General features: G+C 48.3%; 3 protein-coding genes across 8 annotated transcripts in view; all 3 read right to left on the minus strand.

Annotated features, from left to right (window-relative positions):
* Nucleotides 1-20,015: 20,015 nt before the first annotated feature.
* APOL2 (apolipoprotein L2) lies at nucleotides 20,016-33,415 on the minus strand. 5 transcript variants are annotated; one of them, XM_077762054.1, is made up of 5 exons: nucleotides 33,326-33,415; nucleotides 31,969-32,113; nucleotides 26,573-26,666; nucleotides 25,518-25,644; nucleotides 20,016-21,000 (listed from the first exon to the last, which is right to left on the minus strand). In XM_077762054.1, the coding sequence occupies exons 3-5, from the start codon at nucleotides 26,589-26,591 to the stop codon at nucleotides 20,133-20,135; spliced, it is 1,014 nt and encodes a 337-aa protein (XP_077618180.1). In that variant the 5' UTR covers nucleotides 26,592-26,666; nucleotides 31,969-32,113; nucleotides 33,326-33,415; the 3' UTR covers nucleotides 20,016-20,132. The 5 variants fall into 5 exon arrangements, with proteins under 5 accessions (XP_077618180.1, XP_077618179.1, XP_077618181.1 ...); XM_077762053.1 differs by lacking the exon at nucleotides 31,969-32,113 and adding an exon at nucleotides 26,791-26,892 and having other exon boundaries at nucleotides 33,326-33,407; XM_077762055.1 differs by lacking the exons at nucleotides 31,969-32,113; nucleotides 33,326-33,415 and adding exons at nucleotides 26,791-26,892; nucleotides 27,087-27,713.
* A 4,016-nt stretch (nucleotides 33,416-37,431) lies between these two features.
* On the minus strand, nucleotides 37,432-42,725 carry LOC144229884 (apolipoprotein L2-like). The gene is made up of 3 exons (XM_077761968.1): nucleotides 42,704-42,725; nucleotides 42,142-42,268; nucleotides 37,432-38,284 (listed from the first exon to the last, which is right to left on the minus strand). The coding sequence occupies exons 1-3, from the start codon at nucleotides 42,723-42,725 to the stop codon at nucleotides 37,432-37,434; spliced, it is 1,002 nt and encodes a 333-aa protein (XP_077618094.1).
* Nucleotides 42,726-63,794: 21,069 nt separating this feature from the next.
* LOC144229862 (apolipoprotein L2-like) overlaps nucleotides 63,795-70,180 on the minus strand; it is a 9,969-nt gene continuing 3,583 nt past the window's right edge. The window contains exons 2-5 of one of the 2 annotated variants that reach the window (XM_077761946.1): nucleotides 69,163-69,243; nucleotides 68,946-69,038; nucleotides 67,917-68,043; nucleotides 63,795-64,779 (exon numbers count right to left, since the gene is read on the minus strand). In XM_077761946.1, the coding sequence (XP_077618072.1) occupies nucleotides 63,912-64,779; nucleotides 67,917-68,043; nucleotides 68,946-68,964 (1,014 nt within the window). In that variant the 5' untranslated portion in view covers nucleotides 68,965-69,038; nucleotides 69,163-69,243 and the 3' untranslated portion in view covers nucleotides 63,795-63,911. The remainder of the gene's footprint in view (nucleotides 64,780-67,916; nucleotides 68,044-68,945; nucleotides 69,039-69,162; nucleotides 69,244-70,180) is intronic. The other variant, XM_077761947.1, reaches the window with a different exon arrangement.

The raw sequence follows: 70,180 nt of genomic DNA on the forward strand, positions 1-70,180 counted from the left end.
GGGCTGAGCTCATTCTAGGCTGCAGTGCAGCTGTGAGCGAGAAGTGTCTCATGAGAAGAGGAGGTCACAGACCCACCAGTGGGAGGGGCCTCATTGCTTCCTACAGAAGGACGCCCAGACGTCCCACTGCATGTGGCTGGAGAGCATGGGCTCTGGACCACACTGCCCAGGTTAGCATTAGCGCTGCCCTACTAGTGAGCGGTATGACCTGGGGGAACCAGCATCCCCCTTGGGATACACTGCAAAGGGGATTCTAATGGTGATCTACCCAAGCAGGTTATCGTGAGGCCTGGGGATAATGAAGCAAACAGCTGGCACTCAATGCACAAATGAAAGTTATTTGCATGGAGCTGCAGAGCTGATAACCAAGCCCATGTCAATTTTCCCACAACCTGTTTTTGTGGACTTATTTCACATGACTCCATCCATTTCTGCTAGACCGAGTCATTCCTGTGTGTTGTGACCATGTCTCTTGGCGTTGGGTTAAATACATCATGGCCCATCCATAAGATGGAACACCATTAAAAGGAAGGGGATACATCTGAACCGACTGATTAAAAAACAGTGTCCAGATATGCTCCTAATTGGATAAGCCAAGATCAGAATATGCATAAAAGTAGGATGCTTTAAGGCCGTATTTGAAAACATATTGCTCAAGAGGGGGCGCCTGGGGAGCTCAGTTGTTTAAATGTCCAACTTCAGCTCAGGTCGTGCATGATCTCACGGTTCGTGGGTTCGAGCCCTGCATTGGGGTCTGAGCTGATGGCTCAAAGCCTGGAGCCCGCTTCAGATTCTGTGTCTCCCTTCTCTGTGCCCCTCCCCCCTTCACACTCTGTCTTTCTCTCTCTCAAAAATAAATAAACGTTAAAAATATTTTTTTAAAAAAGCAAGCATAGGGGCGCCTGGGTGGCTTAGTCGGTTAAGCGTCCGACTTTCGCTTAGGTCATGATCTCGCGGTTCGTGGGTTCGAGCCCCGCGTCGGGCTCTGTGCTGACTGCCAGCTCAGACCCTGGGGCCTATTTCAGAGTCTGTGTCTCCATCTCTCTCTGACCCTCCCCTGCTCGCGCTGTCTCTCTCTCTCTCTCCTAGAAATAAATAAAAAAATATTTAAAAAAAAGCAAGCATATTGCTCAACACACATGGTTGCATACACATACATGTGCTGGCATGTGCCTGGGTCATCTCCTTTAACACACATTCCTTTTTGGGAAAGGGCCCAGTGGAGCATGCCAGGTTTTGCTTTTCTTCTTACTGTTTCTTTGCAATTGACATTCCCTTCCAACACGGATCCGGTGCCGTTCTGCGGCGGCCCTGGGTCACAGTGCTTTCTGCGGATGGGCTCCACATCATACCCCCACCACACAGCAGGCTCCACTGCTGCCCCCATTTTACAGGTGAATGAAGCAAGGCACAGAGACATTAAGTAACTTGTTGAAAGACACACAACACATTGAGAATGGAGCTGAGATTCAAACTCAGACAGTGAGGTTCCAGAGTGCCCACTTGGTAGGTGACACTGTCTCTTAATGTATTCTTCTGTATCTGTTTGAAAAGTTCATACCAGTTTGCTGTTTCAGGCATTTTTTTGTTTGTTTGTTTCTATGTGTATGTGCTTTAAACAGAAACAACAGATGCTCCATGATAATTGTTCCATTTGTGATTCTTTTTTTTTTAAATTCCAGTTAGTTTAATATAGAGTGTTATAGATTATTTCAGGTGTACTGTACAATGCAAAATCTGTAATTCTTAGCATCTTTTCTTTGTTTTCCTCCCTCCCTGACCACAGCCTGATGGGAGGCACAGGTGAGGGACTCTGGGAGTCAGGTGATGCCCATCGTCAGCTCTGCATGAATGGCGGCCTGATCTTGGTCGGGCCCCTTCCCCTCCCTGGCCTCAGACTCCATCTGTAGAGTTGGATGACCCTGGAGCCGGTGACCTCCACGGGCTGTCCTGCTTGCGGAGTCTCTGGCTCCCTGTGGTCTATTTTTGGCCGACACCTCTCCCAGGGGCCTGTGGGCCTGAGCTAGTTTCCCTGGCTGGCCCTGATCCAGGCAGCTCAGGTGGAGAGTGCCAAGCTAATGAGGCCAAGGTCATGGGCCAGTTAGCGGCTCTGGGAGAAAACCGTGGCTCTGCGGCCGGACTGCAGCTCCGCCAGCAGTCGCTGGGCTCCGGCATAGGCGGGCCCCGGGGGACAATGAGAACAAAGCTGGTTCCCGCAAGTCATCACTTGGAGTGGGAGCCCCTGGGGGCTCAGGTCCCGGTTACCCTTCATGACTCTGCAGTGCAGCTGGTCCCCGAATCTCATGGACAAGCCTAGGGTGTACGGGGGCGGGGATGGGGAGAAGACTAGATGATTTATCCAGGGCATTCCCTGCCTGCAGGCAGACCCACACCAGGTCAAGCCAGGAATTTTATTTTATTTTACCAATTTTATTTACTTCTTTATTATTCTTTGTTTCTTTATTTTTTTGAGGGGGGAGGGGCAGCGAGAGCTGGCCACAGAGGATCCAGGGCAAAGCAGGCTCCATGCTGACAGCAGGGAGCCCGTTCTGGGGGCTTGAAATCACGACCCGTGAGATCATGACCTGAGTTGAAGGCAGACACTGAACCGACTGAGCCGCCCAGGTGCCCCCAATTTTATCTCTTTAAAGCTGTAGCAGAGCGCCCGCCCCCCAGTCCCCACTGCATGGCCTCCCTTCCCTCTTCTGTGGGAGTCATGCCCATGCATCCTAATCAGAGGTGAGTAGGGAAGAGCTTCCTCTTCTATGTTTTTACCGGCCACGAGGACGAGCCTTATCTGTTTTTCTCTGCAGCATCCCTGGCACTCGACCAGTGCCTGGCCTGCGTATGGTAGATATTGTTTCAGGAGATCAGTTCACCTTTGTCCCAGAGAAAGGCTATGGGCTGGATCAGGAAGGACACGGCATCATCAATGGGATCTACTTGGTTGTTTCCAACGAGTCCAGGGAAGCTGGGTACTCAGAAGAACTGTATAAAGCTCTAGGAAGAAACAATACTTCCTTCACAGTGTGCCACTACCTCCTAATTGTGAACATTTTGCAAATTTGAATGTTTTTATTCTGGATTTTTCAGTTCAGTTCAGTGACTATTATTAATGATGATACTAATTTTTAACATTTTTAATGTTTATTTATTTATTTTGAGAGAGAGCGAGCATGCAAGTAGGGAGGGGCAGAGAGAGAGGGAGAGAGAGAATCCCACACTGTCAGTGCAGAGCCCAACACGGTGCTCAATCCCATGAACCATGAGATCATGACCTGAGCCGAGATCAAGAGTCAGACACTTCACTGACTGAACCACCCAGTGCCCCATTTTATTAATTTTAATTGATTTCCTACCATCAGCCAGGTTTGGGACTAACCAAAGCACCAATTCATTTAATTTTCATAATAACTATATAAGATGGGCACTACATTGTTCCCATTTTACAGATGAGAAAAGTATAGTTTGCTTGAGTAATTTGCATCAGCTCTCAAGGAGAGTAAATTCTGGAGCTAGGGCTCAAATTCCAGAGCCCACACTCCTAATCACAACTAATGTGGCTCTTCAGGATTCCTCTTGTCTGCAAAAATCTGCCCAAGAGGTGCTGGTACCTAAAAAATGAAGGAGGCTTTCAATAGGTAAACGATAATCCATACCCGAACGCTGCTCAGAGGTCAGAAGGAGCAGACAGATACACGCAGCAAACAGAATGATTTTCCAGCGCGTCGTACTGAATATTAAAAAGCAATCCCTGAAAGTTTCATACTGTGCTATTCTATTTATGTAACAATCTTGAAAGGACAAAATTCTAGCCGCGAAGAACAGGTTAGTCATGTGGACGATAAAGAGGGGGCGGAGGCGGGAGGGAGGTGGGCGTGGCTATAAAAGGAAAACAGGAGGGATCCTCGTAGGGATGGAAATGTTCTGCATCTTGACTGTAGCAATGTCGATATCCTGCGTGGGATTTTGAAGAGGAAAAGAAACCTCATTCGGTACAATAAAATACAACTGGCAGCTATAACCTCAAAGCCGAAAACGGGCTGGTTGTGTGCTCAATCTGTGTGTGTGTGTGTGTGTGTGTGTGTGTGTTTGCGTTCATAGTATTTATTTTTTTAAATGTTTGTTTATTTTTGAGACAGAAAAAGAGACACAGTGCAAGCAGGGGAGGGACAGAGAGAGAGGGAGACACAGAATCCGAAGCAGGCTGCAGGCTCTGAGCTGTCAGCACAGAGCCTGACACAGGGCTCGAACCCACGAACCGCGAGATCATGACCTAAGCGAAAGTCGGATGCTTAACCGACTAAGCCACCCAGGCGCCCCTTAATTTATTTATCTAATATTTATTTTTGAGACACAGAATCTGAAGCAGGCTCCAGGCTCCAAGCTGTCAGCACAGAGCCCGATGCGGGGCTCAAACCCACGAACTGCGAGATCATGACCTGAACAGAAGTCGGCCACTGAACCGACTGAGCCACCCAGGCACCCCAAATCTTTAATTTTTTAAAAGAATGAAGCATGCTCCCGCCTTTGACGAGCTCGTTGTGTCTGGGGTCTGAGACCCCACCTCGCGTGCCCAGGTCACTTCCATACATCACAATGGGGTGAAGGAGCTCAGCGCGAGGCAACTAGTAGAGCATCCAAAGCAGCCTCAGTGGAGCTGAGTCCTCACAGGGCAGCAGGTCAGGGTGAGAGGAAGGACAGCGGAGGCAGGCGGGACGGATGAGAAAGCGGGACGTCTTCTCTCCCCAAAGCCATCCCTGTGGAAGGCGCTCTGACCATTGCACTGCAAACACGCGTAATGCAGCAATTTCCTATCTTGTACATAAAAATTTAAAATGACGGACAACGTTGTCCTCTTAAAATTTGTCTTCAACCTTTGGCGCCTGCTGCTGCTTATCTGGTAGGGAGTCCAATCAGAGGAGAAAATGAATGGAGATTCCCTTGTCAAACATCACGCCGGAGAGCCAGCGGCTTTGTTCGGCGCGGCAAGATCATCTTTCATGTTCAATTTAGTAAAAAGGCAGATGCTCATGTTTTTCCTGTTAAGAGATAATTTATTTTTAAAATGCATGGATTTTTTTTCTTGATAGGCCTTGTCTCCTTTATATATATACTTTATACATAGTCTCTCTCTCTATATATGTATAGACATATATACGCTACTATATATACTATACATACATACTATATATGTATATACATACTATATCTATGTGTATACATGCGTGTGCACGTGTGTGTGCACNATATATATGTATATACATATATACGCTACTATATATACTATACATACATACTATATATATGTATATACATACTATATCTATGTGTATACATGCGTGTGCACGTGTGTGTGCTCGTGTGTGTGTGTGTGTAGTGGAAAGATTAAGGGTTACGCGGTCAGAGGACCCTGGATTTCATCTCAGTTTTACCACTTACTTGCTATGGTCTTGACCTTCAGTCAGGAGCCTGAGTCCCTTGATCTCTACAATGGGACTAATTACAGTCAGCAAGCCGACAACGCCGAATTCTAGGGCTACGGTGGGGATGCATTAGAAAACATTTGCCAAAGAACCTAGCATAATACCTGGGTCGTAGTTAGGGCTCAATAAGTGATTTTCATTATGGTTAATTATCATCTTCGTTTATATGAGAAATTAAAAGCATGGACCTCCCTTTCCGGATAGCGCCGTGATTTCCAGGGGCTTCGCTTGTATCAGCCAGGATAGCAGAGCTGGTCCTGCAGGGACAAGCGCCCGACCGCACTGGTTTACAACAACAGAGGTTACTTCTTGCTCACGCCCCCTGTCCATCAGGGGCCAGGTGCAGATCTGCTCCTGTGACCTTCCCTCCTGGGCCCAGAGGAAGGGAGCAGCCGGTCTCTTGAACACTGCTGGTTATGGAGGAAAAGGTTCTTACAGCAACACCAGACGCCGTGGCTTAGAAATGACACATATCGGGGCGCCTGGGTGGCTTAGTCGGTTAAGCGTCTGAGTTTCGCTCAGGTCATGATCTCGCGGTTCGTGGGTTCGAGCCCCGCATCGGGCTCTGTGCTGACTGCCAGCTCAGAGCCTGGAGCCTGTTTCAGTCTGTGACTCCCTCTCTCTCTGACCCTCCCCTGCTCACGCTGTCTCTCTCTCTCTCCTAGATATAAATAAAAAAAAAAATTAAAAAAAAAAGAAATGACACATATCATTTCCACTCAGAACTCACTGGCGAGAACCGGTTACACCTCCTGCGCCACTCTATGGAGGACAGGAAGGCTCAATCTACCTTGTGCCTGGAAGGGGGGAAACCGGAAAATGTAGCCAATGGCCCTACTGACGACCACAATGCATTCGAGAGCCCCCGGCTCGCCCAGAGGGACGGCTAGACAGTGGGAGGCGTGCAGGAGGCAGATGGGGACATGGAGCGCAGAGCTGAGGCCAGAGGATTGCCGAGCACCGTTATCTGGACCCTACCCTGGACACACCCCAGACCATTCTGTTCTGCAGACAAACCCCAGGCTCTCAACACGGGTGGCGAGGCTGCATGCAGTCTGTTTCCCTGGCTCCCTGGTTCACGGGCAGAACGGTCACAAAGGGGTATTTCTTTGGCTCCACCCCTCCTGCCCTGTTGGATCCCAGGGCCTGTTCCGATAGTTGGGAGAGCCCCGCCTCCCCGGCCCCAGGCTGCGTCTCTGGTGTGCTCTCTTCCCGTCCAGCCCCCTCCCTATGCCAGCCAGCAGCCCCTCCCTGCTCTGGCTTGTGCCCCTCCTGTCGCTGATGACGTCAAAGGCAGTGGCTTGCCGGCACTGTCCCCCGGGCTCCATGGCAGCCATGCCTTTGCCGACAGTGCCACCTCCTGTCCCTTCAGAGGCTCCTGGTGGTGTCCTGTGTCCCCAGTGCCCCAGAACTCGAGCAACAGCCCTTGCCAGAAAGAAGATTCAGCAGGGGTCCTGCCACAGGGAGCCTGAGAGGCCACTGCTGGCCACCTTGCAGACTGTGGGCCTCGGGTCTTCCTGTGTCACCCCCACCCCCACCCCCAGCCACAGGCCTTTGCAGGTGCCGGTTCTCTGCCTCCAATATTCTCATTACACTTCCTTCCCATCCTCCTCAACTTGACTCCTCAGACTAAGTCAAGGCCCCACTATCAGGCTCCCCCTAATGCTGAATCAACAGGAAATGATGGCAGACCTGCTGGTCCAAAGCATTTCCAAACGGCAAGCAAATTCTTTCTACCGCTCTTGTGAATTCACACCCTGCCCCCTGACCAGCTGCTCACACACCCTTTGGGACCTTCAGGGGAGGGGTGTAGGCCTGTCACACACCTTGGCCTTGGTGAGAAAACCTCTGTGGGTTTCCAGTGTGCCCCAGTGAGCTGATGTGGCCAAGTGTGCACACTGACCTTCTTTGTTCTCCATTGGCCATGGATGACACTTCTTCCTTCTGCCTCCACTTGCCAAGTGTCATTCTGGCCCTCACTGGAGGCCAGGGAAGGGGAAGTCAACAGACTGGGCAGGGGGGTTTCCCTAGAGGCAAGTCTATCCTCCCTCAAGAGCTGGCTGCTACCCAGTGCCGCCTCCAACGTGCAAAAGAAAATCGAGGAAACTCAGTGGCCGTACACCTGTCAGGAATAGGTAGCTAAGTGAAGATCCATTCTTAGCAGGGACACTAGCAGCCAGAGAAAAGCACATACTAACAAGCTGCTGCCTCTGGAGATCACCTGGACATGCGTCAGGTGGTTCGGGATCTCGTGCAGAGCCTAGAGAACTCTCAGTCTCCCCCAGGTCCCTTTCAGGGGTGTACGGACATGGAAAGTGCAGTCCAAGGTCTGAATCCAGGCTCTGCTGCCTTGGACCAATTACCCAAATAGCCTATGTTTCAGCTTCTCTGTTTGTCAGTGGGGGCTATAATCCTGTTTGCAAAGGGTTATTTCAGGGAAGAGGTAAGGGGGAGCCATGCTCCTCCCCCCAGGCCTCCCTGACCCCACACCGTCAGGATCGCTGACCAGGGAGGTACGGCTCTTATCACCTCTAGGGATTCCAGGCGCCAATCTAATCTGAGGACCCAGTTGACTGAGTTATAACCACATCCCCCCTCTGGTGTCCAAGATAACCTGGAAAAGGAAACAGATCACGCAGAAGTAAGTCGAATTCAGCACCACCCCTCGGCTGGCCAACTCAGAGGAGGCCACGTCCAGACCTGCTGGGGGCTCTCCTCTGGTCACACAGGCCATGGCACTACCTGGCTGTGTGGCTCAGCTACTTCACACTGCCCCACACCCAGGGCACCCCCAACTCTGAGCGCGCAGCCTGGAGTACAAGTGCTCAGTGAGCGCAGTGCATGACTTTTGCTGTTCTTACCTTTGCTTTCACTCAAATATCTCAAGTACAATGAGAGAGAGAGTACAGTATCAGGCAGGTTTCTCCAGCAATTAATGTTTTGAAACAAATGTGGGGCAAGTTTTCCTACAAGCACACAGAGAGACTTGGCAAACACTGATAATCCACAAGACACAAAGGACCACCTTTTTCAACTCCTGTCGCCCCCAGACCTGAACAGCTCCCTGTTGCCCCCTTCTGTGCAGGAGGGGGCTGGGTTAGGATCTCCAAGAACCTCTGAGAATTCCGTGACGTTAACTATTGCATGACACTTGAGCCCAGGTGAGGAAGGTGTGAAGTTATTTCCCACCGAAGTTAAACGATGGGTTAATCAAGAAGTCTACACCTGGATTTTAATTCTGATGAAAATAGTCTTTATTAAGAGCAAAAGCCCCCCTAGGACTTCCCTCCTGATGGAAGGATCAGAAACCCCAGGGCTTAAGGCTGCCACACGTTGACTGGCTGTGATGACAGGTATAAAGCTGGTGAGGAGGCTTTACTGGGGAGGAATTTTTATCAAGATCATGATGGTTTGGGCTAGTGTTCCAGGTACAAAGTCCCGGAAGGTTTGAGGTGTCTTTCGCAACCTAGGTTTTTTATTAGTGCTGATAGTTGTGGTTCAGGATCTTACAACTCATATGGTATCAGATCAGAAACAGCTGTCCTGAGGGGTGCCTGGGTGGCTCATCAGTTGAGCCTTCAACTCTTGATTTCAGCTCAGGCTACNCTCTGGACAAAGTACAAAATGACCACTTCAGGGCTCAGGAGACTGAACAAAGGCAGGAAGATTTTGAGGGGAGTCAATATGGATTAAGTGATGGACAAAGAGTGAGTTCTCTTTTTTTTTTTCAGCTTTCCCTTGAGAGCAGGTGTCATTATGGCACAACTCAAAGTGGCTGAAACTCTGATGGAAAGCCTGTCATCTTGCTGAACAAATGGAAACCAGAGGCCAGAACTCAGGGCAATCACGAATGATGGAGAGTGATGAGAAAATTGTTAAAGGAGAAAGTCAAAGAAGGGAAAAGAGGGAAAATGATTAATAATATAGTCACCTTAAGTCCAATCATGTCAATCACACCACTAAATGTTAATAAACTAAATACTCCAATAAAAGGCAGAGATGATCAGAATAGTGGAGAGAGCAACATGCAACCATGTGCTCTCTATAAGAGGTGTTTAAAGATTATAAACAAACAGGGGTGCCTGGGTAGCTCAGTCAGTTATCTGACTCTTGATTTCAGCTCAGGTCATGATCTCATGGTCTGTGAGACTGAGCCTTGCGTCAGGATTCTCTCTCTCCCTGTCTCCCTGCTCCTCCCCTGCTGGAATGCATTCTCTCTCTCTCTCTCTCTCTCTCTCTCTAAATAAACAATGTAAAGAAGATTATATACAAGAAATATGGAAAATTAAATATAAAGACACAGATAGTCTGAAGGTAAATGGATGGAAAAATATATACTCTGCAAACCATCAGCATAAGAAAGTAGGGATGGCTACTGTAATATCAGATAACATAGACTTTAAGACAAAGTACATTGGGGCGCCTGGGTGGCTTAGTCGTTTAAGCGTCCGACTTTCGCTTAGGTCATAATCTCGCGGTTTGTGGGTTCGAGCCCCGCATCGGGCTCTGTGCTGACTGCCAGCTCAGAGCCTCGAGTCTATTTCAGAGTCTGTGTCTCCCTCTCTCTCTGACCCTCCCCTGCTCATGCTGTCTCTCTCTCTCTCTCCTAGAAATAAATAAAAATATTTAAAAATAAAAGACAAAGTACATTACCAAACATAACAAGGGACATCTCATAATGATGAAAAGGTCAATTCATTGGGAGACATAATAATAAAAACAGTGTACACATCTATAAAAACACTTCAAAATACATATTACAAAAATATAGGCAAATAATGAGTAATAGAATATTCCGAACTCACAGCTGGAAATTATAACATCCTCCATCTTCCAAAGTACAAATTAATAGACAAANTTTTCTATAGTTTTTATCATAGAGATCTCTTATATCCTTGGTGAGATTTATTCCTAGGTACTTTATGGTTTTTTGTGCAATTGTGACTGGGATCAGTTTCTTGATTTCTCTTTCTGTTGCTTCATTGTTGGTGTATAAAAATGCAACCAATGTCTGTACATTGATTTTGTACCCTGCAATTTTACTGAATTCTTGAATCAGTTCTAGTACGCTACTGGTGGAGTCTGTCGGGTTTTCTATGTAGAGTATCATGTCGTCTGCGAAGTGAAAGTTTGACTTCTTCTTTGCCAATTCTGATGTCTTTTATTTCCTTTTGTTGTCTGATTGCTGATACTAGAACATCAAGCACTATGTTAAACAACAGTGATGAGAGTGGACATCCCTGTCATGTTCCTGATCTCAGGGAGAAAGATCTCAGTTTTTCCCCATTGAGGAGGATATTGGTTGTGGGCTTCTCATAAATAGCTTTGATGATATTTAAGTAGGTTCCTTCCATCCAGACCTTCTCGAGTGTCTTTATTAAGAAAGGATGTTGTATTTTGTCAAATGTTTTTTCTGCATCTATCGACAGGATCATATGATTTTTATCTTTTATTTTCCTAATGTGATGTATTACATTGATTGATTTGTGACTATTGAGCCAGCTCTGTAACTGAGGGATGAATCCCACTTGATCATGGTGGATCATTCTTTTTATGTGCTGTTGAATTTGATTCACAAGTATCTTGTTGAGGATTTTTGCATCCGTCTTCATCAAGGATATTGGCCTGGAGTTCTCTTTTTTGGCTGGGTCTCTGTCTGGTTTGGGAATCAAAGTGATGCTGGCTTTGTAGAATGAGTCCAGAAGTTTTCCTTCCATTTCTATTTTTTGGAATAGCTTGAGAAGAATGGGTATCAACTCTGCTTTAAATGTCTGGTAGAATTCCCCAGGGAAGCCATCTGGCCCTGGGCTCATATTTGTCGGGAGATTTTTGATAACTGATTCAACTCCTTCACTAGTTATGGGTCTGTTCAGATTTTCTACCTCTTCCCGTGTGAATTTTGGTAGTGTGCGTGTGTTTAGGAATTTGTCCATTTCTTCAAAGTTGTCCAGTTTGTTGGCATATAATTTTTGATAGTATTCCCTGATAATTGCTTCTACTTCTGAGGGATTGGTTGTAATAAATCCGTTTTCATTCACGATTTTGTCTATTTGAGTGTTCCCTCTTTTCTTTTTGAGAAGCCTGGCTAGAGGTTTATCAATTTTGTTCATTTTTTCAAAAAACCAACTCTTGGTTTCATTGATCTGTTCAACTATTTTTTTGGATTCTATATTGCTTATTTCTGCCCTGTTCTTTATTATTTCTCTTCTCCTACTGGGTTTGGGGTGCTCGTGCTGTTCTACTTCTTGTTCCTTTAGGTGCACTATTAGATATCATGTTTGCGCTTTTGATAGTTTCTTGAAATAGGCCTGGGGAGCAATGTACTTTCCGCTTAGGAGTGCCTTTGCCACATCCCTAGTGTTTGGACTGTTGTGTTTTCATTTTCATTTGTTTCCATATATTTTTAAATTTCTTCTCTAATTACCTGATTGGCCCATTCATTCTTCAGTTGGGTGTTCATTAACCTCCATGCTTTTGGAGGTTTTCCAGACTCTTTCCTGTGATTGATTTCTAGTTTCATAGCATTGTGATCTGAAAGTGTGCATGGCATGATCTCAATTTTTTTTATTTATTGAGGGCTGCTTTATGACCCAGTATGTGATCTCTCTTGGAGAATGTGCCATGCGCACTTGAGAAGAATGTGAATTCTTAGCCTCAGGAAGTAGGGTTCTAAATATATCTGTCAGGTCCATCGGGTCCAATACGTCCTTCAGGTCCATTGTTTCTTTAGTGATTTTCTGTCTAGTGGACCTGTCCATTGCTGTAAGTGGAGTATTAAAGTCCCCTGTCATTAGCACATTCTTATCCATAAGATTGTTTCTGTTTGTGATTAATTCTTTTATGCTTTTGGGTCCTCCCAAATTCGGTGCATAGACATTTATAATCATTAGCTCTTCCTGATGGATAGACCCTGTTGTTATTATATAATGTCCTTCTTCATCCCTTATTACTGCCTTTACTTTAAAGTCCAGTCTGTCTGATGTAAGTATGGCTACTCTGGCTTCCTTTTGACCTCCAGTTGCATTATAGATATTTCTGCATCCCCTTCTTTTCAATCTGAAGGTGTCCTCAGGTCTCAAATGAGTCTCTTGTAGACAGGAAATCGATGGTTTTTTTTTTTTTATCCACTGATACCTTATGTCATTTGACTGGAGCATTTAGTTCATTTACGTTCAGTGTTATTATTAAGAAATATGGGTCTAGGGTCATTGTGTTCTCTGAAGGACTTATGCTTGGAGTGGTGTCTCTGGCACCTTGTGTTCCTTGCAACATTTTCCTCATAGAGTCCCCCTAAGGGTTACTTGTGGGGCTGGTTTAGTGGTGATGAATTCTTTCTATTTTTCTTTATTTGGGAAGACCTTTTTCTCTCCTTCTATTCCCAATGACAGGCTTGCTGGATAGAGGATTCTTGGCTGCATATTTTTTTCTGTTCATCCCTCACATTGAAGATTTCCTGCCATTCTTTTCTGGCCTGCCAAGCTTCAGTAGATAGATCTGCAACTACTCTGATAGATCTTCCTTTGTATGTTAGGGCCCTTTTATGCCTAGCTACTTTCAGAATTCTCTCTTTGTCCTTATATTTTTATATTTTTCCAGTTTCACTAGGATATGTCGTGCAGAAGATCGATTCAAGTTATGTCTGAGGGGAGGTCTCTGTGCCTCTTGGATTTCAATGTCTGTTTCCTTCCCCAGATTAAGGAAGTTCTCAGCTATAATTTGTTCAAGTACCCCTTCAGCGCCTTTCTCTCTCTCTTCCTCTTCTGGAATTCCTACGATACGGATATTGCACCATTTAATTGTATCACTCAGTTCTTGAACTCTCCTTTTGTGCGCCTGGATCAGTTTATCTCTCTTTTTCTCGGCTTCCTCGTTTTCTATAATTGTGTCTTCTAATTCACCTATTCTCTCTGCCTCTTCAGTCCGTGCATTGGCTGCCTCTGTTTTGGATGCACCTCATTTATAGAATTTTTTAGTTCATCACAACTATTTTTAAGGTCCATAGTCTTTGTAGCAATAGCTTCTCTGATGTCGTCCATGCCTTTTTCAAGCCCAGCGATTAATTTTATACCTATTGTTCCAAATTCTTGATCGGTTATGTTGCTTATATCTGTTTCGAACAGTTCTTTAATGGTCACTTCTTCCTGGAATTTCTTTAGAGGAGAATTCTTCCGTCTCATCATTTTGGCAAGGTTTCTGTCTCTTGTCACATTTAAAAGCTTATTATGCGCTCTGTACCTGCGAGTCCTGCTATATTAAAGAAGGCTTATTGACTGTCCAGGGCCTGTCCCTTCTGGCAGTGTTCTTTGAATGGTGTCTCTTGGTCTCTCTTGTTGAGACTTTGGTTATTTTATTTCCCTACTCATAGTGATATTAGGGACTCTGCACCCTGTGTACTTTGGCTTGTTTCTTGAGGTAGCGCTGGAAAGGAAAACAGACAGACAAACAGGAGACAAAAGCACGCACACGCACAGACAAATCAAACAAAGCAGCAAATCGAAAAGAAAAAAAGAAAAACAAAAAACAAAAGATCAAAACAAAAAGCCCCCACATAACCAAAAACAGCAAAAGACAAAGGATAGTCTAAAAGCATAGAACCAGAAATCCCATCTACAAATAAAGAGTAGTGTGCTGATGGAGGAGCATAGACAAAGTGGGAAAAGAACAGGGGTGGGGAGAAAGAGAATTTGAACATTGACCAGGCAGAGAGACTAAAAGGCTTACTTCAGCTAAAGGAAAAGGAGAATACAGCAGGAGGTAAGGAGAAAAAAGTAAAGAAAGAATAAAGAAGAAGAAGAAGAAGAAGAAGAGAAATGAAGATAATTTTTCTCTGATTATTTCAGAAAGAGATTATTTAGTCTGATTATTTCAGAAAGAGAGAAAGGAATGTGACAATGGAGATAGAACATGCATGAAACGAATGCATTATATATGCCTGTTTAAGCGAACCTATAACCAGAAAACCAGGTGCAGAGGAGGGGAGAGATAAGGACGAGATAAAGGAGACTATCTGTCTGATTACCAAGAATTGATCTAGAGTCAATCATGCAATGTGTCAGTGTTGATCTTGGAGGAGGGTATGCTCCCTATCCAGGCTCAGGTAACCAAGCAGCTACAAAGCGCAGATGGGCGTGGTTTGGTGTAGGCGGGTATCGCCTCCACTATGCATCCGTCGGCCCTCCCTGTGTGGTTGTGGGGAGAATGATGGTTATCCCCCAATTCCCTTTCAAACCAGGTGTTCAAAACACTCTTTTGGGTCTGATCTCACTGTGCCGTGGACGCAGCCAAGGTGGGCTGTGTTTTAAGTCCCACGGCCAGCCTTGCTTCCAGATCTTACTCAGTTTGCAATCATAATACCGCTGGGAGTGTAATCCCGCAAGACCGGGCACTTCCTATCGGGGAATGGGTTGATAGAGCATGGGACCGGCTCCTCTTGAATCCGACAGTGACTGAGATCCCCTGGCACCCGGCCGGAAGAAATCTCCAAGGCTAGAGACAGGATTTGTCTCCGAAAGCCCTGCAGCTAGAGATGGGATGAAAAGATTCCTCTCTGTCCCAGCTGTGCTTTTTTCTCCCTTCCAGGGACCGTTCTAAGTTTCCCAGGCCACTTTTCTTCTTTTTGTGTCTCCACAGACGGGGTTCCCTCCCTCCAGGCCTCCTTGTCCTGGCCCATTTTTGTCTTCCCCAGTTCACAATCACACACCTATGAGGCTGTCTTTTTAGTGGACTCTGTCCATTTTCCTCCCAGCCTCTTGTGGCTCAGAGTTTTTTTGGCTTCAGCCCTTCTTGGTTTGAAAGATGCAGGTGAGAATTAGTGAACTCCCTACTTCTCTGCCATCTTGGCACCCCTTGATGATTATGTCGGTCTTTCGGACTTGATTTATTTCACTCAGCATAATACCCTCCAGTTCCATCCACGTTGCTGCAAATGGGAGGATTTCATTCATTCTCATTGCCAAGTAGTATTTCATGGTATATATAAACCACATCTTCTTCACCCATTCTTCACTTGATGGACATTTGGGCTCTTTCCATCCTTTGGCTATTGTTGAAGGCACTGCTATAAATATTGGGGTACATGAGCCCCTATGCATTAGCACTCCTATATCCTTTGGATAAATTCCTAGGAGTGCTATTAATGCTGGGTCATTGGGTAGTTCTATTTTTAATTCTTGAATTGTGCATTTGAGTTAGATGTAGTTGGTCATATGTAAAATTTTACCTCAATTCTATTGATGAAAAATGAGCCGAGCCAAGCCAGTGGTCTTTTCTGTTACACACACTCTGTTTGGGTTTGACAGCACTCACGGCCACATCTTCAGCAGCCAGGGGTTGCAGAGAGTGGACCAGGTGCCTGCAACAGGAGGGGAAGCGCATGGAACAGCTAGTGAGAATATGCTGTGCCAAGGTTCTGCCAGAGGAAGTCCAAGGGCCCCTGGGAGCCCAGAGGAGGAGCGTCAGATTCCCACCGAGGGTGTGAGGGGCTCCCTCTAGGGATTGAGGAAGTCCTAAAAGATAAGCAGGAGGTGGCCAGGTGACAAAAGGACCAGGTATGCAAGATGGCAGATGATTGGACACCAGCAGAGGGACAGGGCAGGAGTCTCCTGGGGGATGTGGGAGAAGCTACCAGCCTTTCAGGTTTTGCTGGAGCACAAGAGTGAGGGAGGGACAGGGACGGAATGAACAGGGAGAGGCCATGGCTGGGAGCGCCCCTCCCCCTCCTGCACTGTGCACACGTGAGTGCCCCATTGGTTTCTAAGCTCCAGAGAGGATAGGACCTTGTCTGATCTCTATGTCCCCTGAACCTTGGAAGTGCCAGGCACACAGAAGGGGAGGGTATCAGTGAGTGTTCAACAATGACTGATGGAATGAATAAATGAAATGAGTGAATGAATGAATGAATGGCGGGGGTGGGGGAGGCTCGCCGTTCAGAATCATGTCTTCAGCCTCATAGAAACGTCCTGCAAGGGGCACAAGGGTGGCTCAGTCGGTTGAGCATCCAACTTTGGCTCCTGTCATGGCTTCATGAGTTGTGAGTTCGATCCCCATGTCAGTCTTTGCACTGACAACTTGGAGCCTGGTTCAGATTCTTTTTCTCTCTCTGCCCCTCACCTGCTGTCTCTCTCTCTCTCTCAAAATAAATAAACAAAAAATAAACAAACAAACAAAGAAAAAAGTCCTGCCAACATTGACACCACTAGTCACCCCTCCTTGGTTCTTTTGGGAACAATGCTTTCTTCTCTTTCTTTTTCTTTTCCTTTCTTTTCTTTTCCTTTCCTTTCATTTCTTCTCTTCTTTTCTTCTGTTTTTGTTCTTTTCCTTTCCTTTCCTTTCTTTCCTTATTATTGATTAAAAATTAGAAAGAGGGTGCATGCATAAGTCGGGGAGAGGGGCAGAGGGAGAGAGAGAGAATCTTAAGCAGTTTTTATGCTCAGCATAGAGCTCAAAATGGGGCTCAATCCCACAAACCAAGGATCATGACTGGAGCCGAAATCAAGAGGTGGACACTCAACCACCACCCAAGTACCCCTCTCCTCATTTTTTCTGTCATTGGCTAGACAGCTCTATAACCCTGGGGAGAGACATGGCCATGGGAGGGACGCAGGTTCCTTAGGACACCTTTTCAACATTACTGTGAACAGAGGCTCCAGCAGACTAGATGAACACGAAGTTAAGTCAGAAGAGACCAGAAGACTGTGGAATTCAAACTCGAGGTGTAACAAGGGGGAAGAAAATAGAATGGTGATCAGGAGACCAGCGTACCCCATTGGAGGCGCCTTCCCCAAGCCATATGTCTCTGGGTCTTTGAGTTTCCAGGCTTCAGGTGACCCATGTGACTGCTGTGGGAACATTCCTTCCAGTAACCTTTTCACCCTGTGGAGGTGAGACAAGCCTCTGACAGCCTCAGTGGCTCCTCCTGGGCTCCTGATCTCATATCTTACAGGCCCAGGAACCAACTTATCTGGTTTCATAAGGTGGTCCAGCTCCTGTTCAAGTCCGGGTAGGGTTGGCCCTGTTTCCTGGGTCAAGGCTTGTTCTTCAGGGTGTAGACCCGGTTTCCCATTACCGGCATGCCTCTGGAGTCCACCTTGCAGGGTCAACCACACTGGAGACAGGACGCCAAGAAGCTGTGGATCTACCAGTGGCTTCTGTCGTGGAAACAAATCCGGCCCCTCACTTCCTGGGGTGGGGCGATTCTGTCGGCCAGGACCTCTTCCACCAGCCCAACACCTAACTCACGCCGAAACAGCACCCACAACAGACACACCCGGCTCCTTAAGAGTGTCCTATTCTCCGTGACCGCACTCCCTCCGACATCCCAGCCTCTCCCTGCATATGGTTCTCAAGGTGCAGACTCACTTCCGATCTACATCCTTGTCCCCACGAAACTTGGGAATTCCCTTCTGAAACACTCCATTCTGATCTCCCTGCTCAAAGCTGCTCAGAGCTTAGTCATCCCTCCATGGTTAAAAACTGCCTTTGGCCATTTCTTCCATCTCTGCTCCCTCAGTGGGGGTTAGCGTCCCCTTCATCCTCTCTGGTCCCTGCCCTTTCCAAGATCTAGCTGCAATTCTACACCGCTGTCTTTCCTGATCCCAGCTCAAGAGCCATTGGGGGGCAAGGGGGCAGCTGGCTTTATGTCTCTTGCATTATCCAGACAGCTGTGCACCCCTCAGCCTTTCTCCACGTGTGCTCAGCTCAGTCAGCACATCCTCTTTAGTTGCACCAGGATGAGACATTCCCAACATTCGTATTTTGACAGCAGGTACAAACTCTGTCTTCTGAACCAATCTCATGATCTTCTGTGCCACCAGATTCCTACATATGTGCCTTTTAAATTCTAAGCTGCTGGGTTTTTAATAATCCCACTGAGATTTTTCACTACTCGAAGGTGAGTGGAGATGTCACAGCATCTGAAGATTAGGGCCCCCATCCCCCGGGTTGGTTCACTGATACAACCATGGGGTCCGCCGTCCTGTGGTGGAGGTGGACACAAGGAATGCTCCACATCCACATTCACTGTATGATGGGGGAGGACAGCTCCTGTGTCGTACGGCCTTCCATGACAGAGGCTGGCCCCACCTACTCCCATCCCTGTTGGAGGATGACATTCAAAGAATACAAAGAACAGGGGCTCCTGGGTGGCTCAGTTGGTTGAATTTCAGACTCTTGATTTCAGCTCAAGTCATGATCTCAGGGTTCATGAATTCAACCTAACATTGAGCTCTTTGCTGATGGCGTGGAGCTTTCTTGAGATTCCCTCCCTCTCTCTCCACCCCCTCTTGCTCTCGCTCTCTCTCTCTGTCTCAAAAAAAATAAATAAATAAACTAATAAAAAATTTTTCCCAACAATACAAAGAACAGAATTTGTGGTGGCTGATCTATCGCTCCTGGAAATACCCAACGCTAACCATCTGAAGGCCTAAAACCTCACGCCTTGTGGACTCTCTATTTCTTTTGGGACACAGCAGAGGTTTGCAGTTCACACTTCTGGTCTGTAACAGGATGAATAAAGGGCGGTGAGAAAAATAACAGGCTGTGGAGCCAAGAATTATTCCACTTGTTGAAGATTTAGAAGCCAGAATAACAATACTGCTTGTTTGGAGTAGAGCCTTCCCTCCACTTTGATGGTACCTGCCTTGGCCCCAGGCCAGGTTGCTACAGCTCCATGACATGGGGCCCTGGAATCCCCACTTTGTCCCTGGGGCCCCAAATCCCAACCTGTCAGTATGCATTTTCTCAGCCTAAGATGCCATCCACTATTGGGGGGATTCTGGGTTCCTTGAATTCCACAAGGCACCTCTCCTGTCCCCCTCAGCTTCCTGTAGTCCTCACCAGGCACGTAAGAACAACAGGCATGTGGAAAGATATTAAGGGCTGAGTACTTAACATTGGGGAAATACCCGATGAATCCATCTCTTTAAGCCCCATGCAGAAAATCCCTCGTAATGAGTTCTGGATGACAACTAGACCTCAACACTCAGTGAAGGTTTTCCCACCTTTCCTTAGAATCTAAGGGCTGGGCTAGTGAACCCATAGGACCACCATTTATCCAACTAGACACACGATAAGGATGGCTGGAAACCTCCTCCCCACAGTGGTGGGAGAGAACTGAAACAGGGCAATTCTGGGAAGAAGAGAAGTCAGGTGGGGTCTGTAATGAGCAAAGGAAGAGAATCACCATGAGTCCTTGGTAGGGAAGGGAAGGCCTTGACCCGCTTGGCATTCCATGAGGGAAGGACAGAGGAGACACTCTGGGGCATTCAAGACACAGCCTTCCACCCACTAGAGAAACAAAGCCATCTATCTCTCAACCCCAGGTTCTGGACACTGGCTGAGGAACACTCCAGTGCTCAGTCTAAATGCAGATGTGAACAAGGCCCCCTTGGGTGCCCCAGTGGGACCTGCAGGGTGCTGAGGTCTGAGGAAAAAGTAACGGAGGACTTGCTCCATGAGAGCCAGGAAGACGAGCCCATGGGGAAGGTAGTCAGGCCTCCAGAGCCCATGCAATTCGATGAATACAACAGAGGCCCGCTGTGTCAGCCCACATTTACTGAAGCAGCTTATAGAACAGAAGACTGGGAGAACCACACAGATCTGAAATACCCACACCTGGCCCTGCTCCCTGCCCTACTCGGAGGTCACGGGTCAGGCCTTCTTCAGACGGTCATGAGTCTGGATGAGCTCCTCCAACTTGCTCTCCAGAAACTGGGCCTGCATCCTGAAGTCTTCAGCTGACTCTGCCTTTGCCCCCTCATACAAGTGCTTTGATTCTTCCACAATGTTGGCCACATCCATCACAAGGAAGATGCTTGCGGCGGCTGCTCCCATGATCCTGGCTCTTTTGGTCATTGCCAGAGCAGTGCCTCCAAACGCTTTCTGCACCTGCTTGCCACTCCGAACTGAGACTCTCCCAGCTGTCATGAGGCGCTTGGCGCGGGCCAGTAAGCGAGGATTGGCTTTGGCCAGCTTGATGGCACGAACATGCTTTCCAACGTTTTGCACGACTTCAATGCAGTTCTTTGTTAAGGAAACAATTTGGTGTATTTTCGTACCCATAGCCTTTGAAACTCCCTCCTCTTTGTCACTGCCAGCCGATGTCAGCTGATTGGCTTCAGCTTTCAGTGACGATGTTTTTCTGTGCTCCACGATGCTGCTGGACACGCTAGTGACAGCGGATGCTGTTCCCAGCACCATCCCAGTTGCACAGAGTGTCAGACTGACCCCTGCTGTCACAGGGGCCAGAGCCAGGCCCAGAATGGACAGGACACCTGATGTGGCTCCAGTGGAGCTGGCCACGATGTTGGTGATGGTGCAGTTCTTGTGTACCTTGTCAGCCTCGTCCGCAAGCTCACAGAGCTTTCGTATTTGCCCCTCAAGCTCCTCTTTCAACCAGGAAAACTCTTTCAAAAAGCGTTCCCTCTCGAGGGGGTCACTCTGGAGCCTGTCCATGTCCTCCATATACATGTCTTCTTCTAGCTTTCTCAGATGTTCACGGAGCACCTCTGCCTCCTCCCTGCAACAGTGAAGGTCAAGTGATTAAGGAAAGCTTATGTATCACATGGGTTTGAATTGTTCTCTCCTACATCAAGAATAGGACTTGTACTATAATTCAAATGGACAAGATTCTGACAGAAGCAAAGACTGTTTCTTGCAATGTTAAACACATTTTGTACCTCGCCTGTGCTCTGTAATACACATTCAGTCTGGGAATAAATAAGTAGTCATCTTAAGATGCTCTTAATTGGGGGGTGCCTGGGTGGCTCAGTCGGTGAAGCGTCTGACTTCGGCTCAGGTCATGAGTTCGAGCCCCGCGTCGGGCTCTGTGCTGATGGTTCAGAGCCTGGAGTCTGCTTCAGATTCTGTGTCTCCCTCTCTCTTTGACTCTCCCTTGTTCACACTCTCTCTCAGAAATAAATAAATAAATATGGGGCGCCTGGGTGGCTTAGTCGGTTAAGCGTCCGACTTTCGCTCAGGTCATGATCTCGCGGTTCGTCGGTTCGAGCCCCGCATCAGGCTCTGTGCTGACTGCCAGCTCAGAGCCTGGAGCCTGTTTCAGATTCTGTGACTCCCTCTCTCTCTGACCCTCCCCTGCTCACGCTGTTTCTCTCTCTCCTAGAAATAAATAAAAACATTTAAAAAATAATAAATAAATAAATTGCTCTTAATTGGTAGGTGTTTCGTTGAAGTGTATTTATGTATTTATTTTGAGGGGCAAGGGAGAAGGAGAGCAGAGAGACAGGGAGAGGAACGATCCCAAGAAGGCTCTGTGCTGTTGAGATCATGACCTGAGCCTAAATCAAGACTCAGATGCTTATGTGACTGAGCCGCCCTGGTGCCCCAAGTGGTAGGTATTCAATAAAGAGGGCTTCTCACTCAAGGGCAGCTCAACACTATGGGTACCACAGTGTTTGTAGATGAACAGAGGGAAGTGGGGCTAGAGCAGAAAAACCTTCCTTTGGAGAATCTTAGTGTGTAGGGAAGGATCAACCTTACCCACAGAGAGGTCTGCTCTTTGCCCTTGGCTCCTGGGAAGTGATCTCTAGGCCCCTGCCTACAATGGGAAGGGTCGGAGAATCATAAGACTGTCTTCCTTTGCCTGGGCCTTTGGCCTGACATCACTTGACAACACGATGTATGATGGGGACTTTGGGTCATGTGCTATCGGTTCTGACCTACGGAGGGACTAGAAACTAAAGGCATGAGTGTGACCGCAAGGAGGGGATGGAGACCACACACAGGTCAGCCATGCAGAACATGTCACTGGGTCCCAATAAAACTCTATACACCAAGGCCGGGGTTGAAAAAGGCTCTTTTCTTGACCAAACTTTAGTCAGGCTCTGCTAGACCCTCTTTCTGACCAGGTGCAGTCCACGTGTACCTTGTCGACCTTGGCTTTCTGTGTTCTGTCCATGAGAGCCTATAGTGCCCAGTCTTAGCAAGAACCCTGCTAGGTTAGTTTAACGAGAATCTTCGCACTCTTCATATCTGATCACCATTGATATCTGATCAAATCCCACCTTTGAGGTAGAAGTTCTTTTTTTTATTTTTTTTTAGCTTTATTTCTTTATTTTGAGAGAGAAAAGAGAACAGGAGCAGGGGAGTGGGAGAGCGAAATGAAGAGGGAATCCAAAGCAGGGTCCACGCTGTCAGTTCAGAGCCTGACATGAGGTTCGATCTCACAAATCGTGAGATAATGACCTGAGCTGAAATCAAGAGTCGATGCTTATCAGCTGAGCCTCCCAGGTGCCCATGATGTGGAAGTTCTTTTTTTTTTTTAATTTTTTTAATGTTTTTTTCTTTATTTCTAGGGGAGAGAGAGAGAGAGAGAGACAGCGTGAGCAGGGGAGGGTCAGAGAGAGAGGGAGTCACAGACTCTGAAACAGGCTCCAGGCTCCGATCTGGCAGTCAGCACAGAGCCCGAAGCGGGGCTCGAACCCACGAACCGCGAGATCATGACCTGAGCGAAAGTCGGACGCTTAACCGACTAAGCCACCCAGGCGCCCCGATGTGGAAGTTCTTGACCTGCATTCAGCAACAACTCTGTTGGGTACTTTCAGCAAGATTCCTCCACCTCTTCTCTTTGTGGATTCCCATCACCCGCCCACGTGCTGCAATTTGGTGTAAATCTCCAGCTGTCTTCACCATATCCAGAGTAGAGCCTAATCTGTCTCCTATGACCATAGTTCTGATTTAAGTCTTCTTCACCATTTTAATAAACCTCAGAGTCATTGTTTTCTTTCCCAGTGTGAGCTTCCCTGGTGGGCAATGTCCCACGTGCATTGTCACAAACTGAATACAGGACAGCAGTGCATCCAATGGATGACAGGAGCTTTGCATTCGAAACCCTGCCAGACTCTGCCCCATGTGTCTCTCTCTTTGGCTGATGGCCACCTGCATCCTTCCCTGGAAGACAGTGTGACTTAGTGTGAGAGCTCCGTGAGCTCTGTGAGCCCTTCCAGGGCATCACCCAATCTCAGGGTGGTTTGAGGATCACCCACCAATTTGTAGTTGGTGCCAAAAGTCAGGGCTGTCCTAGGTATTGTGCGCTCAGACTTTACAGCTTGGCCAACTCTGAATACTTCGAATTTTAAAAAGTGAGAAGGGACCTTAGTGATTATTTTCCCTGGCAAGTGCTCTCTCTCCCAAGCCTGATGTCCTCTAATGTGGCCCAGCCGCTGCCCCAACAGACTGAGAACCAGGACATCCACTAGCCTGGTTCCCCCCAGACTGTCCAGTTCACATCGCTGACTCCCGACCCAGCGCCATCACCCCCAGCTTCTCAGGTGTCACCAGCCTAAGGTACACCTTAGCTGGTGACAGCTTCATATGCATGCACACCAACGCCATTATCACTTGTAGGAAATTGCTTAAAGAGACAAGAGACTTTGAAACCATCTACAGGAATCCCGAAGCCTGAAAAGACTTGCATTTGGACAAGCTGCTGGATGAACTACTTTCCTCTTTGGTGGGGGCTCGTGCATCTCCCCAGAATCCCTCAAAGAATAGAGAATTGGCAGCTACCTCCTGTGGTGCCAGAAATTGTCACAGAGCCACACTGCCTCCCACTGGTCTGGGGTTGCTCTATGTAGAAGAGGATGGGACGCCTTCGTGATTCAGTTGGTTAGCTTCCGACTTTGGCTCAGGTCATGATCTCATGGTTGTTGGTTTGAACCCCACATCAGGTTCTGTGCTGACAGCTCGGAGCCTGGAGCCAACTTTGGGTCCTGAGTCTCCCTCTCTCTCTGCTCCACCCCCATTCATGCTCTGTCTCTCTGTCTCTCAAAAAAGAAAAAACATTAAAAAAATGTATAAGAAGTGGAATGGCTTCCAAATGGTGGTCAAGACCACCCAACTCCCAGGCAAGTTATGGAGGAGACAATGTCCCCTCCCTGCCATGGCCCTGCCTACCTGGTGGTAAGGAGATCAAAGAAGGGAGGGAACAAATGTTTCCTCTCTCTCTCCCAGGACCTCGAGTTTTGTGCCAAGTGCTTCACTCAGTCCTAGCCCTGCCCCCCAAGCTTAACTAGTCCTCCAACCTAACCCTCCTCTTGTCCATCTGGCCCCCATCTCTGACCCTGGCCCAAGCCTCCTGGCCTTTGGACAAGACAATTGTCCTCAGCTTCCCACCTTTGACCTTGCAGTTCATGCTAAGGCCTTCACCACAATCTTATCAGGCTGAATTACTGTTCCCATTGAACAAATGACTAATCTGCGACTTGGAGACATACACACCCAGAGACCCAGGGCTGGACAGAGATAGGGTCTGGATCCAACCCATCTTAGTCCAACTCCACTCCAGCCTCTCTGCTTTGTGGACCAGCAGGTACCTGCAGAATTCCTACAGCTGCTTAGATGGGGAGGGAAGGCTCTAGTCCAATGCCCTGTGGCGACGACTGGTGTGTCAGTGTTCTTCTGACTTGTGCCTCATCTCCAGAAAGAATACCCTTGGTACCTGTGTCTTTGTGGCAATCTTCTAAGAAGTTAACATTGAGGCACCTAGGTGGCTCAGTAACTCAGGGTCCAACTCTTGAGACTGGCTCAGGTCATACTCTCATGGGTCATGAATTCAAGCCCTGAGTCAGGCTCTGTGCTGACAATGTGGAACCTGCTTGGGATTCTCTCTCTCTCTCTCTCTCTCTCTTTCTCTGCCCCTTCCTCAGTCATGCTGTCTCTGTCTCTCTTTCAAAATAAATACAGTTAAAAAATGAAAAGTTAACATTAATTGAGTACCTAGTATGTGTCAGTCACTGTATTAAGCACTTTACATACATGATCTTAGTTTCCTACCAGTAAAACTGAACAGAGGAAAAAACCAAGGCAGAGATGGGTGTGCTTTAGGTCAAGGCCCAAGGTCACATCCCCTGCCCTCTGCAGGTGTCATCTCTTCTCAAGGTGAGGCCACTCCCTGCCAGCAGTTGTCATGGAAGACATTGGTCAAAAATTGTTGAGAAGGAGCAAACTCAACCCCAGCTCCAGGACACTGCCATGCAGAGATCTGGGGGACCACCCTGGGGCATCCCTGGGGGTTACCTGGGCAGGGTGGCCTCAGCCAGGAAGTTCTCCCAGGCTTTCTGGTCAGTCAGTAGGAGATGCAGTTCATCCCGGCTCATGGAGTCCCTGAAATACTCAATGGTGTCCTCAATAAAGCTTGAGCTCTCTAGATAGAAAAGAAAAAGAAAAAGGTTGTTTTGTTTTTTCTTTTCCCTGCTTCATTAAGGGAGGGAGGAAACTGGGTTTTGCTGGAGGGAACCCACAACACTAAGCTGTGTATTTATTGGGAGCCGGCCTAGGAAGGGTATTGAGATACATTGACTCAGGCCTTGCCCAGCTTTCATATCTGATAAGAAGATGCCAAATATGGAGACATAGGCAGGTGACCTAACACAGCCATGGCAGCCCGGGGCTGCTGGGGGAGGGGAGGTTTCTCCCTGGAGCTAACAGGGTCCATGTAGAGGGGACAGCAAAGAAACTCAGGTAGGCATATTGTGTAGGAGGCCCTGGCCCAGACCACACATGTGATATTTGATCCTCACAACAACATAAGGGAATACTCTCATTTTACAGGTGAGGGTAGGTAAGTCACCCGGCTCACACAGTTGGGAGGTGGCCACGGCCACGCTGGGGTCAGTTCAGTGGCCCACAGGCCATAGGGTACGAGCTGGAGGGAATGTCCTCCATTGGTAAGGCCCCACAGTCATCCTGAGCCATGCTGGAGGCTTGGACAGGTCAGGAGGGTGGGAGAAGCCTCCGAGGTAGCTGGTCTACCTCCCACCCAGGCCCTGCCTCAGGACTCCTTCCTTCTCTCCTTTCCCTTCTGCTGCCCCCACCTCTTTGTGGGATGTCCTGGCCTCACTTCTGGGTCATTTGATGGGTGGCAGGGGGAGGGAGGAAGTGAGCATCTCAGCCATGAGCCTGAGGAGAGGACAACAGGGAGGGGCCCCTACAGACCCCTGGGATAGAGACTCCCCTTGGTCCCCCTTGAAGGCTCGAGGACACTCATCAGTCCCCTTCAAGGGTCTGATTCGTCTGTAGGTTAACTCAGCTGCAGGGACTCCCCAGTCCCAGGAATCGTCTGGAGTTGATACCTGGCGTTCCTTGCGTCATGTTGTCAGCAGTGGGATCTCAAGTTTTCCCAACAGCCTGCGTCTGCGTTCCAGTCCGAAAGAGTGTTGCTTCAGCCTTGGGAAAGACAGAACAAATTGTGGGGTCAAATGTGAGCCAGCTGTGGCCATGGGGAGCAGCAAGGGGCCAGGTCTCAGGTGGTTCCCTCTGGGAAGGCCACCCATGCCAACAGGGACGTAACCTGAGCTGTCTGTCTGTCTCCCAGCCTCTGTTGGCTGCTCCTTAGGGAAGGGTACCCTCCTCAGTACAGCTCACTCCCAAGCCAGGTCAGAGTCCTGCTGTCCTTCAGGGGCACAAGGAGAGGGTTATCAGACCAGGAGACTGCTATCTGAGAAGTTATAAAAGCAATGAAACCAAACACAGAAGATAAAATGGGAAGTAATATTCTGGAAATTACTTGAGGTTGAGCATGTCTGTGTTTCTGAACTGATAGTAGCTAATGTTGATCAAGCATCTATGAGGGGCAGGGCTCCTTACCTGTCTGCTCCCTGAATATCCACACACTCTCCATGCGGTGGGAGCTCTTGTGGCTCCCATTTGTTGTGTTTTAAGCTTTATTTCTTTATTGAGAGAGAGACGGAGAAAGCACAAGTTGGGGAGGAGCAGAGAGAGTGACACAGAGGGAGAGAGAGAGAGAGAGAGCAAGAACCCTAAGTAAGCCCCGCACCACCAGCACAGAGCCCAAACCATGAGATCATAACCTGAGCAGAAGTCAGATACTTAAGGGACTGAGTCTTGTGACTCCCATTTGAAAGTGGAGGAAAGCAGGATGCTTGGGTGGCTCAGTTAAGTTCAATTCTTGATTTTTGGCTCAGGTCATGATCTCAGGGTTCATGAGTTCAAGGCCCTCCTGAGCCTCTCTGCTGTCAGTGTGGAGCCTGCTTAGGATTCTCTCTCTTTCCTCTCTTACTGCCCCTCCCCTGTTCAATCTCTCTGTCTCTAAATAAACATTAAAAAAATAAGTAAAGTGGAAGAAACCATCACAAAGTTTAGCTTTTCACCTGAACTTAGGCTAGCTCAAGTTTTCACAATGGCTCTAATGTCAGGACTTGAACCCAAGTGTTTCTGATGCTTGTGATGACTGTACTCTACTCCCTTTAACATATAAAAGCATTACTCACGGGGCACCCAGGTGGCTCAGTAGGTTAAGCATCTGACTTCGCTTCAGGTCATGATCTCACAGTTGGTGAGATCTACTGTCAGCATGGAGCCTACTTCGGATTCTGTGTCTCCCTCTCTCTCTGCCCCTCCCTGGCTTATGCGTATGCACTCTCCCTCCCTCTCTTGCTCATTCTCTCAAAAATGAATAAAACATTAAAATGAAATGGGATGGGGCGCCTGGGTGGCTTAGTCGGTTAAGCGTCCGACTTTCGCTTAGGTCATGATCTCGCGGTTCGTGGGTTCGAGCCCCGCGTCGGGCTCTGTGTTGACTGCCAGCTCGGAGCCTGGAGCCTGTTTCAGTCTGTGACTCCCTCTCTGTCTGACCCTCCCCTGCTCACGCTGTCTCTCTCACTCTCTCTCTCTCTGTCCTAGAAATAAATAAAACATTAAAAAAATAAAATAAAATGAAATGGGATGATACCATGGGTTAAACAACAATAATTAGAGTGAACTCGAACCTTCAACAGATATATTTTCTAGCAATACATCGCCCCCTTACATGGGTACCCGTGGATGTTTCTTCACTCAAAGGTAGCAAGACTTCTTGGAGGGAAACTGAATTCCTGAATTCCACGCGTCTGCAATATCCACTGCTCTAGGGACAGGATGCTTTCAGGGATGTTCAGAGCAGTGCAAACAGGGCACCCTTGGGGAAGTCCGGACAAATTACATATACTTATAATAATAATAGATAATGATTATTATGATCATGGTTAATTGGGCAAGGATGGGTCAGTGTAAAGCCATGAGTTCCTAATAATATTCAAATGTGGGCAGATGAACAAAATATACTAAAAAAGGTAGATATAAAGGCGAAAAAGGTAGTTAGACGCAAAGAGGAGTTAGTGGAGTGGAGAACATTTGTTAATTAATCTTAATAAGAAGGGGAGTCTCAATATATATGGGTATTTAGGGGGCACCAGGGTGGCTTAGTCGGTTGAGCGGCTGACTTTAGCTCAGGAAGGTGAGGCCAGGGACGCCTACCTGGCTCAGTCAGTTAAGCATCTGATTCTTGACCTCAGCTCAGGTCATGATCATCGATCTCATGGTTCATGAGTTCAAGGCCCAAACTGGGCTCCGCACTGACAGTGTGGAGCCCGCTTAGGATTCTCTCTTTTTCCCTCCTCTCTTCCTCCCCCTCTGCCTCCTCTCTACTCCTCCCCTATTCGTGCTTTGTCTCAAAATAAATAATCTTATATATATGGGCATTCCCCCTTCTATTTATTATATGACTGTTTATAAGAGATTGAGAAAGAAAACCAGGCCTGCCTGGCACTCATTCTTCTCCTGGAGGGCATGAATAATCTCCCAGAGTACCACCCTCAGACCATGACAAAGAGAGACAGAGCAAGGCCACCCATAGCTTCATCCAAGCACAAACACAAGGTCTCTGTGCCCCCCACAAAACACAAAAGCCTCCTTCCCTTGGCTAAAGAGAACAAGCGCTATTTGGGCACCTGGGTGGCTCAGTCGGTTAAGCCTCCGACTTCAGCTCAAGTCATAATCTCATCGCCCATGAGTTTGAGCTCCATGTCAGGCTCTGTGCTGACAGCTCCGAACCTGGGTCCTCCTTCAGATTCTGTGTCTCCCTCTCTCTCTGTTCCTTCACATCTTGCACTCTGTCTCCGTCTCTCTCTCTCTCTCAAAAGTAAATAAACATTAAAAAAATTTTAAAGGGGCGCCTGGGTGGCTCAGTTGGTTAAGCGTCCAACTTTGGCTCAGGTCCTGATCTCACAGTTCGTGGGTTTGAGCTCTGCGTCGGGCTCTGTGCTGACAGCTAACTTAGAGCTTGGAGCCTGCTTCAGATTCTGTGTCTCCCTCTGTCTCTGACCCTCCCCTGCTCATGCTATATCTATCTCTCTGTCTCAAAAATAAAAAAACATTAAAAAAAAAGAATGACTCTAACTTCTTTCGCAAGTTTTGTCCTTGTTCTGGCTTCTCTTTTATTTTTTATTGTTCATTTATTCATTTTGAGAGAGAGAGAGATAGCATGAGTGGGGGAGGGGCAGGGAGAGAGAGAGTAAGCAGGCTCTGCACAGTCAGCATGGAACCCAATAAAGGCTCAATCTCACAAAACCATGAGCTCAAGACCTGAACTAAGATCAAGAGTCCGATGCTTAACCGACAGAGGCACCCAGGTGCCCCTCTCCTTTTTTTTTTAAGTTTACTTATTTATTTTGAGACAGAGAGAGATCATGAGGGAGGAGCCGAGTGAGGGGGAGAGAGAGAATCGCAAGCAGACTCTGTGCTGACAGCATGGAGCCCGACACAGGACTGGATCTCATAAACCAGGAGATCGATCATGAGCTGAGCCGAGATCAAGAGTCAGACGCTTAATGGACTGAGCCAGGCAGGCGCCCTCTGGCCACTCCTTTGCTAGATAAGATTTGTAAGACACCCACTGACAGCGATGCCCCCCCTTTCGGCAGCACCCCATCTACAGCAGCCCTGCTTCCCCAGAGACTCCCCCAAAGCACCAAAGCCCAGATCCTAGAATCAGGTCTAACACCCTCTTCCTCAACCACAGGAGTGTGCCTGGCGGCTTAAGGCTGAAGGGCATAAGGTAAGGGTGTGGATCTTCCTGGCAGATACACACGGGTTCTATCGAGTGCGAGCAAAGCATAAAGCCAGGCAGCTGTCAGGGGTCGAGGCAGGCCCAGCAAGGGTGCGGACGGCTCCCTGCAGGTTTCTCGCTCTTTCCACACCCCTGTGGCTCTGGTCATTTCCTGACGCTGGTCCATTTCGAGCTATTGATCTTTGCTCTCAACTTTGCTGTTTACAGCAAAGTAATTCTCGTGGCCTTTGCTGCTTTCCTGCCCAGCAGCTCCCACGCCGCTCCACCTCTTCCAAGGCCATTGGCATCCCTTCCATCCTGCTGCCTCCCATCTTGGGGCCTGAGCATCAGGTGTGTGTTTTCCGGGCGCACCTGCAGTGAGGGCCGATGTCGGGCCCAGCCTCAGCCAAACAAGACACAGGGGAAGTCGACTTAGGGGAGGCTTGGGGCCTTCCTGCCGCTGCAGGGGAGAGGTAGGAGGGGAGCACCGGCTGGCCGCCTTCTCCTTCTTGTGTTCTGAGTGCTGCATGACCCTGGGAGCCCAGGCAGCCCAATGACGTCATGAATCACGAGGACCAGAGAGCAGGGGCCGAAAGAGCCAGACCCTGGATGACACCAACCATTTGCAAATGTGTCTGTACCCTGGGTCTCCTCCATCCTGTCCTGTGCTGTTCTTGGCCTGGCCTTGACCCTGGTCTTGGGTGTGTCTGCAGGGTTTTAATCCTGGACACCGCTCCCTCCCTCAGTCAGGATGCGGGAGCTCTCGCTAGCCTACTGACTGGTCAGCCCCCGGCAAGGGCGCTCGGAGGAGAAGGGAGAACCTGCCCCTGCGTGAATTTGTGGCCCAGGCTGGAGGCCTGCCCGTCCCTGCCTGCTCTGTCACAGCTCCCCAGGTGCAGGGCGACAGAGATTCTCACCAAAGCATGTCCTTGCAAGTGGCTGCAGGGAATCCTCCGTGGACAGGGAAAGGGGAGGGTAAAGCATCAGATTCATACTCCTTAGCCCGGCACCCCACCCCCCACACGCCCCCGCTCCTGTCTTCCTCACCGCTCCCTGCCCCTCTTGCCTTGGTCAGGCTCCCCACGGACCCCCAGCTTCCTTGCCTCTTTTTTTTCTTTTTAAATTGTTATTTTAAGTAGGCTCCACGCCCTACGTGGAGCTTGAACTCACAACTCTGAGACCAAGAGTTGCTTGTTCTACTGACCAAGCAGGTCCAGCCCTTGCTTCTGCTCACGCCTCAGCCTCCACACCTGTGCTCAGCCTGCCTCCTGCCCGTGGAAAGCCCGTCCCCACCTTCCCTAGCTTGTAATAGGTTATCGATACTTAGATGCCCAGGTCTAAGTCTCGCTCCCCTGCTGCCCCCCCCACCCCTAACCCCTCCTCGCGATTACTGCCCAGGCTCTCCTTGGATGTGCTCTGTCCTGTCCCTGCTTCTCTGTATTTTCTCCAGCCTTCTGTGTCCTCCCTTCGACTCCGAGCCCCGGCTGGGGCCCCGTCTGGTCCCTGCCGCACCCCCTGTTCTGTGCAGTGTCCCCAGGCGCCCCCTCCGCCCTCGGGGGGCACGGCCAGCCTAAGATCCGGGCGGTAGGAGCCGAGACACGGCCCCGCTTCCTTCACCGCTGAGTAATCCCACGGCTTCCTTGCCTATCTCCACGGAAAGCTCTCTCTGGCCCTGGCTCCGCTTTCACGCAAATGACGCTCCTGATTGAGTGTGTGCTTCTGACGGTCCGATGAGATTTCTGAGCGATTCCACTCATTCCTTCATGTGTCTGCACTGCAGCCAGAGTATCTTTAGATGAGGAGGAAGAGAAAGAGGAAATTGCAGAAGAACCAGGTGTCCCGGTGCCTGAGACTCGGCAGCGCCTTCCGCGTTCCGCAGCCTCCCCTCCCCCAGGGAGGCCAGGGCGGGTGTGGGTCCAGCCCAGCTCCCTCAGCCTGTCCGGTTTGGCCACTAACTGCGTCCGGAACGCCAGGAACGTTGGGGAGAAGGGGGGAGGTCATTTCCTTACTGCTCCTTGGAAAGCTCAAAAAAGCTTTCCTTTGGAAATTCCTTTGGATTGCAGGGGCGCCCACGAAAGATGTTCTGAAGACAGAGAAGGAGGAGGAGGAGGGGGAGTCGGGGAGGGAGGGGNGAGGGGGAAGAGGGTGAAGAAGGGAGGAAGGAGAGGGGGAGAGGGGTCGGGGGAGGAGATGCCAATTTTCTAGGAGATGCGAAGGAAGAGTCCCAGGTGAAGGGACCCGCCTGGGGTCACACGGATCCCGGCGGGCAGGGTGCAAGGGAGCATGAGGTGTTTGGGGAGAAATGTGATTTTAACAACCACATTCCAGGTCTGACTCGGCCCGTGTGAACACGCAGGTGTGAGGTCCCGCCCCCACAGGCGTCCCCAGGAGTCCACACTTGGGGCTTTAAGAGCACAAGGCGGGACCGGGTCCCACGGTGTGCGGAACAGAGGGCCGGGCGGGGGGCAGCGGGGGCAGCCCAGACGTCCCGCTCTGTCCTCGGTCAAGGCACCCTGGACAAGCCCCCCCTTCCAGACCCTCGGATTCCCCGCAGGGCCCGGCACTGAGCAGGCGCTCAGAACACTGTGGGGACACAGCCTTGCGTCCTTCATCCTGTGCATCTCAGAAGAAATGCTTTGCGGGTCAGGCCACCCCAGGGAGAGGCTCCCACTCACCTGGCCTCCTTCCCCTCCCCTGCTTCCTCCAAATTCCCCAAAGGGATCAGCACCCCTGACCCCCTCCCCCACACCTGCCTTCCTTCTGGGGTCTGCTCAGGTCACAGCAGTCTGGAACCTGGGCTGAGCAGTGTCCCCTGCCCTCTCCACTGTTTGGGGGCACCGGGGTGTGAGGGGGAGCAACCAGACAAACCCGGGTTCAAATCCTGCTTATGTCGCTATTTAGGACGCGACCTGGGGCTAGAAATCCCAACTCTGATCCTTTTCCTTAAAGAGCCGTCTGGAGGGCCAGTAGATGGGCAGGGGCTCCCACCCTCCAAGCTTACCAAGGGATCGTCCTCTGAGCTGAACAACACCCAGGTTTCTTTAGCTGTGTGGACCCAGGTGCCCGCGGTGTGTCTGTGCAATGACCACACGCCTCCAGGCCCAAATATATCTGAGACTGAAAGGGAAACCGAAAGTCTCCACTTCGGAGCCACTCAGGATACAAGGAACACATCACAGGGCCCGTTCTACCCCCTCAAGGAGGAAACACCAGATGTTTGATCCTTGTGGGCTCAGCGCTTCCCGCCTTGGACTTCTGGAAGGAAAACCTGTCACTGACGAACTGAGGGACTCTCAGCAAATGTAACCCTCCCCCCACCTGCCTTGGACTTGTTCCCAGCCCCCTCCTCTCTCTCCCTCCCACCTCACTTCGGGCATTACCCACCTTCCTATCTCCAGGATTATCTGCATCACCAAACATACCAGATGCTCACTTTCTATTTGCCCTGTTGCAGCTATTTATACGTCTGTCTCGGCCGTGTGGCCCATAGGCATTTGCATAGGCAGATCCTTCCCCCAGGGGCACCTGCTTCTACCCCCTGAAAAAATCATGCTTAGCCTTCCAAGCGCAAATCTTGCATCACCTCCTCTGAGAAGCCCTCCAGCCCCCACTTAGGCAGAAGCCCTCCAGCCTCCACACAGGCAGAGTCCACTGTTCCCTCCAGTGCTCCCAGGGCACCTGGGGGAGGAGTCTGAACCCGATGACTGCCTGCCACTCCACCAATGTGTGGGGGAGGAGGGGCAAACTCAAGTCCAGTCTGGAATTTCGACCCTTGACACATGTTTCAAGTTATTTTCTGTCCAATTCTGCTTGTTCAGTGATCTTTTGGTCTTTTTTCTCTAACTCCCCTTCCTCCTCGTTCTTTCCTCTTTTGCTAGCCTGACTTTGGCTTGATGACCAGGTAAAACCACTGTGAGGTGCAGGTCACCCTAGTCCTGAACAACTCCCTGTTGACCCCTTCTGTGCAGGTCGGGGCTGGGTTAGTGTCTGCAAGAAGCTCTGAGCTACCATGATGTTAACTCTTTTTCATATAAGATACAACCCCGGGGGTGCCTGGCTGGCTCAGTCTGTGGAGCGTGTGACTCTTGACCTGAGGGTCATGAGTTCGAGCCCCAGGCTGGGTGTAGAGATTACCTAAAAAGAAAACCTTTTGGGAATGCAAATTCTGGAAAACAGTATGGAAGTTCCCCCCAAAATTAAAACTAGAAGTACCTTATGACCCAGCAATTGCACTATAGCTATTTATCCAAGGGATGCAGGTGTGCTGTTTTGAAGGGGCACACGCACCCCGATGTTTACAGCAGTACTGTCAACAGTAGCCAAAGTATGGAAAGAGCCCAAATGTCCATTGACAATGAATAGATATAGAAGATGTGCTATATAAATACAATGGAGTATTGCTCAGCAATCCAAAAGCATGGAATCTCGCCATTTGCAACTACATAGATGGAACGGAGGGTATTATGCTAAGCAAAAGTAGTCAGAGAAAGACAAATATCGTATGACTTCACTCATAGGAGGACTGTAAGCTACGAAACAGATGAACATAAGGGAAAGGAAGCAAACATAGTATAAAAACAGGGAAGGAGATAAAACATAAGAGACTCTTATATAAAGAGACGAAACAGAGGTGCTAGAGGAGTTATGGGAGGGGGGATGGGCTAAAAGGGTGAGGGGCATTAAGGAATCTACTCCAGAAATCATTGTTGCACTATATGCTAACGAACTTGGATGTCAATTAAAAAACAAATAAATTATTAAAAGAAAAGAAAAGAAAGAAAAAGAAATGTCTGTCAACAGGGTAAACAAAATGTGGTATACCCATACATGTCACTCATCAATTTTAAAACATGAACTACCGACATACACAACAATGTGAATGAATCTCAAAAGCATGATGCTGGGAAAAAGAGTATGTCCAAATATAGACTATGTTATTGCATTCATAGACAATTCCAGGAAGCACTATATAATTCTATTTATATACAATTCTGGGAAATTCTCTCTCTATATAGTATTTACATGCTGTACATGGAATATATATATGTCACCATAGTGATAAAATGACAGTCAGGGTTTGCCTGGGGCTGGGAGGGAAATGGACTGGAAATAGGAATCTTTTGGGATCATACATGTGTTTCAAATCTAGATTGTGATTAAGAAACTTTTTTTTAAACATTTTTATTTATTTTTGAGAGACAGAGCACGAGCGGAGAAGGGGAGAGAGAGAGGGAGACACAGAATCCGAAGCAGGATCCAGGCTCTGAGCAATAAGCACAGAGCCACATGCGAGGCATGAACTCACAAACTGAGATCGTGAACTGACCCGACGTCAGACGCTCAACCGACTGACCCACCCAGGTGCCCCTTGGTTGTGTTTAAAGTTTCATCTGGTTAAAATTGTTTTTTATAATTTTATGAATAATACACTTTATTTTATTTTTTCATTCAAACATCATTTAAAATTTACTTATTTATGTATTTATTTAAGATAATTTATTGTCAGAGTAGCTAACATACAGCATATACAGTGTGCTCTTGGATTTGGGGGTAGCTTCCCATGATTCACAGCTTATATACAATACCCAGTGTTCATCCCAACAAGTTTCCTCCTCAATGTCCATCACCCATTTTCCCCTGTTCCCCACTCCCCCACCCTTAGTTTGTTCTCTGTATTGAAGAACTCTTCTGGTTTGCCTCGCTCCCTCTCTGAAACTTTTTCCCCCCTTCCCTTCCCCCATGGTCTTCTGTTAAGTTTCTCAAGTTTCACATATGAGTGAAAACATATGATATCTGTCTTTCTGACTTTACTTATTTCACTCAGCATAATACCCCCCAGTTCCATGCACGTTGCTGTAAATGGCAGGATTTCATTCTTTCTCATTGCCAAGTAGTATTCTGTGGTATATATAAACCACATCTTCTTTATCCATTCTTAAGATGATGGACATGTGGGCTCTTTCCATCCTTTGGCTATTGTTGAAAGCACTGCTATGAACATTGAGGTGCATGTGCCCCTATGCATCAGTCCTCCTATATCCCTTGGGTGAATTCCTAGGAGTGCTATTGCTGGGTCATTGGTAGTTCTCTTTTTAATTCTTGAATTGTGCACTTGAATTAGATGTAGATGGTCATATGTAAAATTTTACCTCAATTCTATTGATAAAAAATGAGCAGAGCCAACCCTCTTTTCTGCTACACACACTCCATTTGGGAATGACAGCACTCATGGCCACATCTCCAGCAGCCGGGGGTTCAGAGAGTGGCCCAGGTCCCTGCAGCAGGAGGGGGAGCGCATGGAACAGCTAGTGAGAATATGCTGTGTCAAGGTTCTGCCAGAGGAAGCCCAAGGGCCCCTGGGAACCCAGAGGACGAGCGTCAGAATCCCACCGAGGGGGTAGGGTGCTCCTTCTGAGGAGCTGAGGGAGTCCTGAAGGATAAGCAGGAGGTGGCCAGGTGATGGAAGGGCCAGGCGTGCAAATTGGCAGGTGACTGGGCACAAGCAGAGGGACAGAGCAGGAGTCTCCCGGGGGATGTGGAGGAAGCTACCAGCCTTTCAGGGTTGCTGGAGCACAAGGGTGAGGGAGGGGCAGGGACGGAATGAACAGGGAGAGGCCATGGCTGGGAGCCCCCTCCCCCTCCTGCACTGTGCACACGTGAGTGCCCCATTGGTTTCTAAGCTCCAGAGAGGATAGGACCTTGTCTGATTTCTATGTCCCCTGAACCTTGCAAGTGCCAGGCACACAGAAGGGGAGGGTATCAGTGAGTATTCACCAATGACTGATGGAATGAATGAATGAACGAACGAATGAACAAATGAATGAATGGCAGATGGGGGACGCTTGCCTTTCAGATCCACGTCTTGAGCCACATAGAAACGTCCTACCAGGGGCACCTGGGTGGCTCAGTTGGTTGAGGATCCAACTTAGGCTCAGGCCATGGCTTCATGATTTGAGGGGCCTATATATGTGAACGCAACAGAGTCCCGCTGGGCCAGCCCACATTTACTGAAGCAGCTTATAGACCACAAGACTGGGAGAACCACACGGATCTGAAATACTCACACCTGGCCCTGCTCCCTGTCCTATTCTGCTCGGAAGTCACGGGTCAGGACCTAATCAGATGTTCATGAAGCTGGGTGAGCTCCTCCAACTTGCTCTCCAACAACTGGGCCTGCATCCTCAGCTCTTCAGCTGGCTTTGTTGCCCCGTCATACACGTGCTTTAACTCTTTGAGAAGGTTGGTCACTTCCATCACAAGCAAGAGAGCCGCACCCATCCACTCGCCTTCATTGGCCAGTGCCACAGCAACGAATGGAAAAGCTTTCTGCACCTTCTTGCCACTCCAAGCTGAAACTCTTCCAGTTGTCATGAGGCGCTTGGCAGGGGCCGCTAAGCGACGATTGGCTTTGGCCAGCCAGATGGCACGAACATTCTTTCCAATGTTTTTCAGGACTTTAGCCCAGTGTTTTAAGGAATTACTGCGGGGTGTATTCTCATACAAACACTTTGCAACTACCTCCCTGTTGTCACTGCCAGTTGATGTCAGGTGACTGGCTTTAGCTCTCAGGGACGATGTTTTTTTGTGCTCCACAATGTTGCTGGACACTCTGGTGACAGCGGATACTGCTCCCAGCACCATCCCAGTTGCCCAGAGTGGCAGACTGACCCCTGCTGTCACAGGGGCCAGACCCAGGCCCAGCACTGTCATGACACCGGACATGGCTCCAATGGAGCGGGCCACGATGTTGGTGATGGTGCACTTCCTGTGTACCTTGTCAGCCTTGTCCACAAGCTCCCAGAGCTTTCGTATTTGCCCCTCAAGCTCCTCTTTCAAGTGGGGAAACTCATTCAAAAAGTGCTCCCTCTCCAGGGGGTCACTCTGGAGCCTGTTCATGTCCTCCATATACAGGCCTTCTTCTAGCTTTCTCAGATATTCATAGAGCACCTCTGCCTCCTCCCTGCAACAGTGAAGGTCAAGTGATTAAGGAAAGCTTATCTGTCACATGGGTTTGAACTGTTCTCTCCTACATGAACCACACGACTTTTACTATAAATCAAATGGACAAGAATTGGACAGAGGCAAAGACTGTTTCTTGCAATGTTATACACATTCTGTACCTTGATCGTGCTCTGTGATACATATTCTGTCAGGGAATAAATAAGTAGTCATCATAAGATGCCCTTAAGTGGCAGCAGTTTGGTTGAAGTGTCTTTATGTATTTATTTTGGGGAGCAAGGGAGTAGGAGAAGCAGAAAGAGAGGGAGAGGAAGAATCAAAAGAAGGCTCTGTGCTGTTGAGATCATGACCTGAGCCTAAATCAAGAGTCAGATGCTTACCTGACTGAGCCGTCGAGGTGCCCCAAGTGGCAGGTATTCAATAAAGAGGGCTTCTCACTCAAGGGCAGCTCAACACTATGGGTACCACAGTGTTTGTAGATGAACAAAGGGAAGTGGGGCTAGAACAGAAAAACCTTCCTTCCAAGAATCTTAGTGTGTAGGGAATGATTAACCTTACCCTCAGAGAGGTCTACCCTTTGCCCTTGGCTCCTGGGAAGCGATCTCTAGGCCCCTGCCTACAATGGGAAGGGTCGGAGAATCATAGGATTGTCTTCCTTTGCCTGGGCCTTTGGCCTGACATCACCTGACAACACGATGTATGATGGGGGCTTTGGGTCATGTGCTATCGGTTCTGACCTACGGAGGGACTAGAAACTAAAGGCATGAGTGTGACCTCAAGGAGGGGCTGGAGACGACACATGGGTCAGCCATGCAGAACACGTCACTGGGCCCCAATAGAACTCTATACACCAAGGCTGGGGTTGATAAGGACTCTTTCCTTGACCAAACTTTAGGCAGGCTCTTCTAGGCCCTCTCCCTGACCAGGTGCAGTCCATGTGTACCTTGTCGACCTTGGCTTTCTGTGTTCTGTCCATGACAGCGTGTAGTGCCCAGACTTAGCATGAACCCTGTTAGGTTAGTTTAATGAGAGTCTTCCCACTCTTCATATCTGATCACCGTTGATATCTGATCAAATCCCACCTTTGATGTTGAAGTTCTTTTTTTTATTCTTTTTTTCAAGTTTGTTTCTTTATTTTGAGAGAGAGGGAGAGAGCAAAAGCAGGAAGCAGGGGACAGAGAGGAACAAAGAGCGGAAGAGAGAGAAAATCCTAAAAAGGCTCCTTGCTGTCAGTGCAGAGCCCAACACAGGACTCATCTCACCAACCAGGAGATCAGGACCTGAGCTGAAATCAAGGTGGACGCTTAACTGACTGAACCTCCCAGGTGCCCCTGATTTGGAAGTTCTTGACCTGCCTTCAGCATCAACCCTGTTGGGTCCATTTAGCAAGAATCCTCCACCTCTTCTCTTTGTGCTTACCCTTCACCTGCCCACGTCCCACTATTTGGTGTAATTCTCCAGCTGTCTTCACCATATCCAGAGTAGAGCCTGATCTGTCTCCTATGACCATAGCTCTGAATTAAGTCTTCTTTACCATTTTAATAAACCTCAGAGTCATTTTCTTTCCCAGTGTGAGCTTCCCTGGTGGGCAATGTTCCACATGCACTGTCACAGACTGCATACAGGACAACAATGCATCCAATGGACGACAGGGGCTTTGCATTCGAAACCCTCCCAGACTCTGCCCCATGTGTCTCTCTTCTTGGTTGATGGCCACCTGCATCCTTCCCTGGAAGACAGTGGGACTGAGTGTGACAGCTCTCAGTGAGCTCTGGGTGTCTTTTCAGGATATCACCCAATCTCAGGGTGGTTTGAGGATCACCCACCAATTTGTAGTTGGTGCCAAAAGTCAGGGCCGTTGTAGGGATTGTGCGCTCAGACTTTACAGCTTGGCTAACTCTGAGTACTTCATATTTAAAAACATGAGAAGGGACCTTAGTGATTATTTTGCACTTCCTCTCTCCCCCAGGTCTGATGTCCTCTAATGTGGCCCAGCCACTTCCCCAACGGACGGAGAACCAGGACATCTGCTACCCTGGTTCCCCCCAGACTGTCCAGTTCACATCGCTGACTCCCAATCCAGCACCAGCACCCCCAGCCTCTCAGGTGTCACCAGCCTAAGTGACAGCTGGTGACAGCTTCATATGCGTGCACACCAATGCCATCGTCACTTGTAGGAAATTGCCTAAAGAGACAAGAGACTTTGAGAGCCATCTACAGGAATCCCGAAGCCTGAAAAGACCTGCATTTGGACAAGCTGCTGGATGAATTACTTTCCTCTTTGGTGGGGACTCGTGCATCTCCCCAGAATCCCTCAAAGAATAGAGAATTGGCAGCTACCCCCTGTGGTGCCAGGACTTCTCACAGAGCCACACTGCCTCCCACTGGTCTGGGGCTGCTCTATGTAGAAGAGGACAGGGCCGCCTGGGTGGCTGAGTCGGCTAAGCTTCCAACTTTGGCTAGGGCACGATCTCATGCTTGGTGAGATTGAACCCCACATCTGGCTCTGTGCTGACAGCTCAGAGCCTGGGGCCTGGTTCACATTTTGTGTCTCCCCCTCTCTCTACCCCTCCCGCATTCATGCTCTGTGTGTCTGTCTCTCAAAAATAAACACCATTTAAAAATATGTATAAGACAAGGAAAGGCTTCCAGGTGGTGGCCAAGACCACCCAGCTCCCAGGCAAGGTATGGAGGACACAACGCCTCCTCCCCTCCATAGGCCTGCATGCCTGGTGGTGAGGATATTAAAGAAGGGAGAGAACAAATATCCCCTCTCTCTCTCCCAAGACCTCGCGTTTTGTGGCAAGGCCTTCACTCTGTCCTAGCCCCGCTTCCAAGCTAACCTAGTCCCCCAACCTAGCCCTCCCCTTGCCCATCCTGTCCCCAGCTCTGGCCCTGGCCCAAGCCTCTTGGGCCTTTGGAAGAGATGATTGCCCTTGGGTCCTCACCTTTGAACTTACAATTCATGCTAAGTCTTTTGCCACAATCTTATCAGGCTGAATTACTGTTTCCATTGAACAAATGGCTAATCTGAGACTTGGAGATATACACACCCAGAGACTCAGGGCTGGACAGAGATAGGGTCTGGAACCAACCCAGCTTGGTCCAACTCCACTATTGTCTCTCCACCTTGTGGGCCAGCAAGTATCCTGCAGTATTCCTACAACTTAGATGTGGAGGGAAAGCTCCAGTCCAATGCCCAGGGGCACAGACTGGTACATCAGCCTTCTGACTTGTCCCTCATTTCCAGGAAGAAGACCCTTGGCCCCTGTCTGTTTGTGGCAATCTTCTAAAAAGTTATATAGAGGCACCTGGGTGGCACAGTCAGTTGAGGGTCCAACTCTTGATCAGCGCAGGCCATGATCTCATGGTTCATGACTTCAAGCCCTGATTCGGGCTCTGTGCTGACTGTGTGGAACCTGCTTGGGATTCTCTCTCTCCCCTCCCTCTCTGTCTCTTTCTCTCTATCTCTGACCTTTCCCCAGTCATGCTGTCTCTGTCTCTCTCTCAAAATAAATACACTTAAAAAAATAAAAAGTTAACAATAATTGAGCACCTAGTATGTGTCAGTCACAATGCTAAGCACTTTACATACATGATCTTAGTTTCTTCCCAATAAAATGGAACAGATGAAGAAACCAAGGCAGAGATAGGTGTGCTTTAGATCAAGGCCCAAGGTCACATCACCTGCCCTCTGCAGGTGTCATCTCTTCTCAAGCCGAGGCCACTCCCTGCCAGCGGATGTCATGGAAGACATGTTTGTCAAATATTGTGGAGAAAAAGCATACTCAACCCCAGCCCCAGGACACTGCCACGCAGAGATCTGGGGGACCTCCCTGGGGCATCCACAGGGCTTACCAGGGCAACTTGGCCTTAGCCATGAAGTACTCCCAGGCTTTCTGGTCATTCAACAGGAGATGCAATATATCCCACCTCACGGAGTCCCTGAAATACTCAATGGTGTCCCGGATAAAGCTTGTGCTCCCTAGGTGGAAAAGAAAAAGTAAAAGGTTGTTTTGTTTTTTCTTTTTCCTGCTTCACTAAGGGAGGAATGAAACTGGGTTTTGCTGGAGGGAACCCACAACACTCTGTGTATTTATTGAGAGCAGGCCTAGGTGGGGCAGTATTGAGATGCATGGACTCAGGCCTTGAGCAGCTTTTATACCTGATAAGCAGGTGCTTACTATGGAGATACAGGCAGGTGACATAACACAGCCGCTGGCCGGGGGCTGCTGGAGGAGGGAGGATTCTCCCTGGAGCTAACAGGGTCCATGTAGAGGGGACAGCAAAGAAACCTCGGGAAGGCATAGTGTGTAGCATGCTCCGGCGCAAACAACACACACATGTGATATTTGATCCTCACAACAACATAAGGGAATATTCTAATTTACATGTGAGAGTAGCAAGTCACCCAGCTTACAGGTCGAGGTGGCCACAGCCATGCTGGGGTCTAGTTCAGTGGCCCATAGGCCACAGGGAGAGAGCTAAAGGGCATGTCCTCCGTTGGTAAACCTGCACAGTCGTCCTGAGCCATGTAGGAGTTTGGACAGGGCAAGAAGGTGGGAGAATCCTCCAAGGCAACTGGTCTTCCTCCCACCAAGGTCTTACCTTAGGACCCCTTCCTCATCTCCTTTCCCCTCTGCTGCCCCCACTTCCCTGTGGGCTGTCCTGGCCTCACTTCTGGGTCATTTGATGGGTGGCAGGGGGAGGGAGGAAGTGAGCATCTCAGCCATGAGCCTGAGAAGAGGTCAGGAGGGAGGGGCCCCTACAGACCCCTGGGGTGGGGCACTCCCCTTTGTCCCCCTTGAAGGCTCGAGGACACTCATCAGTCCCCTTCGAGGGTCTGATTATCTGTAGGTTAACTCAGCTGGAGGCCCTCTGCCAATCCCAGGAATCCTCTGGAGTTGATACCTGTCACTCCTTGGATCATGGTGTCAGCAGTGGGATCTCAGCGTTTTCCCAACAGCCTGCGTCTGCGTTCCAGTTGGAAGGAGTGTTACTTCAGCCTTGGGAAAGACAGAACAAATTGTGGGGTCAAATGTGAGCCAGCTGTGGCCATGGGGAGTGGCAAGGGGCCAGGTCTCAGGTGGTTCCCTCTGGGAAGACCACCCATGCCAACAGGGATGTAACCTGATCTGTCTGTCTGTCTCCTGGCCTCTGTTGGCTGCTCCTTGGGGAAGGGTACCCTCCTCAGTGCAGCTCACTGCCAACCCAGGTCAGAGTCCTGCTGTCCTTCAGGGGCACAAGGAGAGGGTTATCAGACCAGGAGACTGCTATCTGAGAAGTTATAAAAGCAATGAAACCAAACACAGAAGATAAAATGGGAAGAAATGTAGGGGGAATTACTTGAGGTCGGCACCTCTGTGTTTCTGAATTGATAGTAGCTAATGTTGATCAAGCATGTGTGAGGGGCAGGGCTCCTTACGTGTCTCCTCCCTGAGTATTCAAACACTCTCTATGAGTTGGGAGCTCTTGGGGCTCCTATTTACTTTGTTTTAAGGTTTCTTTCCTTATTGAGAGAGAGAAAGCACAAGTTGGAGAGGGACAGAGAGAGTGACAGAGAGAGTGACAGAGAGAGAGAGAGAGAGCACAAGAATCCCAAGCAAACCCTGCACCACCAGCACAGAGCCCGATCCGTGAGATCATATCCTGAGCAGAAGTCAGATACTTAAGGGACTGAGTCTTGTGACTCCCAGAAAAGCAGGATGCTTGGGTGGCTCAGTCAGTGAAGTCCAATTCTTGATTTGGGCTCAGGTCATAATCTCAGGGTTCATGAGTTCAAGGCACTCTTCAGCCTCAGTGCTGTCAGTGTGGAGCCTGCTTAGGATTCTCTCTCTTTCCTCTCTTACTGCCCCTCTCCTGTTCAATCTCTTTGTCTCTAAATAATTTAAAAAAATAAGTAAAGTGGAAAAAAAAATCACAAAGTTTAGCTTTTCACCTGAACTTGGGCTAGCTCAAGTTTTCACAATGGTGCTAAAGTCAGGACTTGAACCCTAGCGTTTCTGAACCAAACCCCATGCTTGTGATGACTGCGCTTTACTCCCTTTAACATATGAAAGCATTACACGGGACAGCCAGGTGGCTTAGTAGGTTAAGCTTCCGACTTCACCCCAGGTCATGGTCTCACAGTTGATGAGATCTGCTGACAACATGGAGCCTACGTTGGATTCTGTGTCTCCCTCACTCTCTGCCTCTCCCTGGCTCACACGTGCATTCTCTCTCTCAAAAATAAATAATATATATTTTTAAAATGGGATCATACCATGGGTAAAGAAGAATACTTCACGTGAACTCTATCCTTCAACAGATATATTTTCTAGCAATACGTCATCCCCTTACATGGGTATCTGTGGCTGTTTTTTCACTCAAAGGTAGCAAGACTTCTTGGAGGGAAGCTGAATTCCTGAGTTGCATGATTCTTCAATATCCACTGCTTGAGGGGCAAGGATATTTTCAGGGATGTTAAAAGCAGTGCAAACAGGGCACCCATGGGGAGATCCCAACAAATAATGCTTATTATGATCATGGTTAATTTGGTGAGGCTGAGTCAGTGAAAAGCCATGAGTTCTTAATAATATTCAAATGAGGGCAGATGAGACAAAATATACCAAAAGAGGTAGATATAAAGGCGAAAAAAGGTAGTTAGAATGCAAAGAGGAGTTAGTGGAGTGGGGAATGTTTGTTAATTAATCTTAATAAGAAGGGGAGTCTTAATATATATGCACATTTTGGGGGCACCTGGGTGGCTCAGTTGGTTGAGCAGCTGACTTTGGCTCAGGAAGGAGAGGTCGAGAGTGTCTGCCTGGCTCAGTCAGTTAAGCATCCAACTCTTGACCTCTGCTCAGGTCATGATCATCAGTCTCGTGGTTCATGAATCATGAATCTCACTGATAGTGTGGAGCCCACTTAGGATTCTCTCTCTTTCTCGCTCCTCTCTGCCCCTCCCCCATTCATGCTTTCTCTCAAAATAAATAAACTTTAAAATATATATGTGTGTTTGTGCTGATATATGTATCGGCATTTTTTCCCATCTATTTATGCTATGACTGTTTATAAGGGATTGAGAAAGAAAACTAAAAGGGGCCCAGCCCCTGGCAGGCCAGCCCGGCACTCACTCTTCTCCTGGAGGGCATGAATAATCTCCCAGAGTACCACCCTCAGACCATGACAAAGGGAGACACAGCAAGGCCATTCATAGCTTCATCCAAGCACAAACACAAGGTCTCTGTGCCCCCCACAAAACACAAAAGCCTCCCTCCCTTGGCTAAAGAAAGTGACCGTTACTTGGGCACCTGGGTGACTCAGTCTGTTAAGCCTCTGACTTCAGCTCAAGTCATGATCTCATAGCCCGTGAGTTTGAGCTCCACGTCAGGCTCTGTGCTGACAGCTCGGAGCCTGGAGCCTGCCTCAGATTCTGTGTCTCCATCTCCCTCTGCCCTTCCCCCTCTGCAATCTGTCTCTCTCTCTCTCTGAGAAGCAAATACACATTTCAAAAAATTTTATAAAGGAATGACCATTACTTTTTTAGCAAGTTTTATCCATGTTCTGGGCTCTCTTTTTTTTTTTTCAATGTTTATTCATTTTGAGAGAGAGACAACAGACTGGGTGGTGGGAAAGAGAGGGAGAGGGAATCCCAAGCAGGCTCTGAACTGTCAGTTCAGACCCTGATGTGGGGCTCAGACTCACAAAACAATGAGTTCACGACCTGAGCTGAGATCAAGAGTCAGACCTTTACCGACAGGGCCACACAGGTGCCCCTCTCCTTTTTTTTTTTTTAAGTTTATTTATTTAGAGAGAGAGTGTGTGGGGGGGGGTTGGGGGAGGGGTTGAGTGAGGGGGAGAGAGAGAATCTCAGGCAGACTCTGGGCTGCCAGCACAGACCCCGACAAGGGACTGGATCTCATAAACCATGAGATCAAGACTCAGAAGCTTAACTGACTGACCAGGCAGGCGCCCTCTGGCCTCTCCTTTTCTAGATAAGATAACTTAGGGGGCATCTGTTGGATCCGTTGGTTGAGCGTCCAACTTCGGCTCAGGTCACATTCTTAGAGGACCTGAGTTCAAGCCCCTCATCGGGCTCTGTGCTAACAGCTCGGAACCTGGAGCTGCTTCAAATTCTCTCTCTCTGTCCCTCCCCACTCATACTCTGTCTCACTCTCAAAAAAAAAAAAATGAATAAATACAAATAAACATTAAACACGAAGTTTACTGAGACACTCCCTGCTCATCACACCCTCTCTGTCTCTCTCTCAAAGCAAATAAAGAAACATCAAAAAATGAAAGACGCGCAGGCCACCATGGGAGACACGACGGCCGGTGCTCAGAGCAGAGGAGAGCAGGGCCGGCCAGATTCGCGAGAGAGCCTCCAAATCAGCCTGAAAACACTGAAGCCAATTTTTTAGGAGATGCGAAGGAAGAGTCCCAGGTGAAGGGACCCGCCTGGGGTCACACGGATCCCGGCGGGCAGGGTGCAAGGGAGCATGAGGTGTTTGGGGAGAAATGTGATTTTAACAACCACATTCCAGGTCTGACTCGGCCCGTGTGAACACGCAGGTGTGAGGTCCCGCCCCCACAGGCGTCCCCAGGAGTCCACACTTGGGGCTTTAAGAGCACAAGGCGGGACCGGGTCCCACGGTGTGCGGAACAGAGGGCCCGGCCAGGGCAGCGGGGGCAGCCCAGACGTCCCGCTCTGTCCCCGGTCAAAGCACCCTGGATAAGCCCCTCCCTCCCAGACCCTCGGTTTCCCCACAGGACCTGGCACTGAGCAGGCGCTCAGAACACTGTGGGGACACAGCCTGAGTCCTTCATCATGTGCATCTCAGAAGAAATGCTTTGCGGGTCAGGCCACCCCAGGGAGAGGCTCCCACTCACCTGGCCTCCTTCCCCTCCCTGCTTCCTCCAAATTCCCCAAAGGGATCAGCACCCCTGACCCCCTCCCTCACACCTGCCTTCCTTCTGGGGTCTGCTTAGGTCGCAGCAGTCTGGAACCTGGGCTGAGCAGTGTCCCCTGCCCTCTCCACTGTTTGGGGGCATGGGAGGGGGAACAGCCAGACATATCCAGGTCAAATCCTGGCTATGCCACTATTTAGGGCATGACCTGGGGCTAGAAATCCCAACTCTGATCCTTTTCCTTAAAGAGCCGTCTGGAGGGCCAGTAGATGGGCAGGGGCTCCCACCCTCCAAGCTTACCAAGGGATCGTCCTCTGAGCTGAACAACACCCAGGTTTCTTTAGCTGTGTGGACCCAGGTGCCCGCGGTGTGTCTGTGCAATGACAACACGCCTCCAGGCCCAAATATATCTGGGACTGAAAGGGAAACCGAAAGTCTCCACTTCGGAGCCACTCAGATGCAAGGAACATATCACAGAGCCCGTTCTACCCCCTCAAGGAGGAAACCCCAGACGTTCCAGGTACTTGTGGGCTCAGCGTTTCCTACCCCGGGCTTCAAGAAGGAAAACCTACCGTTGATGGACTGAGGGACCCTCAGCAAGTGACACCCCCTGCCCCTGCCCACCCTCTTTGGACTTGTTCCCAGCCCCTCCTCTCTGCCCCCCCCCCCACCTTCCTATCGCCAGCACTGTCAGCATCGCCAAACCTACCAGATGCTTACTGCTTATTTGCCCTGTTGCAGCTAATTACATGCCTCAGCCTTGTGGCCGCTATGCATTTGCATAGGCAGATTCTTCTGCCAGGAGCACCTGCTTCTTCCACCTGGAAAAATCATGCTTAGTCTTCCAAGTCAGAATCTTGCATCACCTCCTCTGAGAAGCCCTCCAGCCCCCATTTAGGCAGAGTTCCCTGTGCCCTATCGTGTGCCCAGGGTGCCTGGGGGAGGAGTCTAAACCTGCTGCTTACAAGCCACTCCACCAGTTTGGGGGGGAGAGGAGGAGAGGCAAACAAAAGCCCACTTTAGCATTTCGACCTTGGACACTTGTTTCAAGTTATTTTCTGTCCATTTGTGCTTGTTTAGTGATCTTTTGGTCATTTTTCTGTAACTCCCCTTCCTCCTGATTCTTTCTCTTTTGCTAGCATGACTTTGACTTGACGACCAAACAAAACCACTGTGAGGTGTAGGTCGCCCCAGGCCTGAACAGCTCCCTGTTGCGCCTTCTGTGCACGTCGGGGCTGGGGTGGTGTCTCCAAGAACCTCTGAGCATCCGTGACATTAACGCTTGTAAGTAGCTTGAGCACAGGTGAGAAAGATGGAAGTCAATTCCCACCATAGTGAAATGATGGGTTAATCAAGAAGGCTACACCTGGATTTTAATTTTGATGAACATAGTCTCTATTAAGAGCAAAAGCTCCCCAGGACCTTCCTCTTGGTGGAAGGATCAGAAACCCCAGGGCTTAAGGCTGCCACACATTGACTGGCTGTGATGACAGGTATAAAAGCTGATGGTGTGGCTCAACTGGGGAGGAATTTTTATCAAGATCATGATGGTTTGGGCTAGTGCTCCAGGTACAAAGTCCCGGAAGGTTTGAGGTGTTTTTCGCAACCTAGGTTTTTCATTAGTGCTGATAGTTGTGGTTCAGGATCTTACAATTCATATGGTATCAGATCAGAAACAGCTGTCCTGAGGAGTGCCTGGGTGGCTCATCAGTTGAGCCTTCAACTCTTGATTTCAGCTCAGGCTACAGTCTCGAAGTTCATGAGATTGAGTCCCACCTAGGACTTTGCACTGATAGTGAGGCGTCTGTTTGGGATTCTCTCCCATTCTCTCTCTGCCCCTACCCCTGCCTTCAAAAAAGATACATAAAACTTCAAAGAAAATAGAAACAGCTGTCCTCATTGTGTTGGCCACAACATATACCTGCCCACCTGGGTGCAGCGGGGTAGTTCACAGCATTCCTTCCACTGGGAACACTAGATTCCATCACCTATGGAAAGATCTAGATCATCCTCCAAAGCCTAGAGCAGACAAAACCTCCTTGGAGNAATATCCTGCAGATAACAACCGTACACTCTTAACAAAGTACAAAATGACCACTTCAGGGCTCAGGAGACTGAACAAAGGCAGGAAGATTTTAAGGGGATTCAATAGGAATTATGTGATGGCAAAGAGTGAGTTCTACTTTTTTTTCAGCTTTCCCTTGAAAGCAGGTGTCATTGTGGCACGATTCAAAGTGGCTGGAACTCTGCTAGAAAGCCTACCATCTTTCTGGACAAATGGAAACCAGAGGCCAGAACTCAGGGCAATCACGAATGATGGAGACGGATGGGAAAATTGTTAAAGGAGAAAGGCAAAGAAGGGACAAGAGGGAAAATGATTAATAATACAGTCACCTTAAGTCCAATCATATCAATCACACCACTAATTGTTAATAAACTAAATACTCCAATAAAAGGCAGAGATGATCAGAATAGTTGAGAAAGGAACATGCAACCATGCGCTCTCTATAAGAGGTGTTAAAGATTATAAACAAACAGGGGTGCCTGGGTAGCTCAGTCAGTTAGTTATCTGACTCTTGATTTCGGCTCAGGTCATGATCTCATGGTCTGGGAGACTGAGCCTTGCATCAGGATTCTCTCTCTCCCTGTCTCCCTGCTCTGCCCCTGCTGGAATGCATTCTCTCTCTCTCTCTCTCTCTCTCTAAATAAACAGTGTAAAGAAGATTATATACAAGATATATGGAAAATTAAATATAAAGACACAGATAGTCTGAAAGTAAATGGATGGAAAAATATACACTCTGCAAACCATCAGCATAGGAAAGCAGGGATGGCTACTGTAATATCAGGTAACATAGACTCTAAGACAAAGTACATTACCAAACATAACAAGGCACATCTCATAATGATGAAAAGGTCAATTCGTTTGGGAGACAAAATAATAAAAACTGTGTACACAACTGTAAAAGCACTTCAAAATAAATATTGCAAAACTATATACAAATAATGAAGTAGTAGAATATTCCAAACTCACAGCTGGAAGTTTTCACATCCTTCATCTTACAAATTACAAATTAATAGAAAACTCAATCAATCAATCAGTAAGGTCATAGAGAATCTGAACATTATTATTTATAACTAAGTGAAACTTATACAACCCTGAACACAGTGACTGCTGAATACACATTCTTTTCAGGGGCACATGGTATGGTCCCCAAACTAGACCATTTGCTGGATCATTAGCAAGTACCACTAAATGTAAAGGATTTAAATTACGCAAAAAATGTTCTCTGACCACAACTGAGTTATATTCAAAATCAATAAAAAGTAAGTTATCTAGGAGAATCCCAAATATTTGGAAGGAAAAAGATACACTTCTAAATACGTCAAGGAGGATTTTTGAAGAGAAACTTAAAAAATATACACTGAACTAAATAAAAATGAAGAGACAACGTAAGGAAATAAACCAGAGATTTCAAAGCTTGTGTCTCAAATCTGTTGAAGGGTAATTGTCTTTATTTTATTTTTTATTTTTTTAATGTTTTCTTTATTTTTGAGACAGAGATAGAGACAGCATGAGCAGGAGAGGGTCAGAGACAGAGGGAGACACAGAATCTGAAGACAAGCTCCAGGCTCTGACCTAGCTGTAGCAGAGAGCCCGACGTGGGGCTCGAACCCACAAACTGAGATCATGACCTGAGCCAAAGTCAGACGCTTAACCGACTGAGCCACCCAGGCACCCTGAAGTGTAACTGTCATTGAAAATCACTTTGTACCCTCCCTGCTCCCTCTGGACAAAGCACATTAATTCTGCTGTTACAGGTACTTTCCCAATGCAAGCTTTCATGTTCAGCAGGCAAAGGAATCATGAAGCCAGGTGAAATAACTATGGCTCTCTCATGTCCTTGTAGTAGAATTTAAAGTCGAGGATGGAGATGAGTCCAGTTTTGATTTTCTTCTTCAATATTATTTGGCTATTTGGGGTCTTTTGTGGTTCATTACAAATTGTAGGATCATTTGCTCTAGCTTTGAGAAGAATGCTGGTAAAATTTTGATTAGGATTGCATTCAATGTGTATATTGCTTTGGGTAGTATTGACATTTTGACATTTATTCTTCTGATCCTTGAGCATGGAATGTTTTTCCATTTCTTTGTGTCTTCTTCAATTTCCTTCCTAAGTTTTCTATGGTTTTCTTCAAACAGATCATACAGATCTGTTCATTTTTGGACAGGTTATTCCTAGATATTTGTTGTGGGTGTGGTGGTAGTGGTGGTGGTGGTGGTGGTGTTTTGTTGTGCAATGGTGAATGGGATCAGTTTCTTGATTTCTCTTTCTGTTGCTTCATTATTGGTGTATAAAAATGCAACCAATTTCTGTATGTTGATTTTGTACCTGCAACTTTGCTGAATTCATGGGTCACTTCTAGTAGGCTTGTGGTGGAGTCTGTCAGGTTTTCTATGTAGAGTATCATGTCATCTGCAAAAAGTGAGAGTCTGACTTCTTCTTTGCCCATTCTGATGCCTTTTATTTCCTTTTGTTGTCTGATTGCTGATACTAGAACCTCAAGCACTATATTAAACAACAGTGATGAGAGTGGACATCCCTGTCATGTTCCTGATCTCAGGGAAAGATCTCAGATTTTCCCCATTGAGGAGGATGTTGGTTGTGGGCTTCTCATAAATAGCTTTGATGATGTTTAAGTAGGTTCCTTCTATCCAGACTTTCTGAGGGTCTTTATTAAGAAAGGATGTTGTATTTTGTCAAATGCTTTTTCTGCATCTATCGAGAGGATCATATGATTTTTATCTTTTAGTTTCTTAATGTGATGTATTACATTGATTGATTTGTGACTATTGAAGCAGCTCTGTAACCCCGGGATGAATCCCACTTGATCATGGTGGATAATTCTTTTTATGTGCTGTTGAATTCGATTCACAAGTATCTTGTTGAGGATTTTTGCATCTGTATTCATCAAGGATATTGGCCTGGAGTTCTCTTTTTTGGCTGGGTCTCTGTCTGGTTTGGGAATCAAAGTGATGCTGGCTTCATAGAATGAGTCCAGAAGTTTTCCTTCCATTTCTGTTTTTTGGAATAATTTGAGAAGAATGGGTATCAACTCTGCTTTAAATGTCTGGTAGAATTCCCCCGGGGAAGCCATCAGGCTCAGGGCTCTTATTTGTGGGGATTTTTTTGATAACTGATTCAACTTCTTCACTAGTTATGGGTCAGTTCAGATTTTCTATCTCTTCTCATGTGAATTTTGGTAGTGCGCGTGTGCTTAGGAATTTGTCCATTTCTTCTCGGTTATCCAGTTTGTTGACATATAATTTTTGATAGTATTCCATGATAATTGCTTGTATTTCTGAGGAATTGGTTGTAATCAGTCCATTTTCATTCATGATTTTGTCTATTTGAGTGTTCTCTCCTTTCTTTTTGAGAAACCTGGCTAGAGGTTTATCAATTTTGTTTATTTCTTCAAAAAACCAACTCTTGGTTTCATTAATCTGTTCTACTGTGCTTTTTTTTTTTTTTTTTTGATTCTATGTTGCTTATATCTGCCCTGTTCTTTATTATTTCTCTTCTCCTACTGGGTTTGGGGTGCTCTTGCTGATCTGCTTCTAGTTCCTTTGGGTGCACTGTTATTTTTGTGTTTGTGCTTTTTCTGGTTTCTTGAAATAGGCCTGGAGAACAATGTGCTTTCCTCTTAGGACTGCCATTGCCGCATCCCAAAGAGTTCGGATTGTTGTGTTTTCATTTTCAATTGTTTCCATATGTCTTTTAATTTCTTCTCTAATTGCCTGATTGGCTCATTGATTCTTCAGTTGCGTGTTCTTTAACCTCCATGCTTTTGGAGGTTTTCCAGACATTTTCCTGTGATTGATTTCAAGTTTTTTTTAAAATTATTTTTAATGTTTATTCATTTTTGAGAGACAGAGTACAAGAAGAGGTGGAGTAGAGAGAGAGGGAGACACAGAATCAGAAGCAGGCTCCAGGCTATCAGCAAAGAGCCCGATGTGGGGCTCGAACTGACAAACTATGAGATCATGACCTGAGCCGAAGTCGACCATTCAACCGACTGAGCCAGCCAGGTGCCCCTGATTTCAGGTTTCATAGCATTGTGATCTGAAAGCGTGCATGGTATGGTCTCAATTTTTTTATATTTCCTGAGGGCTGCTTTATGACCCAGTATGTGATCTCTCTTGGAGAATGTACTATGCACACTTGAGAAGAATGTGAATTCCATAGCTTCATGAAGTAGAGTTCTAAATATATCTGTCAGGTCCATCGGGTCCAATACGTCCTTCAGGTCCATTGTGTCTTTAGTGATTTTCTGTCTAGTGGACCTGTCCATTGCTGTAAGTGGAGTATTAAAGTCCCCTGTCATTAGCACATTCTTATCCATAAGATTGTTTCTGTTTGTGATTAATTCTTTTATGCTTTTGGGTGCTTCTGAATTCGGTGCATAGACATTTATAATCATTAGCTCTTCCTGATGGATAGACCCTGTTGTTATTATATAATGTCCTTCTTCATCCCTTATTACTGCCTTTACTTTAAAGTCCAGTCTGTCTGATGTAAGTATGGCTACTCTGGCTTCCTTTTGACCTCCAGTTGCATTATAGATATTTCTGCATCCCCTTCTTTTCAATCTGAAGGTGTCCTCAGGTCTCAAATGAGTCTCTTGTAGACAGGAAATCGATGGATTTTTTTTTTTATCCATTCTGATACCTTATGTCATTTGATTGGAGCATTTAGTTCATTTACGTTCAGTGTTATTATTAAGAAATATGGGTCTAGGGTCATTGTGTTCTCTGAAGCATTTATGCTTGGAGTGGTGTCTCTGGCACCTTGTGTTCCTTGCAACATTTTCCTCATAAAGTCCCCCTAAGGGTTTCTTGTGGGGCTGGTTTAGTGGTGATGAATTCTTTCCAGTTTTCTTTATTTGGGAAGACCTTTTTCTCTCCTTCTATTCCCAATGACAGGCTTGCTGGATAGAGGATTCTTGGCTGCATATTTTTTTCTGTTCATCCCTCACATTGAAGATTTCCTGCCATTCTTTTCTGGCCTGCCAAGCTTCAGTAGATAGATCTGCAACTACTCTGATAGATCTTCCTTTGTATGTTAGGGCCCTTTTATGCCTAGCTACTTTCAGAATTCTCTCTTTGCCCTTATATTTTTATATTTTGCCAGTTTCACTATGATACATCTTGCAGAAGATCGATTCAAGTTATGTCTGAGGGGAGGACTCTGTGCCTCTTGGATTTCAATGTCTGTTTCCTTCCCCAGATTGGGGAAGTTCTCAGCTCTAATNTCCAGTTTCACTATGATACATCTTGCAGAAGATCGATTCAAGTAATGTCTGAGGGGAGGACTCTGCCTCTTGGATTTCAATGTCTGTTTCCTTCCCCAGATTGGGGAAGTTCTCAGCTCTAATTTCTTCAAGTACCCCTTCAGCGCCTTTCTCTCTCTCTTCCTCTTCTGGAATTCCTGTGATAGGGATATTGCACCGTTTGATTGTATCACTCACTTCTTGAACTCTCTTTTTGTGCTCCTGGATCAGTTTATCTCTATTTCTTGGCTTCCTCGTTTTCTATACTTGTGTCTTCTAATTCACCTATTCTCCTCTCTGCCTCTTCAATCCGTGCCTTGGCTGACTCTGTTTGTTATGCACCTCATTGATAGCACTTTTTAGTTCATCACAACTATTTTTAAGGTCCATAGTCTTTGTAGCAATAACTTCTGTGATGTCTTCCATGCCTTTTTCAAGCCCAGTGTTAATTTTATAACTATTGTTCTAAATTCTTGCTCAGGTATGTTGTTTATATCTGTTTTGAACAATTCTTTAACTGTCACTTCTTCCTGGAATTTCTTTAGAGGAGAGTTCTTCTGTCTCATCATTTTGGCTAGCTTTCTGTCTCTTGTCACTTTCAAAAGCTTGTTATGCGCTCTGGACCTGCGAGTACTGCTATGTTAAAGGAGCCTTATTGAGTGTCCAAAGCCTGTACATTCACGTAGTGTTTTTTATATGGTGTCTCTTGGTCTCTCATGTTGAGTCTTTGGTTATTTTATTTCCCTACTCATAGTGACACTTGGGACTCTCCACCCTGTGTACTTTGGCTTGTTTCTTGAGGTAGCTCTGGAAAGGAATACAGACAGACAAACAGGGAACAAAAGCATGCACACAAACAAACAAATCAAACAAACAAACCAGCAAATCAAAAGGGGGAAAAAAGAAAAGAAAACAAAACAAAACAAAAATAGCAAAAGACTATGGATAGTCTAAAGCATAAAATCAGAAATCCCACCTACAAATAAAGAGTAGTGTGCTGATGGAGGAGCATATACAGAGAGGGGGAAAATAACAGGGGTGGGGAGAAAGAGAGGTTGATCATTTTCCAGGCAGAGAGGCTAAAAGGAAAAGGAGAATATGGCAGGAGGTAAGGAGAAAAAGAAAAGAAAAGAAAGAGAGAGAGAGAGAAAGAGAAAAAGAAGAAGACGACGAAGACGAAGACGAAGACGAAGAAGAAGAAAGAAGAAGAAGGAAAAGAAGAAGAAGACGACGACGACGAAGAAGAAGGAGGTAGAGGCGGAGGAGGAGAAGGAGAAGAGAAACGATGATAATGTTACCCAGAGAAACTATATAGTCTGATTATTTCAGAGAGAGAGAGAGGAAGATAACTGTGGAGATAGAACATGCATCAACAGAATGGATTATATATGCTTGTTTATGTGAACCTATAACCAGAAAACCAGGTGCAGAGGAGGGGAGAGATAAGGACGAGATAAGGGAGAATATCTGTCTGATTAGCAAGAACTGATCTAGAGTCAATCACGACAATGTGTCAGTGTTCATCTTGGGGGAGGGTATGCTCCCTATCCAGGCTCAGGTAACCAAGCAGCTACAAAGTGCAGATGGGCGTGGTTTGGTGTAGGCAGGTCTCGCCTCCACTATGCGTCCTTCCCTGCCCAACCTGTTGGTTATGGGGAGAAAGATGACGACCCCCTGTCCCCTCTCGAACCAGGCATTGCAAAACACTCTCTTCGCTCTGATCTCACTCTGCCACGGACACAGCCAAGGTGGGCTGTGGTTTATGTCCCGCGCCCAGCCTCATTTCCAGATCTTACTCAGTTTGCAATAATAATACCGCTTGGAGTGTAATCATGCAAGCCCGGGCGCTTCCTACCCTGGGATGGGGTGATCGAGTATGGGACCGGCTCCTCTTTTTTTTTTCTTTTTTTTTCTTTCTGTCTTGGCTTTATTTTCTGGAGCCACTTCAAGCTGTGAACAGTTGCACAATCTATGCATTTTTTCCCCTTTTTAAATAGTTTAGTGTCAAGTTGGTTTCCATGTAACACCCAGTGCTCATCCCCACAAGTGCCCTCCTCCATGCCCATCACCTCTTTCCCCTTCCTCCCCTACCCATCAGTCCTCAGTTTCTTCTCAACATTCATGAGTCTCTCATGGTTTGCATTCCTCCCTCTCCCCCACTATTATACCCCCTTCTTCTCCCCCACGGTCCTCCGTTAAGTTCCTCCTAATCCACCTATACGTACAAACATATGGTAACTGTCCTTCTCTGCCTGACTTATTTCTCTCAGCATAACACCCTCAAGGTCCATCCATGTTGCTACACATGGCCAGATTTCATTCTTTCTCATTGCCATGGAGTATTCCATTGTATAGATAAACCACATCTTCTTGATCTATTCGTCCGTTGATGGACACTTAGGCTCTTTCCATGTTTTGGCTATTGTTGAGAGTGCTGCTATGAACATTGGGGTACATGTGCTCCTATGCATCAGCACTCCTGTATCCCTTGGGTAAATTCCTAGCAGCGGTATTGCTGGGTCCTAGGGGAGTTCTATTGCTAACTTTTGGAGGAACCTCCACACTGTTTTCCAGAGGGGCTGTACCAGTTTACATTCCCACCAACAGTGTAGGAGGGTGCCCGTTTCTCCACATCCTCGCCAGCATCTAGAGTCTCCTGATTTATTCATTTTAGCCACCCTGACTGGCATGAGGTGGTATCTCAGTGTGGTTTTGATTTGTATTTCCCTGATGAGGAGGGACGCTGAGCATCGTTTCATGTGTCTCTTGGCCATCTGGATGTCCTCTTTGGAGAGTGTCTGTTCATGTCTTCTGCCTATTTCTTCACTGGATTATTTGTTTTTCAGGTGTGGAGTTTGGTGAGTTCCTCATAGATTTTGGATACTAGCCCTTTATCTGATAGGTCATTTGCAACAATCTTCTCCAATTCCATTGGTTTTTTGGATTAGTTTTTTGGATTGTTTGCTTTGCCATGCAGAAGCTTTTTATCCTGATGAGGTCCCAATAGCTCATGTTTGCTCTTGATTCTCTTGCCTTTGGGGATGTGTCAAGTAAGAAATTGCTGCAGTGGAGGTCAAGGAGGTTGTTTCCGGCCTTCTCCTCTAGGGTTTTCATGGTTTCCTGTATCACATTCAAGTCCTTCCTCCATTTTGAGTTTACTTTTGTGTATGGTGCAAGAAAGTGATCTCGTTTCATTCTTTTGCACGATGCTGTCCAGGGAGAAGAGTGGCAGCGCCCCAGTGCCTTCTTGATCCAGGCTTTGCAACTCACTCTTTTGGGGTGTGTAAACTCCCTGTGTCGGGGGCGCAGCCAAGGTGGGCCATGCTCTATATCCCAGGCCAGGCCTCATTTCCAGATCTCAGTCCGCGCACTCCATTGAAATTGCCAGATACACAAACTCGCAGGCAAGCCCCTCAGGGCAACCCTAGCCTCCTGTCTTCCCCCTGGGGATGGAGCCAGAAGCCGCTGCTCCCGTCTCCTCCAGATCGGGCTGGCGAGTGAGGAGCAGTTTCACCCGGGGGTCGCCTGGGACGTGTGTGTCCCGCCTAGGGTCAGCTGGAGAGCAGGAAACCACGTCCCTCTGTGTCCTGTCGGCCGAAATATAAATTCACGGGCAAATCTCTCTCTCAGAAGTTTCAAGCCTCTCGCCTCCCCCCTAGGGACCCAGCCGAGCCAGAAGCACAAAGGTGCAGCCACCGCTTGTCCCCTCCAGGTCGAGCTGGGCAGCGGGGAGCAGTATCCCTCGGGGTCACCTGGGACAAGTGCATCCTGCCTAGGGTCAGCTGGAGAGTAGGAAACGGGATCCCTCTGTGTCCCGAGCGGAGGTTTTTCTCTTCTCCAGTGACAGGGACAGTGTCTTGAGCAGTTTCGGCCATTCTCTATGCCCCCCTAGACTCACTTCAGCTCCCCGCAGAGGGGGATCCCACCGTCCCTCTATGTCTCTGGTCCTGACCCGATCTTATCTTCCCCAGTTCTCACTCACGCTAGAAGGTTTTCTCAGCGGACTCTGTCTCCTTTTCCTCCCAAATTCCTGGATTCTGTAAGGGTTCCTATGACTTCAGGCCTCCTCCATGTGGGATATGGGGGTGAGTGAAATGTACGAACTCCCTACTTGTCCGCCATCTTGCCCTCCTTCCTCCGACCGGCAACTGTTGAATCTGACAGTGACTGTGATCCCCCGGCACCCAGCCTGAAGGAATCTCCAAGGCTAGAGGTGGGATTTCTCTCTGAAAGCCCTGCAGCTAGAGATGGGATGAAAAGATTCCTCTCTGTCCCGGCTGCGCTTATTTTTCCCTTCCAGGGACCGTTCTAAGTTTCCCAGACCACTTTTCTTCTTTTTGTCTCTTCCCTGACAGGGCTCCCTCCCGTCTGTGCCTCCGTGTCCCGGCCCATTTTGTCTTACCCAGTTCACAATCATGCACCTATGAGGCTGTCTTTTTAATGGACTCTGTCCATTTTCCTCCCAGTCTCTTGCAGTTCAGTTTTTTGGCTTCAGCCCTTCTTTGAAAGATGCAGGCAGGAGACAGCGAACTCCCTACTTCTCTGGCATCTTGGCACACCTCGATGATTATATCTGTCTTTCTGACTTGACTTATTTCACTCAGCATAATACCTTCCAGTTCCATCCACGTTGCTGCAAATGGAAGGATTTCATTCTTTCTCATTGCCAAGTAGTATTCCACGGTATAGATAAACTACATCTTTTTACACATTCATCGGTTGATGGATTTTGGGGCTCTTTCCATACTTTGGCTGTTGTTGAAAGCGCTGCTATAAACATAGGGGTATATGTGCCCCTATACATTGGCACTCCTGTATCCTTTGGATAAATTCCTAGTAGTGCTATTAAAGCTGGGTCATTGGGTAGTTCTATTTTTAATTCTTGAATTGTGTACTTGAGTTAGATGTAGTTGGTAAATTTTTATCTCAATTTATTAATGAAAAAAAAAAGCCGAGCAAGCCCTCTTTTCTGCTACATACATTCCATTTGCGTCTGACAGCACTCATGGCCACATCTCCAGCAGCCGGGGTTGCAGGGAGTGGCCCAGGTCCCTGCAGCAGGAGGGGAAGCACATGGAACAGCTAGTGAGAATATGCTGTGCCAAGGTTCTGCCAGAGGAAGCCCATGAGCCCCTGGGAGCCCAGAGGAGGAGCGTCAGAATCCCACCGAGGGGTTGGAGGGCTCCCTCTGAGGAGCTGAGGGAGTCCTGAAGGATAAGCAGGAGGTGGCCAGGTGACGGAAGGGCCAGGCGTGCAAGATGGCAGACGACAGGGCACAAGCAGCGGGACAGAGCAGGAGTCTCCCAGGAAACGTGGGGGAAGCCACCAGCTTTTCAGGTTTTGCTGGAGCACAAGGGTGAGGGAGGGGCAGGGACGGAATGAACAGGGAGAGGCCATGGCTAGGAGTCCCCCTCCCCCTCCTGCACTGTGCACACGTGAGTGCCCCATTGGTTTCTGAGCTCCAGAGAGGATAGGACCTTGTCTGATCTCTATGTCCGCAGAACGTTGCAAGTGCCAGGCACACAGTAGGGGAGGGTATCAGTGAGTGTTCAACAATGACTGATGGAATGAAGAATGAATGAATGAATGGCAGAGTGGGGAGGCTTGCCTTTCAGATCCACATCTTCAGCCACATACAAAAGTTCTGCCAAGGGCACCTGGGTGGCTCAGTCGGTTGAGAATCCAACTTTGGCTCAGGTCATGGCTTCATAATTTGTGATTTTGAGCCCCACGTCAGGCTCTGCACTGACATCTTGGAGCCTGGTTCGGATTCTGTTTCTCTCTCTGCCCCTCCCCTGCACACTGTCTCTCTATCTCTCTCTCTCAAAATAAATAAACATTAAAACAAACAAAGAAAAAAGTCCTACTAACGTTGACACCAATGCTCACCCCTGCCAAGGTTTTCGGAGACAATGCTTTCTCCTCTTTCTCTCTCTTGTCTTTTCATTTCCTTTCTTTTCTTCTTATTTATTAAAATTTAGAGAGATTCCTTTCTGTTCTTTTTGTTTCTTTTCTTTTTATTGATTAAAAATTAGAGAGAGGTTGCACACACAAGTCAGGGTGAGGGGCAGAGGAAGAGAGAGAATCTTAAGCATTTTGCATGCTCAGCACAGAGCTTGACATGGCGCTCAATCCCACAACCCTGGGATCATGACCAGAACCAAAATCAAGATGCGGATGCTCAACCACTGCCCAAGTGACCGTCTCCTCATTCTTCAGTCATTGGCTTGAGAGCTCAGTATCCCTGGCGACAGACGTGGCCATAGGAGGGGTGCAGGCCTCATCAGGACACCTTTCCAACATTCCTGTGGGCAGAGGCTCCGGCAGACTGGATGAACACGAAGTTAAGTCAGAAGAGATCAGAAGACTGTGGAATTCAAACTCGAGGTGTAACAAGGGGGAAGAAAATAGAATGCTGGTCAAGAGGCCAGCACACCCCATCAGGGGCCCCTTCCCCAAGCCACACGTCTCTGGGCCTTTGAGTTTCCAGGCCTCAGGTGACCCATGTGACTGTTGTGGGAACGTTCCTTCCAGTCACCTTTCCACCCTGTGGAGGTGAGACAAGACTCCGACAGGCATGCCTCTGGAGTCCACCTTGCAGGGTCAACCACACTGCAGACAGGACACCAAGAAGCTGTGGATCTACCATTGACTTCTGTCGTGGAAGCAAATCCGGCCCCTCAATTCCTGGAGTGGGGCGATTCTGTCGGCAAGGACCTCTTCCACCAGCCCAACACCTAACTTGGGTCCAAATACCACCCACAACAGCTACACCCGGCTCCTTGAGTATGACCCATCCTCCCTGACCGCACTCTCTCTGACATCCCAGCCTCTCCCTGCATATGGTTCTCAAGGTGCAGACTCACTTCCGATCTACATCCTTGTCCCCACGAAACTTGGGAATTCCCTTCTGAAACACTCCATTCTGATCTCCCTGCTCAAAGCTGCTCAGAGCTTAGTCATCCCTCCATGGTTAAAAACTGCCTTTGGCCATTTCTTCCATCTCTGCTCCCTCAGTGAGGGTTAGCGTCCCCTTCATCCTCTCTGGACCCTGCCCCTTCCAAGATCTAGCGGCAGTTCGATGCCACTGTCTTTCCTGAGCCCAACTCAAGAGCCATCGGGGGCGGGGGAGCAGCTGGATTTCTGTCTGTTGCATCTATCCAGACAGCTGTGCACCCCTCAGCCTTTTCCCCGTGTGCTCTGCTCAATCATCACATTCCCTTTCAATGTACCAGGATGAAACATTCCCAGCATTCATATTCTATCAGCAAGTACAAACTCTGTCTTCTGAACCAATTTCCTGATTCTCTGAGCCACCAGATTCCTACATATGTGCCTTTTAAGTTCTTAGCTGCTGGGTTTTTAATAATCCCACTGAGATTTTTCACTACTTGAAAGAGAGTGGAGATGTCACAGCATCTGAAGAGTTAGGGCCCCAATCCCCCGGGTTGGTTCACCGGTATAACTGTGGGGTCCATCGTTTGTGGCAGATGAGGACACAAGGAATACTCCACATCCATGTTCACTGTATAATGGGGGAGGACAGCTCCTGTGTCCTACGGTCTTCCATGTCAGAGGCTGGCCCCACCTACTTCCTTCCCTGTTGGAGGATGACATTCAAAGTATATCAAGGATGGGGGAGCCTGGGTGGATTAGTCGGTTGAGCATTGGACTCTTGATTTCATCTCAAGTCATGATCTCATGGTCCATGAGATCAAGCCCCACATTGGGCTCTGTGCTGACGGCGTCGGACTTGCTTGGGATTCCCTCCATCTCTCACTGCCCCTCCGCTGCTCTCTCTCTCTCTCAAAAACAAAATAAACGAATAAAAATTCTTTTCCGGCAATACAAAGTGCAGAATTTGTGGTGGCTGATCTATTGCTTCTGACAATTCCCAATGCTAACCAACTGAGGGCCTAAAACCTCACGCCTTGTGGACTCTCTATCTCTTGTGGGACACAGGAGAGGTTTTGCAGTTCACACTTCTGGTCTATAACAGGATGAATAAAGGGCGGTGAGAAAAATAACAGGTGTGGAGCCATGAATTATTCCACTCTTTAAAGATTAAGAAGCCTTGGGGCGCCTGGGTGGCTTAGTCGGTTAAGTGTCCGACTTTCGCTTAGGTCATGATCTCGCAGTTCGTGGGTTCGAGCCCTGCGTTGGGCTCTGTGCTGACAGCCAGTTCAGAGCCTGGAGCCTGTTTCAGTCTGTGACTCCCTCTCTCTCTGACCCTCCCCTGCTCACGCTGTCTCTCTCTCTCTCTCCTAGAAATAAATAAAAAAAAAAACATTTAAAAATAAATAAATAAAGATTAAGAAGCCTGAATAATAATACTACTTGTTTGGAGTAGAGCCTTAGATAAGTGGACAAGGCTCCTTTCCCTTCACTTGGATGGTACCTGCCTTGGCCTGAGGCCAGGCTGCTACAGCTTCACCACATGGGGCCCTTGGTCCCCAAATCCTAACCTGTCGGTATGTATTTTCTCAGCCTAAGATGCCATCCATTTTGGGGGGGGGATTCTGGGTGTGGCTTGTTCCTTTAATTCCCAAGGCACCTCTCCTGTCTCCCTCAGCTTCCTGTTGTACTCACCAGGCACGTAAGAACAATGGGCACATGGAAAGACATTAAGGGCTAGGTTACTTAGTTGGGGAAATACCCGATGAATCCATCTCTTTAAGCTCCGTGCAGAAAATCCCTGGTAATGAGTTCTGGGTGACAACTAGACCTCAATGCTCAGTGAAGGTTTTCTCATCTTTCCTTAGAATCTAAGGGCTGAGCTGGTGAACTCATACATGGGTCCACCATGCATCCAACCAGCCACATGACAAGGATGGCTGGAAACCTCCTCCCCACAGTGGTGGGAAAGAACTGAAACAGGGCAGTTCTGGGAAGAAGAGAAGTTAGGTGGGGTCTGGGAAAGAACAACAGAAGAGAATCGCCATGAATCCTTGGTAGGGAAGGGAAGGCTTGACCTGTTCGGCATTCCCCGGGGGAAGGACAGGGGAGACAGTCTGGAGCATTCAAGACGTGGCCTTCCTACCCACTGGAGAAATACAACCATCTATCTCTCAACCCCAGGTTCTGGACACTGGCTGAGGAACACTCGAGTGCTCAGTCCAAAGGCAGACGTGGACAAGCCCCCCTTGGGTGTCCAGTGGAGCCTGCAGGGTGCTGAGGTCTGAGGAAAATGTAATGGAGGACTTGCTCCATGAGAGCCCGGAAGATGAGCCCATGGGGAAGGTAGTCAGGCCTCCAGAGCCCATGCAAGCCTCTCGATAAACACAACAGAGGCCCACTGGGTCAGCCCACATTTACTGAAGCCACTTATAGAACACAGACTGGGAGAACCACACAGATCTGAAATACCCACACCTGGCCCTGCTCCCTGCCCTACTCAGAGGTCACGGGTCAGGCCTTCTTCAGACGTTCATGAGTCTGGGTGAGCTCCTCCAACTTGCGCTCCAACAACTGGGCGTGCTGCCTCAGCTCTCCAGCCGACTCTGCCTTTGCCCCCTCATACAAGTGCTTTGATTCTTCCACAATGTTGGCCACATCCATCACAAGGAAGATGCTTGCGGCGGCTGCTCCCATGATCCTGGCTCTTTTGGTCATTGCCAGAGCAGTGCCTCCAAACGCTTTCTGCACCTGCTTGCCACTCCGAACTGAGACTCTCCCAGCTGTCATGAGGCGCTTGGCGTGGGCCAATAAGCGAGGATTGGCTTTGGCCAGCTTGATGGCTCGAACATGCTTTCCAATGTTTGGCAGGACGTCAAGGAAGTCTCTTGTTAACAAAATAATTCGGAATATGTTCTTATACATAGCCTTTGCAAATTCCTCCCCTTTGTCACTGCCAGCCGATGTCAGGCGACTGGCTTCAGCTTTCAGTGATGATGTTTTTGTGTGCTCCACGATGCTGCTGGACACGCTAGTGACAGCGGATGCTGTTCCCAGCACCATCCCAGTTGCATAGAGTGTCAGACTGATCCCTGCTGTCACAGGGGCCAGAGCCAGGCCCAGCATGGACAGGACACCAGATGTGGCTCCAGTGGAGCTGGCCATGATGTTGGTGACGGTGCAGTTCCTGTGTACCTTGTCAGCCTCGTCCGCAAGCTCACGGAGCTTTCGTATTTGCCCCTCAAGCTCCTCTTTCAACCAGGAAAACTCTTTCAAAAAGCGCTCCGTCTCGAGGGGGTCACTCTGGAGCCTGTCCATGTCCTCCATATACAGGCCTTCTTCTAGCTTTCTCAGACCTTCACGGAGCACCTCTGCCTCCTCCCTGCAACAGTGAAGGTCAAGTGATTAAGGAAAGCTTATGTATCACATGGGTTTGAATTGTTCTCTCCTACAGAACTACAGGACTTACTATAAATCAAATGGACAAGAATTGGACAGAGGCAAAGACCGTTTCTTGAAATGTTATCAACATTCTGTACCTTGCTCATGCTCCGTGATACATATTCAGTCAGGGAATAAATAAGTAGTCATCTTAAGATGCTCTTAAGTGGTAGGTGTTTTGTTGAACTGTATTTATTTATTTTTTGAGGGGCAGGGGAGAAGGAGGGACAGAGAGACAGGGAGAGGAAGGATCCCAAGAAGGCTCTGTGCTGTTGAGGTCATGACCTGAGTTGAAATCAAGAGTCGGACGCTTAACCAACTGAACCTCCCAAGTGCCCCTGATGTGGAAGTTCTTGACCTGCTTTCAGCAGCAACCCTGTTGGGTGCATTTAGCAAGAATCCTCCAGCTCTTCTCTTTTGGTTTCCCATCACCCACCCACGTCTAGCACCTTGGCTATAAATCCCCAGCTGTCTTCCCCATATCCGGAGTAGAGCCTGATCTGTCTCCTATGGCCTTATCTCTGAATTAAGTCTTCTTTACCATCTTAATAAACCTCAGCATCACTGTTTTCTTCCACAGTGTGAGCTTCCCTGGTGGGCAATGTTCCACGTGCATTGTCACAGACTGCATACAGGACAGAGGTGCATCTGAGGACAACGGAACTTCGCATTTGAAACCCTCCCAGACTCTGCCCCAGGCGCTATCTCTTTGGCTGACGGCCACCTGCATCATTCCCCGGAAGACAGTGTGACTGAGTGTGACAGCTCTCAGTGAGTTCTGTGGGCCCTTTCAGGGCATCACCCAATCTCAGGGTGTTTAAGGATCACCCACCAATTTGTAGTTGGTGCCAAAAGTCAGGGTCGTCCTAGGGATTGTGTGCTCAGACATTACAGCTTGGCCAACTCTGAGTACTTGGATTTTAAAAAAGGAAGAAAGACCTTAGTGATTATTTTGCCTGGCACGTGCTCTGTCTCCCAAGCCTGATGTCCTCTGATGTGGCCCAGCCGCTGCCCCAACGGACAGAGAACCAGGACATCCGCTACGCTGGTTCCCCCCAGACTGTCCAGTTCACATCGCTCACTCCTGATCCAGCACCAGCACCACGAGCCTCTCAGGTGTCACCAGCCTAACTCACATCTTAGCTGGTGACAGCTTCATATGCATGCACACCAATGCCATGTCAACTTGTAGGAAATCATTTACAAATACAAGAGACTTTGAGAGCCATCAACATGAATCCCGAAGGCTGAAAAGACCTGCATTTGGACAAGCTGCTGGACAAACTACTTTCCTCTTTGGTGGGGACTCGTGCATCTCCCCAGAATCCCTCAAAGAATAGAGATATGGCAGCTACCCCCTGTGGTGCCAGGACTTCTCACAGAGCCACACTGCCTCCCACTGGTCTGGGGCTGCTCTATGTAGAAGAGGACAGGGCCGCCTGGGTGGCTGAGTCGGCTAAGCTTCCAACTTTGGCTAGGGCACGATCTCATGCTTGGTGAGATTGAACCCCACATCTGGCTCTGTGCTGACAGCTCAGAGCCTGGGGCCTGGTTCAGATTCTGTGTCTCGCCCTCTCTCTACCTTTCCCACATTCATGCTCTGTCTGTCTCTCAAAAATAAACAACCATTTAAAAATATGTATAAGAAGAGGAAAGGCTTTCAAGTGGTGGTCAAGACCACCCAGCTCCCAGGCAAGGTATGGAGGAGACAACGCCTCCTCCCCGCCATAACCCTGCATGCCTGGTGGTGAAGAGATCAAAGAAGGGAGGGAAGAAATGTCCCCTCTGTCTCCCAGGACCTCGAGTTTTGTGCCAAGATCTTCACTCAGTCCCAGCGCTGCTGCCCAAGCTGACCTAGCTCTCCTCTTGTCCATCTGGCCCCCAGCTCTGGCCCTGGCCCAAGCCTCCAGGCTTTTGGACAAGACAATTGTCCTCGGGTCCCCACTTTTGACCTTGCATTTCTGCACAGGCCTTCGCTACAATCTTATCAGGCTGAATTACTGTTCCCATTGAATAAATGATAATCTGCGACTTGGAGATATACACACCCAGAGACTCAGGGCTGGACAGAGATAGGGTCTGGATCCAACCCAGCTTAGTCCAACTTCACTCCAGCCTCTCCACCATCTGGGTCCGCAGGATCCTATAGTATTCCTACAACTCCTTAGATGGGGAGGGAAGGCTCTAGTCCAATGCCCAGCGGTGCAGACTGGTGTGTCAGTGTTCTTCTGATTTGTCCCTCATCTCCAGGAAGAAGACCCTTGGCCCCTACATCTTTGTGGCAATCTTCTAAAAAGTTAACATTGAGGCACCTGGTTGGCTCAGTCTGTTGAAGGTTCAACTCTTGAGATCAGCTCAGGTCATGATCTCATGGTTCATGACATCAAGCCCTGAGTTGGGCTCTGTGATGACTGTGTGGAACCTGTTTGGGATTCTCTCTCTCTCTCTCTCTCCCCACCTCTTCCCCAGTTGTGCTGTCTCTGTCTCTCTTTCAAAATAAGTAAACTTAGGGGCGCCTGGGTGGCTCAGTCGGTTAAGTGTCCGACTTCGGCTCAGGTCATGATCTCACGGTTCGTGGGTTTAAGCCCCGCGTCGGGCTCTGTGCTGACAGCTAGCTCAGAGCCTGGAGCCTGCTTCCGATTCTGTGTCTCCCTCTCTCTCTGACCCTCCCCTGCTCATGCTGCCTGTCTCTTTCTCAGAAATAAATAAAACATTAAAAAAACTTTTTAAAAAATAAGTAAACTTAAAACAAAGAAAAGTTAACATTAATTGAGCACCTAGTATGTGTCAGTCACTATGCTAAGCACTTTACATACATGATCATAGTTTCCTCCCGGTAAAATTGAACAGATGAAGAAACCAAGGCAGAGACAGGTATGCTGTAGGCTAAGGCCCAAGGCCATATCACCTGCCCTCTGTCGGTGTCATCTCTTCTCAAGCCGAGGCCACTCCCTGACTGCAGATGTCATGTAAGACGTATTTGTCAAATATTGTTGAGAAGGAGCATACTCAACCCCAGGCCCAGGACACTGCCACACAGAGGTCTGGGGGACCACTCTGGGCATCCGCAGGGGTTACCTGGGCAAGTTGGCCTCAACCATGAAGTTCTCCCAGGCTTTCTGGTGATTCAGCAGGAGAAATAGTTCATCATGGCTCACGGAGTCCTTGAAATACTCAATGGTGTCCTGGATAAATCTTGTGCTCTCTAGGTGGAAAAGAAAAAGTAATGGGTTGTTTTGTTTTTTTTCTTTTCCCTGCTTCATTAAGGGAGAGAGTAAACGGGGTTTAGCTAGAGGGGACCGACAACACTAATTTGTGTATTTATTGAGAACAGGCCTAGGAAGGGTATTTAGATACATTGACTCAGGCTGTGCCCATCTTTCATATCAATAAGCAGGTGCTTATTATGGAGACATAGGCAAATGACTTAACACAGCCCTGGCAGCCAGGGGCTGCTGGGGGAGGGGAGCTTTCTCCCTGGAACTTACAGGGTCCATGTAGAGGGGACAGCAAAGAAACCTCGGGATGGCATACTGTGCGGCAGGCTCCGGCCCAGACCACACACAGGTGATATTTGATCCTCACAAGAACATAAGGGAATACTCTCATTTTACAGGTGAGGGTAGGTAAGGCTCCCGGCTCACACAGTTGGGAGGTGGCCACGGCCACACTGGGGTCCAGTTTAGTGGCCCACAGGTCACAGTGCAAGAACTGGAGGGAATGTCCTCCATTGGTAAAACCCCACAGTTGTCCTGAGCTGTGCTAGAGGCTGGGACAGGTCAGGAGGGTGGGAGAAGCCTCTGAGGTAGATGGCCTAACTCCTCCCCCACCCTGTCTCAGGACCCCTTCCTTCTCTCCTTTCCCCTCTGCTGTCTCCCACCTCCCTGTAGGCTGTCCTGGCCTCACTTCTGGGTCATTTGATGGGTAGCAGGGGCCTGAGAAGAGGATAAGAGGGAGAGTCCCTACAGACCCCTGGATAGAGACTCCCCTTGGTCCCCCTTGAAGGCTCGAGGACACCCATCAGTCCCCTTCAAGGGTCTGATTCGTCTGTAGGTGAACAAGGCTGCAGGGACTCCCCCAATCCCAGGAATTGTCTGGAGTTGATACCTGGCGTTTCTTGGGTCATGGTGTCAGCAGTGGGATTTGAGTTTTCCCAACAGCCTGCGTCTGCTTTCCAGTCGGAAAGAGTGTTGCTTCAGCCTTGGGAAAGAGAGAACAAATTGTGGGGTCAAATGTGAGCCAGCTGTAGCCACGGGGAGCAGCAAGGGGTCAGGTCTCTGGTGGTTTCCCCTGGGAAGGCCACCCATGCCAACAGGGACATAACCTGATCTGTCTGTCTCCTGGCCTCTGTTGGGTACTCCTCTCACTGCAGCTCACTCCCAAGCCAGGTCAGAGTCCTGCCATCCTTCAGGGGCACAAGGAGAAGGTTATCAGACCAGGAGACTGCTATCTGAGAAGTTATAAAAGCAATGAAACCAAACACAGAAGATAAGATAGGAAGAAATGTAGGGGGAATTACTTGAGGTCGGCACCTCTGTGTTTCTGAATTGATAGCAGCTAATGTTGATCAAGCGTATATGAGGGACAGGGCTCCTTATGTGTCCCCTCCCTGAATATTCACACACTCTCCATGCGGTGGGAGCACTTGGGGCTCCCATTTATTGTGTATTATGGTTTCTTTCATTATTGAGACATAGACGGAGAAAGCACGAGTTGCGGAGGGGCAGAGAAAGTGACAGAGAGAGAGAGCAATAACCCCAAGCAGGCCCCACACCACCAGCACAGAGCCTGAACTGTGAGATCAAAACCTGAGAGGAAGTCAGATACTTAAGGGACTGAGTCTTGTGACTCCCATTTGAAAGTGGAGGAAAGCAGGATGCTTGGGTGGCTCAGTTAAGTCCAATTCATGGTTTTGGCTCAAGTCATGATCTTAGTGTTCATGTGTTCCCGGCCCTCCTCAGCCTCTGTGCTGTCAGTGTGGAGCCTGCTTGGAATTCTTTCTCTTTCCCTCTCTTTCTGCCTACCCCCCCCACTATCTCTCTCTAAATAAATAAGCATTAAAAATAAATTTCCTTTGTGATGTAGGAAATCATCACAAAGTTTGGCTTCTCATCTGAACTTAGGCTAGCTCAAGTTTTCACACTGTGCTAAAGTCAGAACCTGAACCCAAGTGTTTCCGGTCCAAACCCCATGTTTGCGATGACCGTGCTCTAGTCCTTTTAACATAGTAAAGCACTATTCACGGGGCAACCAGGTGGCTCAGTAGGTTAAGCACTGACTTCACCCCAGGTCATGGTCCCACAGTTGGTGAGATCTGCTGACAGCATGGAGCCTACATCAGA

The sequence above is a fragment of the Crocuta crocuta genome, unplaced genomic scaffold (genome assembly GCF_008692635.1).
Source record: "Crocuta crocuta isolate KB4526 unplaced genomic scaffold, BGI_CrCroc_1.0 scaffold193, whole genome shotgun sequence".
Taxonomy (NCBI): domain Eukaryota; kingdom Metazoa; phylum Chordata; class Mammalia; order Carnivora; family Hyaenidae; genus Crocuta; species Crocuta crocuta.

Excerpts from the sequence above, each read along its gene's own strand:
- APOL2 (XM_077762054.1), bottom strand. Across the intron at positions 21,001-25,517 it reads GCTGAGGCCACCCTGCCCAG|GGAGGAGGCAGAGGTGCTCC; the intron begins GTAACCCCCAGG and ends TCACTGTTGCAG.
- LOC144229884 (XM_077761968.1), bottom strand. The coding sequence starts at position 42,725 with ATGGCTGTGGCCACCTCGACCT. Across the intron at positions 42,269-42,703 it reads GGCTGTGGCCACCTCGACCT|GGAGCACAAGCTTTATCCGG; the intron begins GTAAGCTGGGTG and ends TTTTCCACCTAG. Across the intron at positions 38,285-42,141 it reads GCTAAGGCCAAGTTGCCCTG|GGAGGAGGCAGAGGTGCTCT; the intron begins GTAAGCCCTGTG and ends TCACTGTTGCAG.